Source organism: Lates calcarifer, linkage group LG5 (genome assembly GCF_001640805.2).
Source record: "Lates calcarifer isolate ASB-BC8 linkage group LG5, TLL_Latcal_v3, whole genome shotgun sequence".
Classification (NCBI taxonomy): domain Eukaryota; kingdom Metazoa; phylum Chordata; class Actinopteri; family Centropomidae; genus Lates; species Lates calcarifer.
The window spans coordinates 2,872,055-2,943,033 of NC_066837.1; the positions used below are offsets into that span (position 1 = coordinate 2,872,055).

The following is a 70,979-nucleotide window of genomic DNA, read 5'->3' on the forward strand; positions in this document are numbered from 1 at the left end:
CTTGATGCACTCATAGTTTAGTAACACAAAATGTTTGGCTCAGCAAATAGTGTCAGACGATGAACTTAATGCACCAGTCTCATGTGCATAGACGCTGCTTCAAGGCCAGTTTTAGGACATTTGTCAGTAGCCAAGATATGATGTAAGTATCCCTGTGTTATTAAACAAAGGTGAGTGCCTACACAGGATGAAAGTGTGGTGGAGGGCAGGTATGTCATTGAGGTTATCAGGTGAACCTGCCTTCACATACGTTTGGATAAATTACCCCAGAGTGGCTTCAAATGGCTCAGGGATGAATTCTTTATACCCCCTCATATTAATCAAGCCTGAGCTCAACTGCAATATTTCATAATATGCCAACTTTGTAAGAAAAATATCTCACTGAATAATTAAAAGAGAACTGGAGTGTGTTTTTGCTTAATAGGCAATAAGTGAAAAGTAATTTTAAAATGTCACACTCCACAAACAAAGGTGCTCAAAGACTGCAACAAATGCAAACAAGAAAAAAAAATCCAATGTAGCAATACTGTTTGTCTACACCCTGATGATGCCAAAAGGTGTCAGCCCTATATTATCAAAGTTTTTTATTATCCTGACAGAATTATTTTTAACTCGCGCAATAAAAATGACATAAATTCATTAAAATACGGAGGCAGGAAGGTCAAGGACTGTCGGATTGTGACTTTCAAACTATAATCGTACGTGTTACATGATGTTTTCTGCCCCTTTCCTGTGCTGTCCGCAGGCTGTCCATCTCAGCAGTTGTGATGTCCTACCTCCAGAACCCACAGCCAATGTCGCCGCCATGGTAACCACAGGCCAACCACAGAAAAGAAAGTGAATTGTGGATGATGCTGGAATGAGTGACGAGACAGCTGATTGGCCCTCCTGGCCATCAGTGAGGAAAAACAGACTGAAAGGAAGATAATTTGATAGAAATGGAAGAGGAGAGAGAAAACAGATGGCCAGGAGAGGTGGACAGTAAGGAGGACACTACGTCAAGATCAAGAGAACTAATGGTTTTTGACTGTGTGCTCATGTTTTTCTCTTTTTAACCTTTTCTAAGTCTTTTGGTTGTTGATGAAAAATTTAAATTTTACTGTTTGGCTGATCTATTGTAGGACGTCGTAAATAAACCTGTACAGTTTTAAAAGGAACTGCTGGCTTTTGTTTGTCTTTGGAGGGAAATATTAATGCTATGCTCACAAGTTACAATATTTACTTGTCTAGAATTAAGTATTAGCCTAGTGGTAATTATAACTGGGAATCCCAACAACAGGAAGTGTTTTAAAAACAAACTCGGATGCCTCTCATCAACATAAGTCATTTGTTTAATTTCACTTTAATTCAGTGTACTTTATTTCACCAGGAGCATCTACTCAGTATCAACACAGCCTTCCAGGGAGCTGGTCTACTGGTTAAGAATTCAAGGTAACCATATCCTAATTTAATGTTAATTTGATTTAAATCTCTTTATTCATATTGCATTTAATCAGAATACAGTTAATAACAACATGAGGAAAAGTACAATTAAGAGAAGTACTAAGTAGCTATTCAATCATGGTCTAAATTACAGTAATTATTAGCAAGACTGTAGCAGTCTTAAAGGAAAATGGTGTGAACTGCTGTAACTTGTAAACTTGGGAATCTTAGACACAGCTTTTGATCTACTGTATGATTTTGATGTGGTATTAATTCCACTGCAACAACATTACATTCAAAAGTCCTTCAAGTGTTAAATAGCAGGCATGAACACTTCACAGAATTCAGGTCTGGTGTATTGCACACGGCAGCAGATGATGATCTGGTGAGAGGTTTCACTCGTCTTCTCTTGTTCAGGGGCCGTAACATCTAATTATCACCCACGCACTCACACTAAGGTCTACTCATCTCCTTTCTCTCATCTAGTAAGGGCACTGCTCTGTAACACATGCAGATGCTCACAGCAGTAATTGCTTGTGTGTGTGTGTGTGTGTGTGTGTGTGTGTGTGTGTGTGTGTGTGTGTGTGTGAGTGCTGATGACAGACAAGAAGCTGGGGAGTCAGCTGGACGTGAGACTGATTTAGTGGCATTGTAACTCATGTCTCCCCAGGCCTGGCTCTGCTGCAGCCCTGAGGAACAGGCACTTGAGCTGCTTGGCTTGCTGCCACATTTTCAGCAAACTCCACTGGATTTTCTCCTGATTTTGTCCTGACTCAAACTGCTAACTGACTCATTTTTTGGAACACTTAGACAATTCCCTTTACTCCATTGTTGTGGTTTTTCAGTGCTGCCTGCCCCGGTCATACTGGTGCATTTGTTGTTGATTGCAATCGCAGGAGAGGATATTGAATTTGTCAGAGTCAGCAGTTATCTTCAGCATTGATCGGTAGGCTGCATAATTTGGATATTAAAAACTGTCACAGTTTGCTGAATGTAGATCTTAAGTTCAGTGGGTGATGGGCTGGAGGCGATTTTAATTAAATCTAATCTCTGTATTCTGCACTGCTGGATCTGCCCAATGAGAGCAGAGTGTAGGAGACAAACAGGCCTCCAACACTAGAGGGCACAACAGCATCACAGATGAATTCATCTCTGAATGAATTGGCAGGATGTAACCCCCAAATGGATTTTTATTTTTAGTTTATAGCTGATAATATTAAAACTACTGGAGTGGACTTTCTCCTGTAAAGGCTTCAATAATGGGATGGAAATATTTACACTAAATGGCACCAGGGACCTCGAATTCTTTCAACATATGTTAAATGGGTGTCAGGTGGTCTAAAGTGTATAGAGACTTACCTAAAACTATATAGTACAGACTGAGGCTATCTCCTGACAGCGGTACCCTAACCCCAGTCGTAACCATCGCACATGCATAGAACAAATCAAGTTTCTAGTACAGATCAGGCAGCCACAGACCCCACATGAACATCACAGGTGCACCATGGGAGCCCATCAGACCAGGTTGACCCACTGTGCTGAATTATTCCTGCTGCCAGTCAGAATAATCTGAGAAACCAGTTTGTTTTTGTCTCTTCAGAAGAAAACAATACCTGCTGTCCATGTGTTTACAATGTGATTTCCACAGACATGAAACATGGTCAACAAAAAAAGCTTCATTTTGTTACGTAAAAGTTTCTTTGTACCTGCAGTGATTATTTCATATCACTGCATTATGTTTTCTTCAGCTTAGTTACGCAGTCTCAGTTAATCCCCTGACTCCTGCAGGATGTCTCCTTTGGGAGATAATGTTGCATATCACCTTAGAAACATAATTGCCACACAAGTCTTTTGAGTGAGGATTTATTTTTTAGCCAGAAAGCAGGTCATTTTCAATAATGTTTGACTTTTAAAAATAGATAAACCAAGTTTATTCTAAGGGGGGAAATATAAACTAGACCTGAACAATTCTGAACAGACTATAACTGATCATATTTCAACTGCATTTCTATATTGAATTTTGTTTTAGTATAGGACTAGGCTCACTTCCTGTCTTTGAAACTGGCTGCAAAAGACATGTTAAACTTCCTTGATGGAAGGCAACTTGTGATGGGTTTTGACAAAACTGAAAATTTCTGTTAGGTGCAGATACAGTGTGATAGCTGAACATGAAAGGAGGGGTTACAACCAAGCATGACAGCTCATTTTGCTTATGAGCTCCAGAGCTGTTGACATGTTGACTCAAAGTGAGATACACCCATTGGTTCATCAGCAAGACTCACTTTAACAGTGAGTGGGACACTAGCAATGCTGCTGGGAATGACAGGGTAGAGGTGAGGACAGTTTGAAGTCAGCATCCCCAGCCAGATCGTGTCAGGTTCAGGGACTGGAACCAGTAACATTTAAGACTTAGCACAGTAGCTTAACCTTCATTGTATGTCCTCCTCTGTCTATCCTGAGGGTAACAGCTTTTAAGATGTGAAGTGTTTACTGTATTAGATTCAGTCTACACTGTGGCTGCTGTGGTACAGTATGTCCAACCCTGCAGCCTGTGTCGTTTGTGAGTGTGTGTGCTTGTGCCTACATATGTTTGTGCATGTTTGCTGAGCTCCACTGAGTCTCTGCAGTACCACAGCCAGGCTGCTTTCTTTGTCCTTAAATGAGGTTAAACCGTAGTGAACCTCTGCAACGTCCGAATCCCTTAAGTGTGTGTATGAGAAAGTATATGTATGGATACAGCCTTTAAATTTAAGGAGGAAGGTGTTATTACTGGAAAAAAACAGCAGTTTTGGTGGAAAGGTGCTGAGTCGGGCATCCTCTGTTGTAAGACACACACACACACACACACACTAACAACAGATGGCAAGACCCACACAGAAATGCGAACACATAAATACATTCAAATGTTAGCATGCACAACAGTGTCAGCAGTGTTATGAGATGAGTGTTCTGGCTGCATCGCTGCTTGATGTTATTTTAAAAACAGAAACAAAGTCAGATCCCTGTGACTTTGGTCCTGCAGCTTTAGCCTAGTTGCCTAAAATGATCTCAGTATTTCCCTATTGTCCTCCTAATCTCTCTTAAAGACACACACCTGTAAATGGATGAGCAACACCACAGAGAGAGTATAAGGAAATTCATAACAACTTGCCAACAACCTTACAGACTACCAGTGTAGACAACAGTGATTTGATCAATCTCTCTTCTGGTCATCTGTGTAAAGCTTTGAAAACTCATTTATTTGGATATGGAGCTTCATTCTCAATGATCTCAAAGTGTATTTAGTAAATGTAATTAGCCTCTGTCACAGCAGAAAAGCACGGGTGTTACTGATCATGTAGATGATGGCTCACTTATATTCAGGTGTCCCAGTGGCAGTCAGCATGCATGATACCAGAATCATGAAACTGAAGTGACTAAATGGAATTCAGCCAGGCCTCTTAGGAGAAATACAGTAACCTCTTCACACCATGCTTTGGCTGTAAATACATTTAACCATTTTGAACTAAAGTCTCTTGGAGAGAAAGAGTCAGAAGTGTTGCACATTTACTTTGTGTCCAGAATATAAAACCATTCTAGTTAAAATCAGCAAAGTTTCAAAGTGTTGGCAAAGCTCCTCCAGGCTTTATGATGCTGCATGACAATGAAAAGTTGTTACCTGCTGCCACAAGGTAACACATGAAACAGCCTGTCAACATACATCAAACTGACATGAGAAAAACTGAAACATTTCATAAATTAGTTGTCTGATCTAATCACTAATGACTTATCAGCAACTACCTTAATAATTAATTAAGTCACAAAAATTCCAAACATTTTCCAGTTCCAGCTTATTAACTGTGGAACTTTGCTGCTTTTCTTTGTCTTTTTTGATGTTCAGCTGTAAAACTTTGACTATTTTTGGACAGTGTATAAACTAATCAATTAATAATTTAATCAAGAGAATACCTGGAGGATTGATTAATTGATTGGGTAACTCTTAATTGCAATCCCAGACATCGCTACTAACATGAACACAGTGAATATCAGGACTCTAAATAACGGACTCATAATTCTAGACAATACAATGTTTTTACATGGTGCTCCAGTAAAACAAACTCAGGACAATGTCACCACTGAGAGAGAGAGAGAGAGAGGGAGAGAGAGAGGGAGGGAGGGAGAGAGAGAGAGAGAGAGAGAGGCTTGTGTAGTGGATGATGAGGAGCAGTCAGTGCACACACTGAAACGTCCTTTTGAGAACAACACACTGGACTGAAAGGAAAAAATGCCTTGATTGTTTCCCTCTTCCTCAGTTAACCGCTCAGTCTCGTCGACACCACATATCGTCGGATACTCTTGACTTGACATCTCGCTGACATTCATTAACCGGCGGACATCACTTTTGTCGGGATGTTCTGGATGTGACCATGGAGTTTTCCTTCCCTCCGGTGGTGGATACGTTACCGTTCCTCCTCCGCCCATCCACTCCTCCCAGCGCCGCTGACTGGTTTCCAGCCGCCTCCGCCCGACAGGTGAGCAGGTCGGGGTCACCGGAGACCCGGTGGGCGGGTCTGGAGTCCCCGGAGCCCGCAGGCTCAGTACCCGCTGGACAGCACAGTACCTGACAGACAGGTAAGGACGCACGGGCCCGAGGGAACAGCTGCATTTAAAGCTCTGTGGCTTGGTGGAAATAAAAGTCACTCCAAGCGCAAGTTTTCTCCTTTTTAAAATGTTAATGATGCATGGATCATTTGCTAGAAAATAAAGAGTGGACAGGATTTTTTTGGGGGGGATATAAGTATATATATAATTTGATTCTGAAGTAGAAATGATTATTTCTTCAGTACATTTAACCTTAAGTTTAGGCCTGTTATTGGATCAGCAGATCCACAATGACGCCTCCAGTTTGGGGGCAATGATAATACACAAAAGTAGCTCGATATTCCCATGGTATTTGCTCATTATGATAAAATAGTTGATGGGTGATTGTTGTAATTTAATAGGCTGGTGATTGGTCATCAATCCAGCAGGTCAGCCCTCTGTGCTTCACCCTGAAACAGAAGGTTTTGAAATATTTTTTGACTCTCTTCTTCTCCAAAATGTGCACATCTTTAATCACAAACGACACATTTGACCAAACAGCAATGTCTCAACATTGGTTCCAAATTAGCTTTGACAGGCAATTCAAAAATATGTGACACAAAATGAGAAATTCTTATAATAGTTGAAGTACAACTGCTGATATTATGCAGTAATGGTACAGAAATCAAGACATAATAAATCCTTCAGTGGGTCTGATGGCTTTCCCAGTTTACAGTTTTGACATTTAATCTCCACACAGCCAATTCATGTGTTTTAGAAATGGCAGAACACACACATCCCTTCAGATTTGTTCACATAAGATTAACAGATGTTGGATATGATGCAATCTTAGTAAGAAAAATCTTAACCATTACTCTCAGTGCCTCCAATAAACCAACAATTATCATTAGTATGGAAGTGATTTGATTTGCAGCCAGTTTCATCCAAGCTTGTAGTGCGGGACTAATTAGGAGCCTTTCAGAGACACATAATTCAAATTAATTTAGGTATTTCCAGCTATGAAAAGCTTAGTTTGTCCTCTAATTACTCTATTGTACCATCAGGCCTCCAAGTCTGGTCAGAATCAGACCAGTTGGTGATTCCATATCAAATGACATGACATTTGACAGACAGTCAAGGCTCAGACCAGACTGAAACGCAGAACAGAACACTGAGCCTCACAGGCCCTGGAGCATTTTCATCCCAATGTAATAATAACTCTGTTTGCCTTTGCTAGTCACTGTTGATAAAGGGCCCATGGAAGAGGGACAGCAGTTTATTTACTGTGGTCTGCCGAGACTAAGACCTTTGCACTCCTTATTGGGTCCTTGTTTCATAGATCACAGGTTTATCACTACGCCTTTCACATTACACGTCTTACATATATATATTTATTTAAAAATAGATCTAGCTCATTTTCATCAGATATGATACAAATATTTGGTTTTCCTTGGGTGTATATGCACCAGAGTTAATGGCCTTAAGAATATGTCGACACAATATTGTACAAATTGGACCCACACAGACAGACACAATGCAAAAAAACATGTTAACTAGTACCAGAGAGGATCAGAAATAACTGCAGGCTCAGTGTGTTTAAAGATACAGCTGCATGCATCTTAGAAATGGTTACAGCAGACGCACAATAACAATTACAGCCATGTAACATTATCTCACACAATCACAGTATCATAACACTTTCAGTTAAGACATGAGGTTTGCCTTCCCTCAGCCACAGTGGGCTGATAAGTGGGAAAATGTTAACTTCTTTGTATCTTTCAGGGCTGCTGGATGTCTGGAAAACACAGGAAATTGATTTAATAACTTCCATCTCACTAATAGTTTTGGACAGAAGCAGAGTAGAGAAAATAAATATAGGATATTTGTAGACTTGCTTGCATTGAATCCAAACTAAAATTCAGTATTTCAGATGAAAGAACTGCAAGGTGGGGGCAAACTAAACTGATGCTTCAAGTCTGAGACCATCCTGAAGCTATACAAAGAACAAAACAGTTCTCCCACTGCTGCTGAAGAAAAAAAACATCTGTCAGATCCCTCAACGCTTCTTCTACAGGAGTCAGGATCATGATAGGCACTAAGGTATTCTTCCTGGGCTATTATTGCACATGTTCAACAGTGAGTGTCAAATCTACTATTGGATGAGTGAGTTATGTAAAATCCATATGTACGGCTCTCTCTCGAGAGTACTACTGTACCCCTTAGCCAAAAATATTCCCTCTTCTCTTTGTTCCTTTACTATTTTGGCCTGTGTTGGCTCAAACCTGACATCAGCGTAACATCGACAGATCTAAATGTGATCGAGTCTTTACAGAATCCGGTTTCTTCATGCTTCAGCCTTCACAGAGCTGCAGAGCTGTTCTTCCCTCTTGTAGAAAGGACTGGAGTTGTTCTGACAGATGTGCGCATGTGTGTGTTTGTATTCTTGTTTACCTAATGCAGTCTCACACCTACTCTCTACCTGTTACTTCTGGGTGAACACTCTCCTGACCCTCTCTGCCTCACCTCTCCATTTATTCATCCCTCCATCAGTCCATCTCAGTGTTTTCTGTCTGTGTGTTTGTCAGCTTTACTCGACTGAACAGAGCCTTATTGACATGAGATGAAACAGTGCTGCTGTCAAAGGCTGTAGCTGTCAAACTAAACCAACAATAAGCAGAAGTTGCCAAAGATGAAAAGTCATTAATGTCCAGAGATAAACAAAATACAGGCAAAGTTTCATAGATTGATAGTGGATATAGTGCTGGTCTAATGATGTTAAAACTGACACCATAGCTCAAGGCTTGTTTCGACACTCAGTGACGGCTAAAACACAGCCTTAGTGCTTGCTTTGGATCTGCAAAGATCTTGTGACTGAAGCAGTTTGTCAGAAGAACGTCCGCTCTGTAAAATCACAAATAAACTGTTGTGTCAACATTCACATCATATCAATAATTTAAGCTTATAGACTTATTTTTGAACCATGACCTTCAGCATTTGGATCAAGGTGTTAAAAAAAGGTGTGTGAGATTAACTAGTCTACAGCTGTGTTTTTTCAATGTCACAGATACACAGGCTTTTTCAATGTAAATTAAAAGTCGGATCAGGCTCTTCATTGAGTGTCCAGTCTCCAGTATTAAAGGACTGGAACTGGGGTCCAAAACAATTGATTGGGATATCTCCATGCTGTGTTGAGAACTATCAGCAGCAAGTACAAACTTTTGGTAGCCATTCATTACCCCACCACACAGTAACATGACAAAACAACAGCAACAACTAACACACACACAACTGCCCCTTTACATACCTTAGTGGTACCCTAATTGGGAGAGGACTAAACCACCAGTGGGGGAGTTTACCATGTTCATACACAGACTGAAAAGGTAAAGTCAAATTTAGAAATGTACAGAAATTGGTAAATAATTAGGAAAGTAAACTTGCATATGTTCAGCAGTTTCAGGAATACATCTTTTGTCAAAAACAAACATACTTTTCTCACCTCTCTCCTCAAACATGGTCTAACCAGGAAGTAGTGTGAATGTGTAAAAACCCCTCTCAGGAATAGTCTTTTGCATGTGGACCAAAAAGCAGGAGAGTAGCAAGGTAAAATAATGCTTGAAAATGTGTAGCATCCTAATGGGTTGTGTGAATGCGGTGGTCCTGAGACAGGTTTTTTGAGTTTTAGTGTTAAGAAAATAAACAGCCAGCATGTCCACTTGTGGAGCTGGCCCAACTGCTCACCTTTCATACCTGTATAGGACTGACCTCCACAGCTGCCTGAAATTTCAACAATTTCTCCTATGTTTCATAAACTTCAATACGCACATGGAGGATGGAGGGAATCTCAGTCAGTTTTTTGGAAGATTATAATCCCAGCTACAATTTAAACTGGCTATTTCAATTTCATTTAGTTGTATCTTAAAGCATTTACTGTCCTGTGGTTGAGTTTTCCTCTGTTTACATCTGGCTCTCTGTGATCCAGGTAGGTCTTCCCACTCATGACGTAAATCAAATGCAGTAGTCATGGGTGTACTGGGCTCAGCAGAGTAAACAACATCCTGTGTTCTGGCTTTTATGCAGTAGTTGGGATGAAAGCAGGAGTGAGTCAGTGTGTCGTGGCACCCTTGGGTGAAACCCAAAGTAAAAACTTCCACTGTAAAACACAGGCAGGGTTCAGCGGAGCACTGATGTGGACAGCAACTGTGTGCCTGTGTTCGTATTTTGGTGAAAAGAGGCACTTTAGCATCACATCTACTTTGTCTGCCTTTGTTTGTCGCTGTGTGTCCATCAGATTTATAAGCTCCAGTAACACCTCTGTCTCCTCTGCTGCCTTATAATTTGGGCCACCTCCAGAATAATGGATCCCAGCATGTTGCCAGCTGATTATATTCATGTCCAGAGCTGATGTGGTGACTCACTGAGACAGTTTACAATTTAATTACATTTCCTCATGCCAAATCACTTGATCTCCATTTGTTAATTGGAATTTTTTTAGCAGCACGGTGGTGGGGTGATCTTACGCTTTCTTATGACGTATTTGGCCAAAAAATTAGGACATCGTAGGGTTCGGCCTCTGAATTAGAGCAAAGCAGAAACGTCTTTGCTGGGAGGTTCCTGCTGATGACATACAGTACTGCTCATCAGTTTTAAAGAAACCTCACCTACGTGGTACTGCAAGCAGGTTAAACACATGCTCTATAAATGTCTACTGCTCTTTTCACAGTTCAGTGATCCAACAGAAACACTCTCACGCTTCATTTAGCTTACATTTAAAGTACATTAACTCCTCAATGTTCCTACCTGGGACATTTCTGCAGACATGAGATGCACATTTTAATGCACAAATAACATAATATAACCCACTCACCTGCTGAGACTAACACATAGATGTAATTCTAATCTAACAGTTATTAGAAACACATATCTGTATGATGAAATACAACTTTGCAACACAACACACTACAGCCTCCACGGTGAGCATAAAGCTAAATCACCAACTCTCTAAAAAGAGTCTCAGTGAAAGCGGACGTAGCCTCATTGGTGGTGTGCGATGAAAAATGGTGTGGCTTATTAGCATTCACCTGCTCTTTGATGGATGCAGCAGTCAGAGAGCTGTGACCTGAGAGGTCTGAGTTTTTTTTGGGGATGGGTTGACAGGCAGAAAGAGGTCAGCAGCAGTCAGACAGTCAGAACACCAGGAGACCAGGAACTTTGTTTGGCTGTTAAGGCTGGATCACTTTTATCCCCACTGCTGAGTGCTGGACTGGCTGCTGCCTATTGTATGATTAATTTAGATGACTCGGTTGCTGAATGCTATTAACTGTGATAAAATGAATAAGAACTTTATCCTAAGATTGTATAGGAATGATATCAAGTTCCTGTCCTGCACTATCCTTGTTTTCCAACAGCACGGCATTTACCTAACCATGTATTCAGTGTGACTTTACTTTCTTGTTAGGAATTTCCTCTAGTGGGAGCACTTCAATTTGCTGACTCACACCTTACATGACCATCTGCTCTGATATCATTTCTCAGTCAGCACTGATGGTGCATAGTTAGTGTCTTAAAGAAAAAGTCTTAAACTCTGGCTGCTCTAACATAAATAGACAAAATGCAGCACATACAATTCATCAATATTCAGTGACACTGTTTAAATATTTCTACAAAAATAAAATAAAATAATACAAAAGAACTATTTTGAATAGGCTATAATCACACAAAATTGGACACATAATGGCTATTAACAGGTTTACAGACATTTCATTTTTATATTAGGATCAAATAGAGAATTACCAGCAAATTATGGTATAACATGCTAAATCAAAGGACACACCTCACAGGGCTTGGCCACTTATCAAATAAAGGTGCCTGTATAATCTAGCTAGTGTGTTCCACTGAAGATGATAAACCTGGCTGGCTAAAGTTTGTATGTTAGCTAATTTACCTGTTATCGTGTGAGTCTGTCACTAAGAGAAGGTTGGCATTTTGGGTCGTCAGTAGCTATATTGTTGCAAAGCTAGCAAGTTTCCTCTGGTCTGGAGAGAGTTAACATGTAACTGCTTTGGAAAGCAGCTAGTGTGTTTGTTAGTGTCACTGTAAAAGATTTTAATTAGTCCTGAAAAGCCAGAGGTCTTCCACCTACAGCTTGGAGCCACACTATGAAGGTAATACAAAGTACCTTTAGTCTGTGGCTAATGCATTATTGAAACGGTAGTTACTGAGTGCTTAGCTTAAAAGAAAAAAAAAAACTTTTTGCTTTTTGTGCTGGAAAAGACAATTATCTGCTGCACAGCGGGACTGGTCAGTACAAGCTAGTTGTCAAAGGTTATATTCTGCATGTTCTCACGAACCAAGTGTTTTCTGATATAGAATAAGCATTTATATGTGATAATATATGGGCAAATCGGTGTGTCTGCTAAAAAGCAATTGGCTAAAAAAAAAAAAAAAAAACTCCTGGTCACTAGCTTGAAAAATTTCTCATGTTTCTGGCATTTTTCCAGAAGGAATAGGCATGTATACATATATATAATGAACAGAGATATTGGTGGATTAGGACATTATCAGGATTGTAATGGTAAAATTTACTGATAATTTTTAATAAAAGTTATTAAATAAAATTTAAAAAATACTCTTTTTGATGGAGGCATCTGTTAACCACTCGACTGGACTGGATTAAACTGGGAACCTATTAATTTTCCAACAGTCAGCCTTTGGTAATTTTGGTCCATTGTTGAGCCTGTGTGACCTGACAGTTCCACACTATTGGCACTAGTACGGCCTCATTGTTGGTAGTGTGGCTGTTCGAGCATGTTAAATCTGCTGTGGAGACTCTTGCACTCTAATTAACTTGAATTTGGACTTCATTGTTACAAAATCCATGATTACTGTGCACTATTTTATTGTTGTGAGGGCAAGAAAATAAATGCTAGCACCATTTATTTATGTTTGTTGGAGCAATGTTAGAATCATGACATTAATGGGATGGTGACTGTTGATTAATGCTGGTGGTTAATATGTATTGTGGACTATTACAGCACATTGTAAACACTGTATACTGTTATGCAGTCAAGTAAAACATCTTCTCTAGACCTTACACATGCAAAATAACTTTGCCAGTCAGCTCTACTCCTGCTGAATTCCCACTCCTAACTGTATTGATGAAAAAGGTGTTTTTCACAGTAAATTTAGAGAAATTATGGTCTAAGTAGTTGCTCGGGACTGCTGCAAGGGTAGAAAAAAGGTGTTACTCATTTACTTTCCCTGGCTAAATTTCCTCTGAGCTGCCCAGGGATTCAGATCAGTGACCTTCCAATCAAAATCCTGCTTCTGTGACTTTGAGGTATTGCTCCCTGTTTCTCTTCTGTCCTTCTTAAATGCACCAAACCCTAGGCTCCCTTTTTATTGTTCACCATTTCCCCAGCAGTTATTTATCTGCCTATATTAAAACACAAATTATATTTATCATACTAGTATTAGTACTTTTATGGGCTAAATGGGAGAGGACAAATACCGGAAACATCCCATGAAAAACTGCCTTGAATTAAATTCTAAATGCAGGGTGAGTCATGTTCAGTCGAATGACTTGAATCCGGCTGTTCATCTCTACTGGTTTTATTGGTGTCACTTGGTTCTGACGTCAGCGTTCACATCAGAAGTCTAAGGCTGAATGAACTGCTGCAGTTAAATGTGTGCTGTTCCTTTCCTTTCCACCTGATCATTTTCATTGATGAGGGAAAAAAAAATCTGTGTTTGTGTCTGTGTATGTGTTTCCAATATGGATTTCACATGATAAGATAAGAGTGTCAGTAATTCTTTCTTTCATTTTCAATCCCTTCGATGAATGCTGTTCGGTACCTGAGCGATTGACAGGTTTTCTTATTCTTATTCTACAGGTATGCTACATCCAGTAACCGCTCAGCAGAATTTAATGCACCAGCATCCTGCAGTCACCACATGTGGCTGCAGAAGTTGCTGCTGCAGCTGCTCAGTATAAGTTACATAGTGTTTAAAAACTCCACCACAGTCTCTTGAGGTTTTATTGACACCAGCATCTAACCAGAACTGCATGTTTGGAAGGTGTGTAACTAATAATTATCTTCATCATTGATTAGCTGCTTGAGTTTTAGTTTATGGAATGTCAGGAGATAACCATGTTCCTGGAACCCAAGGAGTCAACTTTCAAATGCTGAAACACCCACAGGGATTTGGTCTTAATGATATCAAATAGGGAAACCACAAATCATAAGATTGGAGATACTGGAACCTACAAATATTCTGCACATTTATCTGATAAATTGCTCTTAAAATGTGACACGTAGTATAAATGTTATGTCAATGTGGATAAGATAACTAAATGCTGATGACTCCATCTGTTTACTGATGTCTTACTGAACATTTTGAAATGTTTTTCAATGCTCTTAAAACATTCAATTATTAAAATTGATGTTGATTAATTTTCTGTTGATATACTTATTGGTTGATCAGCTGATCGTTTCAGTATTTATGTTGATTCTTCAGGCCTCAGCTATGCTGGTTGCCACTCGATCCCCAGTTTCATTGTCTCAAAAAAATCTAAGTAGTTGATTTCCCCAGTTGCAGATGCAGCGTGGAGCTGTGAGGCAGGACTTCGGTCGTCTTCTTGCACTGGTACTCTGTACCGTATCTACAGTGTGCAGGTGTAGTAGTTCCCTGCTGAGCTAGAGGTGCAGAAACCTCCTTGTCTTTTCCTCTGTCAATCCCCGAGGGGTAAAGCGAGAGACACAATGAGTGAAAGCGAGAAAGGATTTTGCTTCATCTGCATTGCTCTGCTCTGTATTTCTCATTCAGCAATTAGTCATCCCTCCACTCATCTGTCATGTCCCCTAATCTCTCCCACACTTTCTCTGTCATCCTGTTGGCTTTTGCTGCCTCTGTACCTTTTATTAAAGTGCACTCTCCATCATACCACTGAGCCTTTTGGGTAAATGCTGGTTTCCTGTTGTCCCCTTACTGTCTCACACTTCCCTCACTGTCTCTCTCCCCCCCCCTCAAATGTTCAGCCCCTCACCCTCTTCTCTCTCTCTCTTTTTTTATCTGTCAATCAGCCTCCCTGTCTCCCCTCATAATCTCCCCACCTCTCTGTGAGTCCTCAGTGTCCTTGTTAGTTCTGTAGTTTGCCCTTGCTCTGTGTTATGTGCAGTGTCCTGAGTTTGTGTGTTCTGCGCCGCTACCACTAATACAACTGGACCTGTGTTATTCTAGCCCTGCGGCGCACACACACGCACACCCTCAATCACCCAACAAAGTCCTTACCATAGCAGTATGTCTCATCATTGTACCTGCAGTGTGTGAGCGTAAATCTGTGTGTGTGCGCCTGTCTCTGTGAATTAGTTTTCACTTTACACCATGTCAGGGAGAAATAATGTGTAATGCACTCTCAGCAGATAACTGGTGAGGAAAAATGCTGTTTCCAATACGTTAGCGGGCTCTCTCTCTCTCTCTCTCTCACACACACACACACACATGAACATACACACACGAACCAAGAGCATTTTATTTTTTTGCAATTACACTGTAAAAATTAAACTGCCGGATTAGTGTCATTACTCTTTGCAGGCGTTTAATTAAGAGCGTTTCTCCTTTATCTTCCCGTCCACCCTTCTTTTCTTTCCTCTGTTTCTCTCCATACCTCTTATTGTTGTTTGTCCTCTGCACTTTTATTGAATGTCTGGTTTATTGATGCATCCCCTCTTTCTATGCGGATTCATATTCTTCACCTTTCTCACTTTTTTGGTTTCTTCTTTTTCAAGGGCAAAAAACATAATTTTACTTTTTTCAGACTGTGCCTTCTGGCTTCTACTTATTTCTAAGATAAAAAGTTGAAAGAGAGCAAAGCACAGAACTGCCCGAAAGAATTAGACTGCAGTTTTCCTGAGAACACCTGAATGTTGGTTGAAAACTGCAGCTGGATCAACTGATAAGTTTTTGACTAAAGGTAGAAGGAGATGAGTTAAACAGCTCTCTTTGGATATGCATTAAATTGTTTGAGTGAGTGATTAAATTTCTGTTTCAGGTAAATGAAAATTATAGTATTGTCAAAGAAAATGGACAACATCGACCTTTGTGCCATCATCTGCCAAACTGAACTCATCCAACACCTGCCCTGCTCGATGGTCGCCATTTTGACAGTGATGATGACATCATTGCTGCTGTGGACCATTTTATCAGACAGTGCTGACTTGTCATTTTCATTAATTAATCAATAATCAATTAATTACCTGAAACAGAAAGTTGTTAACTTCAAATTTTCTGCATAATCATCCAGAGTTGAGCTGCACATGCATGTAACAAGAGTGGTTTAATGTACACAGAGCATAGTAAAACTGAAATGCGATGTAGAAATTCTTAAGGGGTGAACTAAAAGAGGCTGTGGTATGAAGGAGTTACAAGTGACTGCTAAATCACGTATGCCCATCCAATATCACTAGAATATTTGATTATAGTACATGCAGGCCAAATTAATGTGTTTTGTTTACAGAACCTTCTTCTCAAACTGAAAATTCTTTAGGCTTCAGAATCCCTCAACATAAAAACAGAGAATTAAGGAGGATTTATGCTTGTTCAGGAAGTGGTTAAAACAGCTATGCCACAACCCCTTAACGCACAGAAATTTCAGAGCGAGTACAACGTTAAGTTGAAGAAAGGCTCCGCAGTCTTCTCCTTTTCAATGACAAACAACGAGCTAAGCCATCTCCACTGCAAACCCTCTGCTCATCATGAAAGACTCTCCGGTGAATCAAAGAACATAAACACAGCAACTGCACAGCAGCTGTGTACTATTAAGAAATAAAAGAAGGCAAGCATTCCTGCAGTTGCCCCATATATCACAAAGGAAATGAAAGACTCTAAACTCAGTAACTAGGGGGAATATAAAGCAGAGTAGAGTTTATAAAGTGTGGGTATCTTTGGAAGCAGCCCGTCCTCTTTCTGAGCATGTATTATCACAAAGTGCATTTTGTTACAGACGGTATTACTGTTGTTTTTGTAATGATTGAACATGAAGGAACTATATTTCCACCATTTCCTCCTTTTTCACCAAAATCCAATTATTCACAGCTTTCTTACTCCTGTTCCTTCCCTCCATTTTTACTCTCTAAATCTCTCACTCTATTTCTACTATTTCTATTTCTCCTTTTCCAGCCTGTAGTCCCTCCACATCCTTTTCGTCTATTCATTTTACCTTCTATTTTCCATCCACAAATGTACTCTCTGAACCTTCTCCCTCCTGACTGCCCCCCTCTCTGCACTCAGGACTATGGTCTCCCTCTGATGTTACCTTGGTCACAGCACAGTCACAGGAGCAGATTATTCATTGTACTGATTTAATGAAAGAGAACTGTTTGTTTGAGTTTAAGTATAATTGGAGGACTGATAATGAAATATTGAGGAACCAGTGTACATACTCAAACAAAATCTCATTTCCGTTTTTTCAAAATTCATTTTGTGTCTTTGAGGGGACCAAAGAAGAGTATGATGACAGTAAGTTGCATTCTCATTTAAGACGACAATGCTTTTATTTCCATGTTACTACTATCCAATCTGACCTTATGGTTTAAACTAACCAGGTCACATGTCATCTGACTACACCATAAAGGCAAAAGAGTTTCTACCTGTTCAGAATGGCTACACTCAAATCCAGGGTGAAAAGCAATGCAGCTTCTTCCTGGCTGCATACTGCTGCCTCTCTAATCTCCCTAAAGAAGTCTGCTGTCTTTGTTATTATCTTCACACAGTGAATTGTACAATGGGCAAAACAGCACACACTTTCAGATGTGTCTTTCTTGAAGGCATTCATGGTGTTGCACTCGACTGCACATGATGTGTGACAGTAATAATGATAAGTGTCATTTTGCCTACTGTCACACCTCCGCACAGCTGGTCATTGGCTGCATGAAGTGGCTGTGCTTGTTAAATTGTTGGTTTTCAGATGGTTACAAAAATTGTCAGACACAAAAGACAATTGTCCATCGCACGTCCTCGTTAATCTTTTCATCACAATCCCAATCCACAGTTTATTATCGTTGTAAAGCCAAACCTATTCATGGCTTATTCGTCTTCAGATGGGTCTGACCCTCAGACTTTCTACATCAGCTTGTCGGGTTGGCAGTCTAAGTAATTCTTTAATGTGTTAACTCTCTCCTCTTTTTCCCGCATGCTCCTTCTCTCTCTTATATCTCCCCCTCTCCTCCTCCCCTTCCAGCTCCATGCTGTCCCCCCTTTACCAGGACCATGGCGGCTCGGTGGCGTGGCCCCAGACGTCGTCCTGCTCCTCCTCATCTCAGGGCCTCCACCGACCACTTCGCTGCCACCCTCCCCCAATCAGCGGGAGCAGCGTGGGTCCCAACCCCACCTACTATCATGCTGTTTATGACGTCCGTGTGGAGCAGTACAGAGAAGTGCCCTTCACCGGTGGAGGGGGCAGCTATGGGGTTCACTCGGGCCGGAGCTCCATGTCCCTGGTCACCAGCAACACCGACCCCATGGTCCCATTGATCCGCCGGAGGGGAGGACTGGTGGACCACCGGGATGTCATCCTGGCACATCAGGCCCACAAACTGCACAACACACCCCAGGCCAGGAGGAAACAGTGGGAGTGAGTACAGTTTACTTTTTTTTTCTTAACAACTGGTGATCACAGTAGGGTTGTGGAGGACCTGCCGGTTCCTTTACTCATTTTCACCTTTGTAAATTGGTGTTTGAAGGTTCTTTTAAAGATATCCTCAATCTTCCCCCTGATACTGTACGTTTTAGGGAATGGATCATGATTTTTAAATTTTCAAATAGTCGTTAGATTATTAGTTTTCATTGATTTTCAAATAATATTTTTGCTTTGCTTGAAATACCCATCCCTCGTAAGTTTATGCTGTCAATTATAATATTTGAAATTTTCTGACTTCTGAAAAATCTCTTTCATATGGCAAATGGTTTAAAATATTACTCTATGCACTAGCCTTTGGTGGCCATCGCTGCAGCTAATTATGAACTGCTGAACATATTATCACATTTCCACGAAGCATAATCTTTAGTTTCTGATAGCTGCAAACCTTCAAGCTTGGTGATTGAATGCTTCTTACCAAAATACTACTTTGGAGTCATAGTTGATTTCTCCATTTGACTTTTGCTAAACTAATCAAGAACCAGACATCTTCTAATGCATTTGCTCATCTTTGGTGCAACCAGATGAATTCTATGCCCATCCAAGCATCGAAGTCTTTAAGATCTAAGTCAACCAACACTGTCTTTGTGAAAAGTGAAATGTTATTTTACTTCTAGAACTCTAGATGTTTAACGTAACACCTGCCATTTTGCTACTCTACATGGTTGAGCAGTTGATGTAGTATGTAAGGGAGAACCTGGCTAATTTACACACACTGCTGCTGGGTTTGAGGCTGATGAGAGCAGAGAGGCTGAACCAAAACAGTAAATGTCCTGTCAAACTAAAACAAAGAGCTAGAAGAAGCGAAAAAGCTCAGTAAGGCTGCAGGTATTGGCTGATACTTCTTGGTGAGTTACCTACTTTCAGCAACCACTTTTATGCTACATGTAGTTATTGGATTTATTTTGAATTTTGAATCTAAAAATATTTATTGGCATAACTGTAAACTGAAGTTAAAGTGGTGAATGTTTTAACAGGGAACTGGGAACAGCAGTGGAGCTGAAAACAGTGTGTAAATAAAACTCATGGTAATTGCATCACGGTATCAGCTAATCAGCTTATGTCAGAACATCAAGGAGTGCTCTCCCACCACCTTTCTATCTCTCTGTCCATCCCTCTATCTGCCTCTTACCCTCCCTCCTCCTCCTCCTGTTTCCCATGGAGATATTATTCATTATCCCCCAACTTGTATCTCATAGTGCAACAACTCCTTCAGCTTATCTGTTACCTGCCTAACACAGGATTCTCTACAGGTTACCTAGAGACACGGGGAAGAGCCATAAAACATAATTACTATTGTTCAACACTAATTAGGTAATCGTATCTGGGATCTAGCAGTCCTAACAATGTCCCAGTTGATCCAAGCCATAATTATCAAAACCATGATGTAGACTCTTCATGGAAACTTTAGGAAATAAGTGCTGCAAAGGAGGTTCATATACATATAAGGTTGCATGTCAAATAGAAGCATTTTCAGCATTCAGCTCATTTATATGTGAGTTTTCAAAGCAGAACCAAACAGGCACAACTGCAGCATTAGCCAAACGTTTTGCAGCATTAGCCAAACCTTCTCAAAAGACCATGACAATTTCTATCAAATAAAGTCACTTTCACATGTCTTTAATTGATATGGATACGTTTTGAAACTACACAACAAGGATATGATGTGGAGGCTGAGTGTAGTTTCAGAATCTTGTATTTAGTATATATGTATATAGGTATGGTAGAAGAAGAACAACAGACTAAACAATGCAACATTTTATTTTACTCAACAGAAAAAGCGTTTGTTCTTTGCTCCTTTATATCAGACCTCACGATGTCTATATAATCCAAGGATGGAGAGAGTTAACTTTCCAGTTGGGCATGCATCAGATGGTAATTTAGCAAACAAGAATGAATAGGAATCTTCCTTACACGACCAATAAATCATGTCCAAATGGTGTTAGAGCTTTTAGTCTAAAAGTGATTCAAACAACTAAGGAAATCAATAGCTGTAGGTCTTCATCGATTGAACGTCAGTCACACAAACCAGCACAATCTGAAAGGATGCTTCTTTGTTTGTTTGTAAAAGACAGTTTAGGCTCACAAAATCTTTTCTTCAACAACACAGTGTATTTGTAGATCTAGATGGTCTAGATTTTTTTTATTGGGGAGGGGGGTTCAGGCCTATTTGTATGTATTCCAGTCTTAAAACACTTGAAAAGTTTTAGGTTTACTTTGTTAAGAGTGGGACTGTTAATCCCACTAACACATAAATTAGCATCTGATGTTATATGATTTTAATGATAATAATTTCATTTCATGGCAACACCAAAGAAACTTTACAGCTGCCATACACATATACATTTATATATTAGAATAGAAGTAAGCTCTTTGTGTAGTGTCTTTCTGTTGTGAGTCACACACGACTCAGAGTCTCCAGGTTTTTCTTGCAATCAAAAGCTACAGCAGCTGATTGGACTGAGTAACACACCTTCAGAGAACAGGAAGTAATCAGTGAAATGAAAGTGAGTTTGGCTGCAGTAAGAACATGCAGACTCTTGACTTATGATGCCACATGGTTGAGGACAGTTTGTAACACTTGCTCTAAACATTACCTGAGTTGACTCTGTTACCACCCTCTGACCAAGGTTGACTTTTTCTGTCACATGTCCTTGAGCCTGCCGAGTCCTGAGCTTTGTAACGGAGGTAGTGGGTTGTGACTGTGAGGTACTTTGCATTGCCTCGTGTGTGTGTGTGTGCGTGTGTGTGTTTTGACAGACAAACAAGCAGAAAGACGGGCAGGCAGACAGCTGCTGACCCAGTTGCAGATCAGACCAGGTGTGTCAGCGAAGCCTCGGGGGGTGAAGCTGATTTTTATTAGACATGACAGGTTAAAACCCCACTTACCTTGTCATCCAGTAGATCCATGGATGGAAAGATTGCCTATGGGTTAGATAGATTTTATTACCCACTGGTCCTGTGTGTCTGTCTGCCTTTCCCCTTTTCTGTCACTCCGTCTCTTTTAATGCCCTCCCAGTCTCTAAGGTAGTACATCTCGACTACCCGATCACACCCAAAAGGCATATACTGCAACAGGACCAATAGCTGCAGCAGCTCGTCTGTCCTCTGCTATTATTCCCCTCTAATTGTGATTGAGAGCATGTTTGTTGCTTCTGCTGCATCACCTGTCTCTACTGTCCCTTTGTGCAGTGAGTTCATTATTGGCAGAATACAAAGATGCCATATGTTGCCAGAAATGATAAAATCAATCAACTAACACACCTGAATAAGAACATGTTAGTTAATTAAAATTGGATGAGATGTGATGAGATTTCCACGAGGGAAATTAGTATTATACATACATAGACAAATAAAGCAGGGTTAGAAAGTTATGTACACATTTGAAGTTTATGTGATCCGTCAACATGTTAACGTTCTGACCTATAAGTACTCAGTGGTCATGAGTCAAACCATCCATCTTCAACTTCATTTTGATCTCAGCTACACATCTATAAAGTTTTATGACTGTCTCTTGCACGGTTGTGATGCTATTGTAGTGAACAAATGTGTCCAGACGACCTCTGTGGCAGTTCGTGCGACAGTGGGTGTCTCTAGGACCACGTTGTGCCATAAAGACCACATAAACACACAGACTCACAGGGTGACTGGTAAAGAAAATATAACATGATGCTACACAGGTAGATAAGATAATTACAGTCTTATTACAGTGTCTGCAGCTTTTAGAACTGAGCTGGTAGTTCAGTTCAAAGACAGATGAAATACAACACATTGTTTTCAACAGCTGGATAAATCCATCTGTGCAAATAAAAAGAAGCCCCAGTAAAATATTCATAATTCTTGTGGTTTTGCAATACCCTGTGGAGAGTTACAGCTTTTGAGAAGTGTTAGGATGTCAGCCTCTGACTGGAAGCTGGGGACACTGTCAGATAAAGTGTGTTCTTGGAGACTGTCCTGACCAAAACAAAAGAAAAAAAAAGACAGCACTGGTTACTGTTTATTTTTTCGTCACAATCACTTAACTTAAAACAATTAATTTGAACCTCATGGGGGTGTTAGAGGAGAAAGTAAGGGTAGAATCATTTGGATTTCTCCTCTTGGAAACATCTGTACAAACTTTCATGTTAAAGCTGCTGAGATATTTCAGTTTCATACCCACAGACCACCATGACCATCCATAGAGCCATGCTGCTAATGACCTGTGGGCTCAACCATATGATATAATTTTAGTTTTGTGTGTGTGTAAGTGAGAGGTAACATCACATTTGATTTCCTTACCCTATTTTTTCCCAGACCCAGCCTTGAAAGTCAAACCAGACACTGTCCTGGTCAAACTCCTGTTTCTTTAACCTCTTTGTTACCACAGCACTCACTTACTGTAGATTTGTTTTTTAGGCTGTGACATTGCTAAAGGTCACAGTAAGATGAGAAAGCCTGTGGTTTGGAAAACATGGGTCAAAAATAGGCAAAGGCAGGGTGAGAGGGGAGAGTTGACCGCTGTACGTATTGACCTGCTGAGCAAGGAAACATGTCAACGGAAGAGATTTTATTTTTGTCTTTCCAATTCCAATAACTGATCCAAAAGCTAGAGGACCACTCCATTATTCATTTTAAATAAACGAGGCATATCAACCTGCCATGTCCTGGTTGACATTGTGATTTAAATGTAAAAGTCTTTTGGTATCTTTGTTTTATGGATCATGTGTTGTCACTAGAATGAGAAATGAAAGAGACCTCATTAAAACTCTGGCATCAAAAAAAAATTAAACGCCACCTGCCTCCAGCAAAGAGAAATTACTGTAACCAATTTTTTGTTAATTTGAGGAATCACTCATCCAACCCTCTTCATTTTTGGACATCATTAAAAAGTCTCCCTAACAGTGAGAACAGAATTAACAAACAAAACTAACAGCAATAACAATCAGAGCATGAGTTCTTTGTGCGTCAAGGGGAAAAACTTTGATTGTTTTTTTGGTGGTTGATGGTGGTGATCACACACACACACTTGGATCTGTGTTTATAAGTTCACTGCAGTGGCACACTTGGACAAGAGAACCAGATTTTTAGTAGCATCCTGCAGTGATGCACACACTGTGTTTGACATCAATCATACCTAATAAAATCAGCTGTCTCCTGCCCTGTAAAATCAGCACCCCCACTGTCATAGTGACGACTTTGTTATGGAGAGGACAATCCAGATAGTGTTCATTTCTAAGTTTACATTTCTCCAAATTCACATTCTCTCTCATAATATTTCCTTAATGAATGCAGTGCAGTTTGAGTGTATGGATTAATGGACTGTAAGTGACTTTTTATGAAATTGTTGACATTGACGTGTAATAAGAAGAATGGTGCCTCTGTCTCTATCTAACTTCAAGACTTAGAAGTCATTAAAAACCAGTGTTCATCTCTGATATCCAGCCAAGGAAACTTTGAAAATAGCAGGAATTCCTAACAGAGTCTGGTGTGTTACGGTGACTAGATCAGGAAGCCGGGGATCTTGGGAAATATACACCGTTTGGCAATGTTTCAGGTCAGTGAGTGGGACTACGCAGTCAGAGATTCGATCAAGAGGCTGATAGACTTTGTTTTCTGTACATGAAAACCATTTAACTGCTCAGACTTGGAGTCAAACCGAATTAATTACCACTGATGGCGGCCGAGGCTGTTGCTGCTCAATAAAGTTACTTTGTTTTGCTTGAGAAAGATAATACTGAATTCATGAAGCTGAAATAGGTAATGTGATACAAAATCCGCAAAACACCTGTTCATAACAGGCGATGTTCTGCCGTCACTCAAAGCCCCAAAATGAATGAAAATAAAGTAACAAAATCAGCAAAGCAAAACTTTCTTTCTGTTTTTTCTTCTGTCCATCTCTCTCCTCTTTTGTCTCAACATTTCTTTCCTTCTCTTTCTCCTCAGTGGAGATGAAGGTGGCAGCCACTTGCAGTGTCTTCACACCAAAGCTACTACTTCATGCCAAAATCTGTCACTCCCACACCATCAACACATGCCCACAAACCACCATGTGTGTGTATTTGTGTATTTTTATCATGGTGTGATCTGATAGAACACACTTTCTCTTTTTCATTCATTGCAGGTAACAAATGTTACATAAAAAGTTAAGGCAGTTGAAGTTACTTTAGATCTGTTTTTATTGTTACCATATGTGTATGATATGTATGAACTTATCTTATGGTGTTAAATGGTGTTAAATGTTCTTTTTAGATCAGCTCCGGTAAATTGTACTTGTGTTAACTGCTGTCCTCTGCGAGCACAGTGGCCTGGCTGCAATGAGGTCTGATGAACATCCAAAGACACTGAAGTCTGAAGGTCTGGCCTCAATTATTTGGCTCTTGGTAAAAACTTTTTGCAAAAACAAACAGACTCTCTGATTCAACATGTCGCACTTGGCACCAAATTGCCTTGGAGGAACCCTCTCTCCCCTCTGCACAGTGTTGTGAGACACCATGTAGTTAATCCAAAATGTATTTGACAAAACCATCGGGTATAAGTGAAACGTTAATCGTTTTTGGAGACAGGGGTGTGTGAGTTGCAGTTGGTAGACATTTTTTTAATAAAGGAAGGAGAAAGTAAATGCTCCTCCCTCTGAATCTGTCTCTCCGTCTCTCCCTCAGTGACTGTCTTTCTGTTGTGTTGTATTAGTGCCAGCATCAGTCAGTTTGTTTCGCTGGCTCGGCGACGCCGCTCTGCTGCCAGCTGCACTTCTGACTGGAGAGTGCACATCACTCATTTTAATATTTACTCTTCTTCTCCCTCTCTCCTTCTACCTCTCCAACCCATTCATCCATTAATCCTTTTCACTCCTTTCCTCATATTTCTTTCCCTCCATCCTCTTATGTATCTTCCACTCTACCTCCTGTCCATTCATTTATTGAATGGACCACCCTTCCCTCCTTCCTCTTCCTTACTTCTTTTTCATCCTTCCTTTTCTCTCGCCCTCATTTCTCCACACATATCACTCTCCTTCCCTTACGTACCTTTCTGTCTCTGTCACTCTGAACATTAGTATTCTGATTAGCAGCAGAAAGTCACTGCTGTTTTTGATAAACTGATGTGACTGTGTATCTGTGAAACCTCATTTTTTGAACCCAAGGTTCAAAAAATTCCTCTATCCACTACACTGATTTCATAGCATTGAATACAATTATAAAAAGTTATAAAGTGAGTTAAAGTTTGCACACATACAGTACGTCACCGTGTTAAGCAGCTTCTGCTGGTTTTGGGTTGATGTTGCATGTGTTGTTTGTCCAACCATCCTTAGCAATGTCAACAATGTTGCACTACTTTGCTCCTGAGCAGATAGTTATTCACATGATAGCAAGAGGCTGCTTCTCAGGAAAATGTAAACACAGGTTGTTTTAAATGTTTGAGGAAATGAACGGTGCTGTTGTTGGTCTGTTGTGGACACTCTTGAATTATCAGAAGCCTTCACCTGTCTGTCAATCTGCCCTTCTCTTTATGCCACTCCTTACCCAAATCCTAAATGTCTCACCATGCAAACTCGCAGAGGACTGAAGCTTAGTGTGAGGAGGAGGTGTTGGTGGAGTTCTCAGGTGGGAAACTGCTGCCCTCTTGTGTTGATGGCGATGTAGTGACGTCAGTATTTGTGATGTAGGTTTGATTTTATGTGTTGAAGAGAATAAATCTCCCTGTGTGTCTGATACAGGCCTAAGTGCGTCATGCTGACACAGACTGTGACGCAGGTAGACACACACACACAGACATACACACACTTCCATAGAAAGACACACACACACACACACACACACACACTGGCCTTGATTCAAAGATTGTAAAGCCAGTTTCACATGGCCATGTCAAGGATGTTTTGAATGTGGTGACCCAGGTGGGACTTACACTGCCTTCATGCATTGCTGGCAGAGTGGGATGACAGAAAACTTCTTGTTCTTTCTACTTGGGAGCATTCATACATTATTCTACGATGGTTACCCCGTTCTGTATAAATCAGACAACTCAAAGTATTTTATTCAGATTTAGTTCCCGGTGATTGTGGCTTTATCACTGCTTTGTTGACACCTCTTGTAGTTCTTTCACCATGTGGGAGATATTGTAGCTGTCCTGGTATTTCTGACTAACAACAAGGAGGCTGATGTGAATGGTTTTTCTGACTCTGGTGCTTGTATTTACAGCAAAGGTGGAATAGTGTGGCATTTCTGTGCTGTAAGATTGATGTTTTTATACGTTTCTTGTAACCTCTTGGTGGTAATGTTATGAGAGCATTCTGTTTTATCTTTTATAACTTTTGGTACCTGTACATCTTGTAAGGTAATCATTTATTATCCTGATGAACAAACTCGAATAGATACTTGATTTGATACTTACCCACCACACATAACAACATTTAGATTTCTTGTGTTACATTTTGTACTCACAGTACTTCACCAAACAAACATCCAGGTTGGGACATGTAAAGAAGTGGAGGGACAAGAGAGACAGGAGAGGAGTGAGAGAGGAGACAGATGTGTAAGAGCAACAAAAAAGTTGAAGATGAAGATGAAGGTCTTCAAAAAATGACTGCAGGAGGAGGTCAAATATGGACAGGAAGAGACTGAGTGTGCGGTTAAAAAAAGAACGAGGGAGTGATGGGAAGAGGAGATGGAGGACAGAGACAGTAAAGAGAGCTTTTGGTAATGATGGTTGTGTAAGAGCAATCAGTGCCTCAGTATGTGTGTGAGACAGAGGCTGAGTGCTCAACAGTAGTTGACCTGTTTTCTATCCCCTGAAAGTGCTGAAGGTCAGCGATGGTGCACACATACACACACACACACACTAACAGCTACGAATACCCTGATGACTGTGATTATAGATTTTAAACAGGAAAATAACTCTGAATCACTGCAGTAGTTTGTACCACCACTGGGTGCCAGCAGACACAAACACATGCAACTTAGTGTGTGTTAATGTGAGCTCTCTAAAAGGTAGCACTCAGTATTCACCACTATTCACCAGAAACGGATTGTAAAAATAACAAATGAAAAATCAAAAAATGAACAGCACAAAAAAGGAAATGTGCTTATATATATATACATATAAACGCTAAACTATTTATGCTTCTTTTCTCATTATACCATTATTAATGATTGATTATTATTATCATTCTTTATTCATATTTAACCGTTTAGTCTAAAGGAAAGGATAGTCAAAAATAATTTGTTTAATAAGTTGAGTTTTTACTTAAGTAAAAGAAGCTCTTTCTCTAAAACTCCTACTTTCAAAACTTTACATAAGTAAATGTATATATAATAAGTATTGGCATCAAAAGGTAGTTGAAGTACTAAAAGTAAAATGACTTCTTATGCAGAATGGCCCATTTGAAAAATAATGTGTATTATATCATTGGACTATAATTACAGATTGTGTCTGTCAGTTTAATGTTGTGGCTGGTAAAGGTGGAGTTAGTTTTAATTACTTTATATACTGCTGGGCAGCTTCTGAATTTCCCTGGAGATCAGTCCAGTCTTACCTAATTTAGTCTTATCTTGTCCTGTAATAATATATCTGAATTAATGTGAATCTGCAAAGTAACTATAATATTGCCTCTTAACTGTAGTGGAGTAGATGTATAATGTATCAGCTAATAGAAATAATTAAACTACCTCAAAACTGTATAAGCACAGCACTTCAGTAAATGTGCTTCGTTACTTTCAACCATTTTGTGTGCGTTTGTGTGTGTGTGTAAGCGGTATCTGCATTTTTCTGCAGTACCTCCTGTGACCACAGAATGTCAGTAGAGCACTGCCCATATCAATCAGTCATAATACTGAGACACACACACACACACCACAACCAGCATATACTGCCATGATGATAAACACAGGAACAAGATATTAAAAAGCAACAACTTCAAACTTTGTACGTGTTGGACATTGTTTAAAACCGACAACTTGCCATGATTCAAGTTTTCTTTAGATGTTTCTGGCTGACATTTAATTAAAGTTAAATGTTACAAAGTCCACCAGTCAATCAGTCCAAGTTAAACCAGCTACATAAATCACATATACAAATATCACATTTATAGTTGAAATATTTCAGATGTAAATGTGTGTAAGGGCATGAGTGTGTAGCAGAGACTATAAATCTTTGCCGCAGAAAAAGCATGACTGCTCAGCAAATTCCTTTCTTGGGTAAATAGCAGGTTTAGAAATCATTGATTCATCCTTTATTTTAATGAGGAGAAATCCACTGGGAACATGTTTGTTCTCTCTGAGGAGTGAACTGTGCACAAGGCAGCAGTTTAAACAAATATCCACTTGCAAAACCACGCTTAGGGAAATACATGTACTTCATGCATTGATACACACCGTCATACTGTATTGAAACCCTTAGCTGACGCATATGAAAATATCCACCACATATTTGTAATCAGAAACACACAGAACACGTTTGAGTTTGAGCCCTGCTCTTGGATCAAGACAGTGGCCTGCCTTCTACATTTATACTCATCTGATTAAATGTAGAGTATGAGAACTGTACTGAGAAACAAATGCCTGTTTCCACTTTATATACTATTACAGTGAAAGGCTGTAAATCAAACATAGGCTCAGAGGTGGAGGATTTTGGGTTCTAGCCCAGCAGGGGTTGGTGGGAGGAGGCTTTATTTGTCTGCTTCATCTACACCATTTCCATTAGACCCCATTCACATTTTGGCTTGGGAGTGCAGGTTTGCATTTTCAGCGGTTTTGGTGTGTTAGGAAGTTTAGGGGTACTCTCAAAATTAAAGTGCAACACATAAATGTTAGAAAATGATGGTCTTTTTCTTCTGCAGGAAGAAAGCCTCAGTCAGAAACTCGTGATGTTTGAAGTTTTTTTTTCTCTCTTTCAAAGGGAAACTTCACAAGTATTTTGTGGTCGTCTCGGGGAGTCTGAAATGATTATTGCAGAAGCTGGGTGTGTTTGTTTTGTTGTGTCAGCCTGACCAGTGGCCAACACAGTCAGCCTATCAATTAGCTAATAGTCTTAGTCACAGCTATCTTCCTGTAATGACACAGCCATTTCTCTGCCTTGTTGGATGGTGGTGTGTTTAGGGTTGGGCTGCACAGCATGCAGACGATAATGGCAGTGGTGGAGATTTGGAAAGCCTTTGCAAATAAAAGCACAGTGTGCAAGTCTCCATCTAAAACAGCAAGGTTTTAGCCCTTATGGAGGCTTACTGCACATTTATTATTTGTTTTCATCATGGGTTTAATTATCTCACACTGTTGCTTAGATGGTGAGTTTGAAATTCACAATTTTACACTTCTCTATGAAATATCATAATAGCTACAAGTGAAAAATGACAATAATCTTACAGTGAGAGGTCGCACGTGTACAGAGACGATTGATAAATCTCAGTGGCAAATATCCATCCATTCATTCATTATAAAATTTATCCTTATGGGTTACACGTTACACACTTCATCACACAACGGGCAGAAATGCACGAGGTACTACACAACAGAACACAACAATGACAGGCAAAACAACACGAACAAAACAAGCCATGCTGCTCCCTCAACGCGTCACCTTGTTTAGAGCTGCTATGGCTGCAGGTGCAAGGATTTTGCCAAAGCCCTTCTTCACCTCAGGGACCTGCACCTGCGCCGAGAGGGCAGCATAGTTAAGTGACGATTAAGTGGGTGTGTAACATCCTGTGTTATTGTATTTGCGATGCGTGTGGTAGCAGTACAATTGAGCTCTGAGAGGTTGGGTGTGCTGAGACCTATTATCTTGACAGCAGTGTTGGTTATGTATGTATGTATGTAATGTAGATGCTTCTACAACTCATGGGCATCACAAAAAGACTTCTGGGTAATTTTTGCTTTTATTATAGATACATATAAGAAACATGGGACATGCAGCACAGATATCCCCGCTGGGAGTGAAACAGTGGGCATTGCAGTTATATGGTATGTGACTGAATACTGGGGCTTTGGCTGTGTTGTACGTAACTTTTTTTGAGCACTACTTAGCAACTACATAAGTGAGGTTAGGGTACGATGGTGGTCATAATTAAAAAATGGCCACAGGAGGTTGCCTGTCATAGAAAACATGTGCTGATGCTGGTTGTGAAGATTGTACCTCAGTGATGGTGCAAAATGACGATTATTCATGACTGTCCAAAGTTTCAGTTTACTGCTCCCTACAGAGTAAACTGGTGAATGTTTTATGAAGGGAATAATGAATGAGTGAACAGGGGAGTACTCCCTCCTGATTGGTTCAAAGCCGGCTGCATCATTTGTGGTAGATGACATTCTGTTTTTCTTAAGAGCTCCTCTCTCTCTCTCTCTCTCTCTCTCTCTTTCTCTCTCTCTCTCTCTCTCTCTCTCTCTAGCTGTCACTCAGGGTCACCCCCTCTTTGTGATTGGCCGGCTGCCAGCCACTCCCGTTTAGTGAGGGCACCGCCTTACCCTTCATGCCTCAGCTTTTTCTCAATGAAACCTTTACACTGGGGACTTTTATGGCACACAATTGCATACGCTTTATACTTGTGTGATATATTGACTTAGTAAATGAGTTTAAGCTTCCAATAGCTTTTAAACACATTAAAGCTGCACTCAGCAAGATTTTTATGTAAAAATCCACCTGTCTTCTCTCTTGAACTAAATTATAGCTGCAGCACAGAAGAGCATCTCTTTCCCACTTTTAGGTGCTGTTGATTTACCCTGTTGCTAAAGTTACATTCAGATGGAAAAATCCATACTTACATCATAACCAAAATCCAAACTTCATCACCTTCAGTTACCAACAAGAACAAATTTACTGGTCTCAGTGCATATTTCCTGAAACAAGATCTGCAGAACTTTGTGAAAAGCAACTCTTAATCTGTTATTCAGGTTTTTATTTCACTTATAGTTTGGGTGTCACTGAAATAAGTATCATCCCCACCTGAAAAAGGAAAGTAATGGACCATGGTTCAAATGTCTAGAACAGTGGCTTCCCTGAAAAACAAAGGTGGAAGTATTGTGATATTGTTATAGAGCTGCAAAACCTCTATGCTACAACGGATCTTTTAACTATGACCATGATCTTTTCACTAACCTTAATCTTGATGCCTAATTTTAGCCACAGACGTAGCACATTATAAAATGTTAATATAAACTGTCATTACAGTCAAAGCAAAGACAATTGATCTATTTAGTCTTTTTTTGTCATATTAAAGATGAAAAATAATTGATGTGGCTACTGAATGTTTCATTTTAGGCCTATTTATGACTTACTGAAAAGTTTGGTATGAGGCATCCATTATTTGCAAAAAGTCAGCTCAGTAGGTGTGAATGTGAGTGTGAATTGTTGTTTCTCTATATGTCAGCCCTGTGATAGACTGGTAATCTGTCCAGGGTGTACCCCGCCTCTCGCCTAGAATCAGCTGGGATTGGCTCCAGCCCCCTGCAATCCTCAAAGGATAAGCAGTATACTTGATAACTGGATGGATGGATGGATATGTTTTGGGTATATTAAGGGTTTTTTGATCAGTCAACCCTACTTGTTTCAGTGTTTCATATCCTGATATGCCCCTCTTCACAAGTGGGACGGTATTATGACTGTATATTTACTGTAAGATCAAATTCTCTTTGTGTTACTTTAAGTCTGACTAACAGGGAACAAGGAGGGCAGGACTAAAAACTTCTTGTCTCAAGGAGATTCAGTTACTTTTTTATTTATCAAGCTTGTCCTACAGGGGTCAAGACAGAACAGGACTAACAAATAAACCTACTCAGATTCAGGTCTCTCTCTCTCTCTCTCTCACACACACACACACACACAGAGGATGAAGGAAGTCACTTTGGTTAAAATGAGCAACTGTGTGAGAAGGGGACAAAAGTATGAGGAGGACACAGAGAAAGAGAAGCAGAAAATGAGGACGGAGAGACAGTGGGGTGGTGGTAGAGGAGACTGTCCTCTCCTATATTATTATGACCCATAATTACTTCATATTGTTAGGTGATCTCTAGTGGCTGTAGTGATTATGATGAGAGGAAAGGAGGAAGTCAGGTGTTGTAGTTTGACGAGTGACATAGTCTGCTCCAGGACTTTCACACAGGAGACCACTGTTTGTTTCTGTTTTTTCATGGTTAACCTTTAACCATGACCATTCCACAATCTTGAAGTATTTATTACTGTCACCATGACGACAAAGGTCATCTAACCTTAAAGAAGTACTTACATAAAGTACCATGATCTTTTCTTAAGCCGAATCAAATTGTCGAACCCAGCCACGACTGTTCCATAAGCTCAGCTGTGTGTTTGTATGCCTGCTGCTGTAGGGCCACTATTTCAGGAGATGCTCCTGTGGGTCTTATCTGAGGGTGGGGACAAACATATGGTTGTTATGGTTGGAGGACTTGTGGAAGAGTGAGCATGAAACAAAAACAAAAGGCAGACTTTGAAAGAAGAGAAAAAATGAGAAGGAAACAGATAGGTGAGACACAAAAGAGGGGTGAGGAGGAAGGGATGGAGTGAAAAATGGAAGGAATAAAAAAATGGGAATGTGAAACCACAGGAGGGAAAGGGTGAATCAGAAAAGCAAATGATACAGAATAAGATTAAAAAGAGTGAGGGAGCAAGAGAGGGGAGAAAGGAGAGATGAGGAGGGAGGGAAGGAGAAAGTGATGAAGAGAAGGAAATGAGGAGGAAGGGCAAAAGGGAAGGGAAGAAAGAGGAGCATGAAGATAAGAAGGTGGAGGGAATGAAAGCGTGAAGGAGAAGGGAGGGGTGCGTGACAAAGAGAGGTGTAGGAAAAAGAAATGAGGAAGAAGGGATCAAAAAGAGAAGGGGAGATGTGAGGGTACAGTACAAGAATGGAGGAGAAGAATAAGAGAGGGAAAAGGGTAGATGAGTGCAACAGAAGGAAGAAGGGAGAAAGGAGAGATGAGGAGAACAGATTTATCTAGTTACTTTATCACTGCCTGGTTTACCTCTGTGTCCTGGTCTACTTACTGTGTACACACACACACACACACACACACACACACAGAGAGAGAGAGAGAGAAACCCTTTCCTGACCTTTAATCGGCCTGGATCTGTCTTATTTTTTTACTTTTAGCTGTCATTTCTGTTGATTATGGCACTCACCAAGTTAAAGGAGAAGTCTGCATATTCTACATATCAATTTACATTTTTCTGGGAGCACTATTGTATATGTAAACAGAGTTGATTAAATTATTGATTTTTGTTGCATTGTGGGTAAGGTAGGTGTCAGATTTTGACAAGGAGGAAGAATAAAAAAAGACCGTATCTCTGGTGCTTCTGTATCAAACTTTATTATTTTTACTGTCCATTGTGAGTCTGACAGTGTTGTAGGAGTGTAGTGCTTAATTGGCGGAGTACTCTTTTCATAGTCAAGTTTTACAGTTGAGAAAACAAAGGCAACACGTCTCTACTTTCTTCCACTGTACAAAAATGAAGGCAACAATATCCCAGATTAGGGAGCTGCCATCTTGTCCTGCTGACATCATTTGGAGCCAGAGTCGGGTGTGTGGGGCGTAATATCGAGGTCTCACCCATACACCAGCCAGACCCAACCCCTTTTTATAGCATCAGATAACTAGTTTTAAAAAAAGACTTTAGAGAAAAAAGGAACAGTTGGACATACATCTGTGTAGTAAGAATTACCCAGAATGATAGACCTGTGGGTTTATGCCCTGTACTGCAGTCAGCCACCAGGGGGCGATCAAGATGTTTTGGCTTCACTGTTAAGGAGCTGTGAAGTTGCCCATCTTTACATACAGTCGTTGGTCTGATCAGGTGACTGTATGTGTTTATTTACCTGTTGTTGTGGTAGTGATCTTATCTGTCGGCTTAGAAATTGTGACTGACACTATGAAACCCCCTAACCCTCAAACAGCCTTTAAAAGAACTGAACACCAGACAAAATGTCTGATGTCTCAAAGATAGCACAAGACAACCACACGTTTACAGAATGTGTAGATGTACATATGTAGATAAAGTACAAGGGACAAATGGGATCCATAGATGCAGGTTGGCCACTGACACACATGCTCTCACTCACACACTTGCACAATAACAAGTTGACAACACACCTCTGATTCGAAGAACGTAACAGCAGATAAAAACACACATTAACACAGCACAGTGAGCACATAACACATGCACACGTACACACTGAGGAGGTGTGTGTTCAGGGTTCAGAGAGGGATCAGAGAAAACAGGCTGTTCCTTTCCCTCCCTCCCTTTTTCTTCATATCTCTGCTCCTCGCCCTCTCACTCTTCCTTTCTGTCCCTGTTCTCCTCTTTTTCACCTTCCTCCACCTCCTTATCAGTGCCTTTCAATCGCCCGCTCCCTCCTCTCCCCATCTCCTTTTTGTCATTTCACTATCTCTCCTCTCTTCACTTCCTATCTAACCTTATTTGCTGCCTCCTCTACATCTCTCCTCCTCAACCCTGCCTTTTCTTTATCTTACTCTCAGATGCTTTTCATCTCATTTTTAGCTCCTCATCTTTTGTTTCTGTCCTCTTTTGGTCACTCACCCTCCTTACTTTCTTATAGCCCTTTTTTCTCCTCTCCTTTTCCTTTTCTGATTCCCTCATGTCGTCACCTTTCTTGCCCTTTTTGCACTTGTCTCTACTTTGTCTCTTCTTTCTAATTCCACATCTTTACTTTACGTCATTCTCTCCTCCCCTCTCCTCTTGTCTTTCTTCTTCCCTCTAACTCCCTTGTCAGAGGACCTCAGAGAAAGCATCAAACTGTAAATGTGTGCTCTTTGGCAGGGGTAAGTGTTTTATTTGTTTTTCAGTTTCATTCTCTTCCAGGCTCTGCTGACAGTGTCTGTAGCAACCATTCATTTATTTTTCTCCTGCTTTTTTCTGTTACCTGTGCCACAGTGCAGTTGGCAGAAGGCAGGGAAAACCACCTGGAGAGATGAGGGTTCAGTCCAACACGCAGTACTATAAATAGACAACAACTCACATTAGTCTCTCGTCCACCTGGTCTGGCTTTCTTTGAACAGACCCAGGCTGGGAATTGAACCTCAGCCCTTGTTCTTCATGCTCCTTGGTAGATTTATAGCATGATACATGTATCTCTACTTCTTGAGGATACAGAGCTTACTACTCAGTTCTGCTCGCGAACCCACTACACACTGAAACATGGGTGACCGGTTTGTAGGGGAGTGTTGCAGGCTACCATTAGCGGAGCGCCGCACATCAAGCATTAACTGGCGCTTATAGCCTAAAGCAGGATAGGTCTTTATTCACTGTTAAAATCAAAGAGCAGAAGCAGCATGTATACATTCAGTACACCTTATCATGCGGCATAGAAGTGCAAGTTATATATCTGTGACGTGATTTGGTTTTAGAAAAGGGAGGAAACGTCTTTATAATGAGTATCACTGTTGCACAACTAGAAATCCACAAAACCAGCCTGAAAATCTGAAATGATCACATGAGTCTATGGGGCACAGCTGTACAGCTGCCGGACCATAATCGCAGCTAGCTGAGGAGCACAACTTAACAAAGGATCGGTTGTCATCGCACCTTCAGTCAGGTGTTAAATCCACAGAAAAGGCCTCAAGCGACCGCCAGATTTACCTGCTTTTTCTTTTGGTTGTTGCGTCCTTGGTTTCAGAAAACTCCAGATGAAGGGCCGGAGCTCAACAGACCCTATTCTGACAGCAGCTTCATAAATGTGCACAGACGACATTTCTGTTCTGGGCAAATTGGGACTCAAGCAGAGCAGTGGATACACTTTTATGTCAAGAAAAGAAAAATTGCACAAAATACTACTGGGATCATCATCATGCTTTGTCCTACTTTTTCGCAGGTGGAGCGCTGCATCTGTGGCCATGAATATGCTGTTAATTGTTTAATTGGTTTAACATAGTCGTGGTACAGGGTTAGTCAGTGGCACAGTATCAGAGGAGCATGGGAATAGCTAATTATTGTATGAATAACATTGTAAGTGAGAAAAAGCTGACCGTCACATAAACGGTAACGTAATGGACTTTTATGCCATTTTTTCTCGCTGTATTTGAGGCTTTGGTTTCTTGTGTGACGTTTCTTTTTACATTTACAAGGTAGCCTGTGTTTCTGAGATTGTCTGTGTTTATAAAGATAAATATCATCTCATCTCTCTTTATTAAACTACTGTGTATTAAAGTAGAATCTCTCCTGTCTCTCAGTGTCCATCTCTCAGACTGGACTGTATCAGCGTGTCCGATTAGTCTGTGTTAAGATGCTTAATTCAAGCTGGACACTGAGCTGACCCACTTAGGTTATCTAACTTCATCCATCTACCTTTTCATCTCGCTTCTTCCTCCTCTCTCTTACCCTGCTACATCACCTTCTCTGTTACAGAATATCCATGTCATGGTGGATCATTGGCATTCATTCTCTTCCTTTTCTTTTTTTCTTTACAGCCAAGCACCTCTTCTAGTCTCCTCTCCTCCCCTCTCTAGTGAAATACTTAAAAAAAAATAACCCATTAAACGCAAAAGACAGAGCTGATTTTGAACAAGAAAAAAAGATGCCTAAGGGGAAAAAAATAGCAGATCTTAGCATCATCCTGACTGTGCTCTTTAATCAGTCAGCGTATTGGGAGTCATAATTCACTCACTCACAGTGAGGAGCAGCAGTTCCCACACTACAGCCTCTTTAAAATGACTAATCATGATGTTTCCTCCAGTTACACATCATCTAAAGTAACCGTAGTAACTGTATTGATAGTACGAGGAATTGTAGGAAGGCTGATTGCAGGTCTGTTAAAATGGCATGATGAAGGAATATCTCAGGAAAAGAGTTTAATTATGTTAAAAGGTAAGTTTGTTTTCTGTTGTTTTTGACTGGTTACTGAAAAATGTCCTCTCTCCTAGACCTAAATAACCGTGTGTCGATATACATTTGTAAGTTAGAAACTTAGCTTTTCAGACTCATTTTGAAATGTTTCTGCTCGCAGGCAGCTCTGTTTTATAGCCTGGGTGTTGTTTCCCTAATTAACCGAATCGCCAGCATACCTGTACTGGCTCCAGATCTGTTGAACATTAACCAAAAGTTACTATTTTAAAGCAGCTTCTCTGGAAGAAAATCAGTGAAAGGGTTAACTGAACCAAGCATATTTACCAGTCTTATTTGGGTTAATTCTCCTGTAAATTTAACATTTATCCAACTGGATGGCTAATACAGCCCCTCGGTGGGTATTAGACATCCTGGGACATATGGGCTTGACATGCTTGACTTGCCTTTCCGTTGGCCGTCCCTCAGACTCTGGCAGGTTGCCAGATATTGTGCTGCACTGAAATGAGCATTCTGGGTTTTCTCCCAAAAGGTTCTGGATCTTGGATTGACCTGTGAGGCATTTTATATTATATTTACTGGTGATTTTAGGCAAGAATGCTTTATATTGCTCTGAATTTTTGCCAGTGGATAAAGTAATGGTTTTCTGTCAGCGTAGTCTCTCTCTTTCTCCTCTCTCTCCTCCCTCACTCTCTCTCTCCCTCTTCAAGCTGCCACTCCCTAACATATGAGAGAGAATTATTTTATCTAATGGATGATCTAATTATGTCTGATTTTTGTTGTTACATTATATAAGTAATTGCAGTTTTTTTTGGTGAAAACTCTCTTAATGTTGAGAATTCAGTGTATTAAGTATAACTGACCTGATGGCTTTAAAACAGTAAGAACATATAATAACAAACACTTAGGATTTAGGACTTATGACTGAAATGGTCAGTTGACAGATTAGATGGACCTTCTATTAGGTCACCAATTTGTTGTACACATATGCATCTGTTTCAGTCATTTCTAATGGTTTCTTCTATGATGTGTGCACTTTGTTAATCGGATCAAGGTTATAGCCTGGTGTTTGGACATATATTTGAAAACAGTATTCAGTTATATTCTATAAATGGTATTTCTCAGTTGTGTAGATTTGAGTGTAAAGGAGGCACAGAACTTTCCCTAACAATGTTTTTGGCTGATTTTGATGACATTTAATGACATTAATATTCAGATTAAGTTAACTAACAAGTTCTGTGCAAAGGTTTGCGTGTTTTCTGCAGTTTTTAAAATCTTTATTTTGAAGGTGAGTAGAGGGGCAAAATAAGTGGTGTGGCCACCCTGAGGCTGTACTTTACTGTACTTTACACCCTGAGGCTGTACTTTCATATTGTTGGCTACTATGCTAGCTGAAGCGCTGGCAGTAGTGTGCATAAGATCATTGTTTCCATATGATATTGAAAAAGATATAAAATCAAGCGCACAATCACAGCTGGATAAATGTTTGTACTTAAACATTTTATATACTCTTCCACCACTGTGGGATCTGTCAGAAATATTCCTACAGTGTTAAACCCAATGTGAGGCCATTAGTATTTCCAAACATGAAGGTTGTAAAGCTGTTTCAAGCCTTCTCCACACTCCCAGGACCAGAATTCTGGTGATGAAAATGCTGAATCCATTTATTTATTTATTTTAAATCTAAATCTAAATTAAATTTAAATATACTGAGTCTAAAATTACTACAACCACCTGATAAACCACACAGAAAATAAACACCCACTAAGTTGTACTAACAAAAACTCCCAGACATAAGTGCCTATGACCTTAGCGTTGTTCCTATGGCCCTGCGTCAAATAGCAGCAAAAAATAATGTTTCCTTTTCCCTCTTGATCTCCCTTCAATTACTGATGTTCACAGTTACAATCAGTATCAGAGGTGTTAACAGTTATTGAGTCACTGCACAGTCAGCCTAAATGCATAAATATACAACTAGTACTGAGTCAAGTAAGAATTGACTATAATAATAGCTGTGGGTCCTTCATTATTGTTAGTCATGTGCGTGTGTGTGTCTCTCTGTGGGTGGATGTGTGTGTATATTCAAGGTGCTCTTGGTTATTTTTCACTTTCCGTGGTGTCGTGATGCAGTTCATTATAAAATCTGAAAATTCTCCTTCTTTCACAGTCAGTTTCTGTGTCTCTGATCTCAGCCTTTCTTTTTTTCTGCTGTTCGCTCTCGCTCTCCCTCCCTCCCTCTCTTTCTTTCGTTCTCTCCGTCCTATAGTGCTGATTCTTTGACTAGAATGCTTACTCCACACACCAGAGCCGGGCCCATTAGCTGAGACCAGCACCCTCCTCTTCCTCCTTCTCCTCTTCCTCCCTCCTGCGTTCCTCCTCTCCACTTCCATTAACCAGCCAATCAATTAATACAGGTTGAGTCGGCGTGAGAACGAGCCAAAAAAAGAGCAATCCTCTAATTAGCTTGGACGCTACATCAGCTCGCTATATCTTTCTGCCGGTCTGCATTACCCCCCCCCACCCCACACACACACACACACACACACAACACACACACACCATTCTTTCGCCCGCACACACACTTACACTCCACATAATGATCATAAGCCTTGAGAGCTGAGTTTCCTGAATATAGTTTGTACGTGCGCGCACACATTTACATATTGATTTCAAAGAAGTATCATGTGACCAAATGTTACATGAATGCTCCTCGTTCTCGTCCAACACATGAAGTCCAGTAAAACACAGTGCATCAGCATTATGAGTGAGTCTTTATAAGAGTCTTGTACGTGTGTGTGGGCTTGTTTTACAGTTTTCCTGAGATCCAAAAACTGCAAGCCTGCTATGCAACTTTAAAGGACTGTTTTAGGGTTCAGGTTAGAATTAGGCATTTAGTTGTGATGGTTAAGATTAGGGTAATGGGCTAAGAAATGCATTATGTCATTGATGGGACACCACAAACATAGGTGTACAAAGGTGTGTGTGTGTGTTATACTGGCAGTCCAAATATGTCGTGTTCTTGTAGGACAGAATTTTGCTCTTACATGTACCTTAACTTTCTTTTCTTTTCTTTAGATGGCATGTTAGTGAACAGTTGACCACTTACACTCCCAGCAGTTATGGAGCAACATGACATTTCAGTTGGAGTCATATTCATGGCCGCTTGATGAATGTAAATCCAATATTCACTCTCTTTTGTCTGTTTTTGATCTCTACCAACTCCTGAGGGGAATATCTGGCTGTTAAGCTGCTAAATGCTCCACTACGTTCACCAGCAGGTCACTGCCTGTGTGTGTCAGCTATTTAGTGCTGAGCAGGTTGTGTTCAGTCAGTCTTTTTTTGCTGAAAACATCTTGCTGCTGCAGCTGAAAGGAACACTGTGAGTGTTAGGGAACCAAAACGATTGTTTGAAAAGTTGCGAGTTGAACAGTTCAACAATGGCCTGAGACTCGCTACAAAGCTCCTTAAAGCTAAGCAACAACTTTCACACTGTCACATTGTTTTCACATTGTCATTTCATATATTATTACTTTATAAACATCACTCACAGCTGCTTTAACCAACCTAAACCACTTGTCTGAAATCTATGGGGCGATGGCTCTCTGATGCTGTTGTGTGGATGCCTGAGAAATGACTAGATCTTTACAGTGAGTGTATTTTACGGGATAATTTTTTTGCATTTCATCAGCCTTTGAGGGTGGGTTTAGTACATATTTACTGCCACACTTGGTATTGTCTGGGTAGCCAAAATACACTTCAACTAAGGATTCACAATCTCAGATTTCTGCTCATTTTCAACTCATTTAGGCCGATTGCTGATATCAATGTATACGCTTTTTAAATCTTCATTGAAGAGAAGAACACCAAGTCTCTCTTGTACTAGATTTAAACTTATTCTTATTGCCTACTTGATGTAAATGCTGATTTTTGTAAATGTATCCTGTAAGTAATAATAGTAGCACTAACTGGTGTAATAAAATATTTTAACTATTAGCTAGCTAGGTCCAGGTTTGTTTGTTTTTTTTAAAGATTTTCACATCTTTCTGTATCCAGGGCAAGATTCTGCTGATCATGCAGGCTGCTCTTCATCACCACCCTTTCTTATGTCCCCACAGTCATACGTTAACACCTGGAAGTTTCCAGGCACAGCCACAATATTCTATTCAGATAAGAGCTGTTCTGTGGGTGTGTTGGTGCCTTACTCAGCTTAAGTTGATCATTAGGTGGTATTTCACTCTATCAAACATACAGATGTTCATTTTATATTGCCCCATAAGAGAAATATTACAAGCAAGTTCTTTTTGACTGTTACATGTAACATTATTCCAGCTTCCCTTACAGTAAAGGTCATAACTTTACATTGATATTTCTCTTCATTAACTACTGCAATACTCAATAACCATGCTCTGTTGATTGTTTATTCCAGTAGAAAAAGTGAAGCTTTTTGGTATCAGCACTCTAGAGGGAATAGGCTGCCTCTTCGTCAAACTCTCTGAGGGTGTGCTCTGTGCAATGAGTGGTTCACAACAGTTTCACTGGATTTATGTATTTGGTTTCAGAAATGAACTCTGTCCAGTTGCAGGGGTTTGTTGAGAAAACATCTCCACACCTTTTTCAGCAACAATGAAACATATCCCTCCCTATGGTATGAAAAGGTTGCTGATCCCACTGAGAATCAACACCCCAGTCTGCAACTCTACACAGCTTTTGGATACGATCAAGGCTGTAAATCCATTCTAACAGCTTTATCTTTTAATGTGTGTGTTTCACTCATTTTACTGTAAGTATTTAAAATTTCAGCAATATTTACAGTAAGTTGTAGCTCATTCCCCAATGAAGGGAACGAGCTGCTGGCAGCCTGGCATTTAGCTTCACTTCACTTTTCTGTCTGTCTGAATCCTCATCAGTTAGAAGACAATCCTTAAATTTGCATTTAAAAAAACCACAGCATCTTCAAGTTAAAGTCAGTAAAATGAGAATCATGTTTATTGCCACTTTAAGTTTCCTATCATTTATAAAACACAATTATTTTTGAAGTACTTTGCACAGAGGAGTTGCCACCATTTCTACTCAAAAGTAAATCTAATTTTGGAATAAAACTCTTAGAACTGACATTGCCAATCCTAAGTGAATCACAATGTCTATTCTCATTTTTTTGAGTTGAACGTGAATTGGCCCCAACCCTGCTGTGTTGTCTCTCTCTCTCTCCTCTCATTCTCTACCTCTCAGACAGCTCTGTAGCTTTGGCCTGCTGAGTGAGATCAGAGAACGGAAAGGGAGGGGGGAGGAGGAGGAGAGGAGGGGGTAAGGAGGGGGGCGTCGTTTCAAGGGGGAGGTGCCAGGGCTTCCTGCGGGGGTTGCCTGTGTGAACGCTCCCTGAATGACAATGCTGCGCATCAGGGCCTCAGCACGACTCTCTCAGCAGCACACACACTCCCACCCACACACACACACACACACACACACTCTCTCAGGGAGAAAGCTGCATGGGCATGCAGCAGCAGCAGCAGCAGCGATAACAGAGGCATGCCAGTGTGCAAAACATGTGAAAAAAGCAGGGCGAGAGCAAAATGTCTCCAGCCATCACCTTCCTCTCTGTCCATCCTCATTATCAGTAAGTGATGGGGGGAGGCAGCTTGTCATCTCTGGCATCCGACCACCGCATGGTTTCCTGTGATCGCACAAATCACAGGCAGGCTTGTCCTCCACCACCAGCACCACCCCCACCCCACCATTTCTCCACCACCACCCACCTCTTCCCGACACTCACTTTCACTCTCTCTTCCATGTTGTCAGCGGGAACGGGCTTTTATCATGCCTGTTAGTAGCCACTAGTCTACGGGAATCAAATGATGAGCAAATCTAGTGATGCACACACGTTATGACGTTGAAAAGGCATCTTGTAAATAATAGCATAGCTCTGAGCCCACTACAGCGGGTGGGTTATACACACTGTGTGACCACAGGGTAACAATTGAGCCAGTCAGAGCTTTATAAGATATAAATTACTCATACTGCATCTACAGTAAATGTATCAAGATACATTTGAGACCAGATATAGGTTTGAGAATGTAGATGGGTTTTATTTGAAACGTTTTATATATGGTCAGGATCTGTTTTGTCAGTGTTTTTCCAGTGTCCATAACAATTCTTGTAAACTGCTAAACAAAGCCACGTGCAAAAACTGAGGAATTAACCTTTTTTTCCTCCATTTTTTGCATTTTGCAGTAAAAATGCTTCTGTAGATGTAAAAACATTATTTTTAAGTGGGTCGAGAACTGAGTTTTGGTGTGTGGTAAACCCTTTTCTCTTTTTTTTGATTCTACATTTTGCTCTCGTTTGACTAGTACCTGAGTAAATTAAACTGCAGTGCAGGGGATTTCTACTTTTCTCACTTGCTCAAACCTTCTTATTAGCTAATATAAAAAATGCATAAAAATGTTATGAAAAGTAAAGTAGAAGGAAAGTAATCTTCACATTATCTGTACTGTATGTTGAGAAACACAACCTATGTTTCTGCTCATTTCACAGTGTTTTGGACATACTTGGGATAATAGTTTGATGAGAAGGAAACACTGAGAGATAATAGGGCTACTTGTAAAAAAAAAAAAAAAAAAAAAAAAAAAGAGGCCATAGTTTGCTGGTACATTTCACATTGTGCACCACCAGGTTATCCCTTGCCACAAAGTTTTTTGAGACTTTGTTGACTTCTTCATAGTTGCACAGTTTGCCTTCAGATCCATCCCAGAAATCCACCATATGGCCCACTTTGAGTATTCCACCGACTCATTTTTAGAACAGAATCAGACCTCCAAATGACGGGTGGTTACCTGCCAATGTAGCTGGTAGTGGAGACAAACAATGAGCAGAATTTGCAAACACTTCTCAGTATTTAACAGATGGCTGGAGGTACAGTAACCCACCCTGATGCACAATGGTGGTGCTCTCTTCCAAAGGCATGCAGGTGGTGTAAAGTGCTTTATACTCTTGTTTCAGCACTTGGACAGAGCCAAAAGGCTTTGGAAAGGTGTCACTGTTTGTTTCAGGACCAAGGACAACGTCAAAGTGTTAGAGTGGCCAAAGTTGGTGTTTTTCAATATCGTTTAAGTCAGTCAGTGTTCTTATTTTTATTTATAGGTGTGTATATATGGAACATATCTAAAAGAACCAGCTTTCATGGGATTCTCTGGCCAGTGTGTTTCTATGGGTTTTCACTACCCCCACTCCCATTCCCATCTCCACCTTAATTTTAATGTTCTGGAGAGGTGACAGCTTGGTTGGTTTAGCCCAAGCAAACAGCTTGCTGAACTGCATCAAAGACAACTCAGATGCCAGAGCCAGACTGACAGACGGCTTGGAGGAGAGGGGAGGAATGAATAGAGATAAAACCTCTTTCAGATTGTCCTCAAAATAACAGTACGTCCTCACAAAAAACAACTAAACTCTAAACTCTCCCAGCTCTCCTCTTGGCCATGCAGATGAAATGCTGGTCCAACTTAGTTTATTGGCAACATCTTTTTTTTTCATAAATTTATCAGTTGAGAAACATTGGCTGATAAAATCCCTTCCAAGTCCACAATTAGCTCAAAATCAGATGGTCAAATTAAACACAAGGACGTTTTTCTTATGTTGTCCCAAGGAATCCCATTTGAGTACATTTTGTTAGATTTGACTTGTTACAGGATTACATAACTGTCTGTACTGTCGGACTCTGGAAATATGCATCAGAAATAACCATCCTTGTACACTCGACAACAAATACTGACAGACCTTATCTCTCGTTTCACCGGGAGGATCCCCTGAAACCCTCCGTAGACCAAACGTGGCCCCTGAATCCTGCTTTGGGATTCATCAGAAACCTGAAAAACGCCGTAACCACCACCACCTCCTCTTCCTCCTCCCTTCCCCCTGCTAGTGGCAGAGCCGTCTGTTCTGCCGGGTGGGTTTGGGTAAACAGTGAACGGGGCGAATTGGATTGTGCCGTTGGTGCTTTTGACACTTGGCTACCATGAGAGGAAGCCGTGAGCAACTTCTTCTCAAAGGGCCTCAGTTTGCTACGCCCATCAGCTACAGATGGGGAGTATGCGTCTAACATCTTTGGCGACCTGTGTTTTCAAACATACTGATTAACAGAGGAGGCAGTCCTGATCTGTGAGACTCAGGTCTCCAAACTCACCTTAAACAAATCTGAAAGTCTTTTGGCCCCTTCAACCATTATGCCTTTTCTGCTTGATGCATACTCTTTACTACGATTCTAAGGTTGGATTTAGATTCCCTGTGGCTAAAGGTAAGGCTAGTTGCCGTACCTTGCCATGCCCAACTGACGCCCATGCATCTCCGTCGTGCGCTATGGGGAGTGGGTTGGAGTGGGGGAGGCTCCGGGGAGGCGCCGTGCGTCGTGCGCTGCAAGGCTTGGCCACGGATCTGCGCGCGGCGCTCGGTTCCCGTCAGACTGATCAGATGCTCAGTGCGCGGCTCAACCCCGACGACTGACTGAACGCAACAGAGCCGGAGAAGCGCTCCGCTCGTCGGGTTTCTTCGTTTCCAAGGCTGATCTCTACGGGAATACAGCCTCCGGACCGACTGCGCGTTGGCTCACGTCCCCTTGGGGGGTCGAGGGAGGAAAGAAAAAAATAACAGAGAGAGAGAGAGAGGGGGATAGGGAGAGAGAGCTAGAGAGAGAGAGAGAGAAGAGACGCTGGACTCGTTGGGGCTCTGCGGGGTTGACCGCCTCTCTCTGGTTCGGGGAGCCTCGGGGGCGATGCTGCTGGGCGGGGATGGTGCACGGTTTCTGCCCGGTGGCGGAGGAGAAGATGCGAGCCGCTGCTACAACACACCCGCACCGCCGCCGTCGTATTTTCCGACCAAGAATTGATGATGGTGATGATACTGCCTCCCCCAGTGGTCTTTTTCTGCTCCTCCGGATCCTACTCGTCCGGGATTCTTGTTCTCCCAACCTTGGATTATAGATGATTGTTGTGGACATTAATTTTCTTTTCATTTCATCAACTCATTTTGTTCCGGAGGGAAGTGGGGGAAGATATAAATTGATAGATTGAGGACCGGTGTATTTTCGTCTCCAAGTGCGCGCAATCACGCCCAAAATCAGTGACCGACGCCTTGGTGAGGAGGAGGGGGAGGAGGAGGAGGAGGGGGGATGCCGCACCGTCCATCACCAAATATCAACAAATGTCACCAGGCTCGGATTTTGGGGAAGCCCCCCTCGGTTGGCGTTTGCGTGTAACCCGAGTGGCGTGGTGGCAGTGAGAGGTGGCAGCAGGGATATCTGCCGTGCCACATCAAACATTGCGGATATACGGCACAAGAATAAATGAATTATTAAAGATTTCACTCTTATCTATTTCTGTTTTTATCTCGCAGAAAAAACGGGACCTGGGGAAAGGAAAAAAAAGACAACTGCAGATCCTGTCAAGATGCACTAGGCTGTTGAGAGGGAAAAAAAAGACGCAGTCTCCAGCTAGGGTAGCCTACTTAGTGGAGATGATTGCAATATTTATTTAAACACAAAGCTATGCATCCTTATCGCATGTATTTAAGGTGATCGATTTGTTTGCCTATTGAAATGCAAGAACCGGCTCACTCTTGGAGAGGTTTTTCCCGACCAAAAAAATAAAAGCAGGATGCCTTCCTTTTCGACGGAGAGAAAAACGCCAATGCTCTGACAAAATACAACATTTTTTTGACAGTTTTCTCACCTGCCAATAAAACCAATCGTGTTTTTTCTGTCAGAGAATTGATTTGCCAGAAATTACACAAACACATCGCTCTTTTTCCCATTCATATTCCAAACACACGACCAGAGACACCGTGCGCTTTCCCTCTCCTCTCCTCTCCCTCCCCTCTCCTCTCCTCCTCCTCCTTACCTCCCTCCCTCCCTCGCCACACTCAAATGGAGGTATCTTCTCGGTGCTGAAGATCTGGGAAGGAGACACAGATAGATAGGAGACAGAGACAGAGAGATAAGCCAGAGAGAGAGCCAAACCCAACTCCATTCTGCATGTGTATTTGGAGCCGAGGCTGATGGGGTGGTGGCATGTGGAGGTGTCACTCTGAGGTTCCCCCCCGGCTCCTTCCTAACCTCTGGCGTTTGGTGTCTGCAGAATGGCGCGTTTTGGAGACGAGCTACCCAACAGGTATGGAGGAGGAGGAGGAGGTGGTGGTGGCGGTGGTGGCGGGGGTGCCGGCGGACAAGGGGGGCCTGGCCGCGGCGGCAGCAGGCAAGGGGGGCCCCCCGGAGCGCAGCGGATGTACAAGCAGTCGATGGCCCAGAGAGCCCGGACCATGGCCCTGTACAACCCCATACCCGTCCGGCAGAGCTGCCTAACGGTCAACCGCTCCCTCTTCCTCTTCAGCGAAGACAACGTGGTGAGGAAGTACGCCAAAAAGATCACCGAATGGCCATATCCTTTCATAAGCTATGCCGAGCAGCCAGCCAAGGTACTGGGGTTGTAGTGTGGTGTGTTTGCTGGTGTGGTTAGCGACGTGTGGCCTAGTCTGGTGTGGAGTGGTTTGGTGTTGAATTAGCCAACACCTGCAGGATGAAAGTTGTGGTTGATATGGTGATGTACAGTGTATGTGTGAGTGCGTGTGAGTTAATGTAAGATATTGTGTGATGCTTTTTGTTCTTTTTGGTAGTGTTGTGAGATTTTACATGATGTGTGTGTGTGTGTGTGTGTGTGTGACATGTTGTATGGCTTTTCTGTTGATTGATACATGAAAGAAAACATGATCTCACTTCACTTTTCGCTCCTGTGCTCAAACCTGCTGGCCTCAGGCTGCCACTGCCACTGATGGAATGAGAGATGATGTTGACGTTGATGGTGGTTGTCATGACACCAGCAATCACAATCATGTTGATGCAGCTGGTGATTAAGATGCATCTTGAATACAGCATTTAGCTCGAACCTGTTAGTGACCTGTGTGTGTGTGTGTGTGTGTGTGTGTGTGTGTGTGTGTGTGTGTGTGGGTGTGTGGGTGTGTGTGTTGGGGCTATAGTTGTAGTCAGAGCTGAGTGCTGATGTCAGCATTATGAAGGCTTAAGCACCATGCAACCAGAAGGGAGAGGAAATGACTCTCTTGCTCTCTCTCTTTCTCTCTCTCTCTAATTACTACTGACCATATATGGGCAGTCAGTGGCTGGTCTACAGGATGGCAGTGGAAAAAGCTGTAATTGTCAGGACAGGTTGGTCCACTGCTGTTACAACCTGGAACATCTGGCCTGGCATTAAGTCATGGTTTTAAAAACTGTTAAATCCAACGCACTGTGTGGTTTCGAGGCTTATTTTGTTGTTTGGACTTTTTAGTAGTTTTTTGGGCATTTTTGCCTTTAATACATAGACATTAGAGAGCGGACAGGGAATGAGGGAATGACACACACCAAACATCTCCAGCCTGGGGACGTTTCAGTGACATACTCATTGTCTTAGATGCTGAGGCCACCAGGGCACCCCATCTGGGGCTTTTGGAGCCTCCAGAGGTCGCTCACTTTGTTGGTAGCCCAGCTTATGTTCTGCTGTTTTGCCTTCCTCTCTCTTAACGCACAAATGTGACATCTTTACATCTGTTTGCTTGGAGCTGTTGCCAGCCTTTTAGGGAAATGAAGGGACCATCCAAAGTATACTCTAGATAATGTACTGGTGAGATGAGTGAAGGTTATCATTCGATCTGAAACAATTAGTCCATTAATCAATTAGCATATTGACAAAAAATACACTTAATCTATGTATCCAAAAAAAGGAAAATATGTTGCGTTACATATAGTTTACTATAGCACTTTTACCGTAGTAATTATGTGTTTATGGTGATTTTTCTTTCTTGTATTACTAACCAGTTTGTGTTGATGCAGAGACAGTTTACATGACAACATGGCACACAGTTACACATTCAGTGACAGTGGCTGGTTTGCGTAGTTCAGAGAGTGAGAGGGTGAGCTGCCCCCATGCAGGAATTTTAGGGTGATCTTATACATTCAATTCATCCATTTTAATTGCAAATTAGCTTTTATATACAAATGCCTCAAAATTACAGACTGAAATGTAGATAAGACCAGAAAACGGAACTGCTGCACCCCTGAAAGTTAAAAAAAGTTAAATAAAAGAATAATATTCAGGATGTGTTATTTGATAAAAACATTTATGCTTTATGCTGTATGCTATAAAACTCTAATTGAACTGCTTGCATGAGTTGAGTTTGAGGGGAAAAGCATCCCTCATCAGCTGATCTCACACACCTACTGCCTGAGGTCGACGGATATTGTTTATTAGTAGGCGTTAAATCATGTAATGCCTTTAAATGATGTGAGAACACATATATGTGCCTGCGTGAGGTGTATGTGTATCTGAGTTTGATTGCCATGATTTTCTGTCATAAAAATGTGATTTGTGATATTCTGCCACAGAAATGGCACAGAATGTGTTTTACTTAATATGCTGCATAACCAAAGTAGACCTAATCGTTTTCTTCTCTTTTCCTTTCCTGTTTGTAAGTATCAGATCATGTAGTTTGATGCCAGAGTTGAAAAAGGCAGTTATTTTCCATACAGGCTGATAATATGTAAATAAAGACTTACATTTCCTCTTTCCTGTGTGTCAGTCGGGAAAACTATGAAGCTAACAGCTAAGTGATCAAAGACAGAGACTTTATTTTATTCCAAATGTGATATAAGATAACAAAAATGTCACCTGATATTCTCTCACCAATCAAAACCCTTTGGGAGACTAGGAAAAACAAATAAACAAACAAAAAAGACTTTATTGGAAGAGAGGAACTGCTGTGTTTTGGCAGAGAGCCTTCATAAAGGTTCTTCTTTCTGCCAAAATGTTTTGGCTTTTCTGCAGAAATAAAAACATTTTAGGAAATCCATCAGCTTATAAAAATAGCTGAGTTTGTTCTCTCTTTACAGCCCTTTTTTCACCCAGTTTGCTCACGTTGATTGCAAGGTGAAGATGCTTTTGTTTTTACCTCACATTCTAAAAATGTTCATACCTGGTGAGTGTTAGTTTCGTTGTATATTTGTGAATCAGAACAGTGCATGTGTCCTCTTTGGATTTGGAAGACCATCCTTGACATTTTGCTAACCCAACATATGATAAACTGAACAAAGATGAACAGCGGAGAGTAGTTTGTAGTATCCCAAATACATTTTGGAAACACGTTGATTATGTTCGTCCTACATTATAGTTTCTAATCCAGAAAGTGTAACGTTGGTATACCTCATTAGGGAGAAGGAAGTGGTAGATGCTTGACTGTACAAAGACGTGGGGTAGAGTCCTGCTGTTTAGGTTTGAGCAAATAAATCCTTCTCAGTTCAGGTTTGGAATAGAATTTGGTTTTGGTTAAATGTTGAAAATGTCACTCTGCATCTCCTGTCTCAAGTCAGCTATGTAACCAACCAAATCTCAATCAAACTTAACCACAGATCACTTTCAGGTAACTGAGGCTCTATTTGTTGTCACCTGAGTTAAAATGGTTTCCCCTAATCAAACAATGTTCAGCTACAGAATCATCAGCGTGAGACAGAAATTGCACAGTTTTTACTCAGTTTGAGAATTTCAAATTTAAAGAACATCCACTTCCTGATTTGAAAGTGAACTGAGCATATCCCAGCATGCTGCCATCTGTACAGAGCCAGGCTGTGTTGGCTGGCAGGCGCTGTGGCTTCTTCCACCAGAGACCCAGAGGACTTCATTATACCTCCCTCCCCTCCCTCTGCTTCCACTCCCCCATTCCCTCTCTCCCTCTTTCAGTACTCCTTTAATCTCCTCTTCTCCACTGCATTTCTCCCCCTGCAATCCTGCTTTAAATCTTCTGTCCTCCATCTTCTCTCTCTCTATCTCTCTCTCTTTTCTTTCCCATTTTGTCTTTACACATCTGTCACTTTCCATTTGAGTCAATTTAGATACTGTACTGGCAGTATTGTTTGCACAAAATTTAAAAAAAAGTATCTAGAAGTACAGATAGGTGACAAATTAAAACCAAACCAACATAAAGTTTCATAAGTGGAGCACAGATGTTAATGAAATTTCCACACAAATGGTGAAAGATAATGTTAGTTTTTATATTTATTTGTCAGAAATTAGTGTGTTCACTCACACACTTTCTCTTGCTGTCTCTGTCTAATTCAATCATGTATGACAATTTTCTTTTTCCTTCTCAGTTTATTTCAATCTGCGTTGACAAGAAATTAAAGAAATCTATATATTTTGTCAAAGCAGCATCAGACAAAGTGATGGGATCTTTATATTTGCTTCTCTCTGTCGCTTTCTCTCTCTCTCTGACCATCTGTCTCAGGCGTTCGTTGTCTGTGTGGGTTTCACACTTTCCTGGCTGGGTTCTGGCCATGCTGCCGGGTATCATGTGACAGAAAAGACGAGTGGAGAGAGGTAGACAGTATGAGGCAACTATAGAAAGGGAGAGGAGAAGAGATTAAAGACAGACCCATGACACCACCCCTCCCCACCTGGGCCAGTCAGAAAGGAGAATGTCACCTTGTCTCAGTAACCCCTCCATTAGGTCAGTCAGTGGTCGTGGAATACAGAATTATGCCAAAATCCAACCTTGAGATAATTAGTGTGACAATTAAATGAACAAATATTTGAGGGAAAATAGAAACATGAGCATCGATCACAACAAATGAAAGAAAAAAAGAAATGACGATAGTGGCAAGGAATGATGCTGTTAACTATCAAATCATTTGTTTATCACATTTTTATGAATTGTTTAGTTTATAAAATATCATAACATAGTGAAAATTGCTGAAAAAAATTTCACAGAGCCTAAACCTGCATCGTCATTTTGCTTGTTTTGTCTAACCAGCAATCCAAAACCCAACAATATTCAACTTCAAATATCAAATATCAAATATCTGTCAAATTGTATATGACATAAAATTTGTCATTTTGATCCATATTCAGCCTTTAAAACCAGACAGATAGATACAGTAATATTCTACCTGTCAGGGTGGGATAGTTCAAGTTGTCTCCAGCTGCCAGGTTTCTAGAGATGAGTGTCAGTGTTTCTAAACAGCACAGAATAAGGACAATAGCTGCATTAGAGTCAAGAAAATGGTGCTTAATTCTAGAAAATTAATCCAGTATGTTGATTTGTAGTGGAGCCAATAGATGGAGCCATTTTGGCAAGTTTTGTTGCTTATTTGAAGAAAATGTTAAGTTAAGAATTGTTATGGTTGAGATTTTGTGCATGTGTGAGAGATTTTGCGTATAGCAGTAGTAGTGAAAATTTACAGGAAGTGTTGTACATGATCTCCAGCTGATCAGATAAGGTACTGGAATCACACACACACACACACACACACACACACACACACACACACACACACACACAGAGATATAGAGATTTTGATTGGCAGTCAGAGAAACGTGTATGCGGCTGTTGAAATCATTTAACACTTATGCATGCATAAACAAACACATATGTACACGATGCATGGACAGACACACACTCACACACGCACTCACTAACGGATCAGCTGGTGGCTTGGCTTCATCCGTCTGGTGTGGAGCAGGCGGATCCCTTCAGATCAGTCACGGCTGACAAAGGCTCTGATAGCTCTGTGTGTGTTTTTGTGTGTGTGTGTGTGTGTGTGTTTGTGGGTAGGTGGGTGGGGAAAAGTTGATACTGTAACACCTGTTCAGCAGGATCACTTACCTCAGGGGGCTCTGCTGCATCCCAACACACACTCTCTCGCACACACATGCACATGCATAGTCAGTGCAGCCCAGTGGTTGGCAGAAAAAAAGCACCATTTGGGACGTTCACGCTCCAGTGTGCAATCTCTCTCTCTCTCTTTCTCACTCTCTCTCTCTCATTTGCCGTAATACAGCCTGCTAACATAATGGCACTTTTGATCATGCTGATGCCATGATATTACAATAGAGTACTGAAGTAAGACACCATCAAAACACACTTTGATGACAGAACATCAAAACTATTTCTTATATTTTCCAAAATTTTGCATTTTTAGAGAAAAAAAACCAATAAAAAATGAGAAACTTTCTCTGCCTCACCACTGATGATTAGTTTCCACTTCCATGATACCATGTTTATTTTTAACATGTTCAGTTATACCATTACTAACATACATATACAGTACATATGTATACACACTAGAGACTATTAGAGATGTACCTATCAGGTTATAAGTTGTAACATACAAGTAATAAGAAATTGTATTTCAGACTTGCAAAATATTTTTAGTAATTTAGAAACTGTAGCTTTTTCATCAGAATGTACAGACAAGGTCTTCAGTAGTAAAATAGATCTCAGCTACAAGTCTATAGTATTTATTAACTGAAATACTGATATTTGTTCCAGTGAGATTCTAACACTTGCATGCATTGAGATCCCAGCATTTCCAGTGTATTCTCACCAACATCTACATTGGTGAATTGTTGTTCTACCTCAAAAACTAACTTAGGCAAAACACTGCAGTTTCCCAGGAGAAGACATTCTGTACTTTTGATATACAATTTCTATACCTGCGAACATGCAGGTATGTATAAACATGCACACATACAGTCTGCACGCACACACTCTTACACTCATCCATACAAAGATACAGTATGTATATGCTGTTGTCTCTCCTCTTTACTCAGTACAACAGACAGACAGACAGACAGACAGACAGACAGACAGACAGACAGACAGACAGACAGACAGACAGACAGACAGACAGACAGACAAGCACCATAGTAATGGTTGTTTTGACAGAACTCTACTCCAGATATGTGATCCTCACAGTCAATTCCCTCAGTGTGTGAGTGTGTGCGCATTTGTCTGGATCTCACTGTGGTGAAATGTGATGCCCCTGCTGTCCTGTCCTCAGCTCTGTGTGTAGACTGCCACTGCTGTGTGTGTGTGTGTGTGTTTATGTATGAGGTCTGTTGCATATTATATGCACCTGTGTGTCTAATGAGGTCAAAACAGGGCAAGTCAGTGGATAAATGAATAGAAAGACAATTAATGTGTTGTTAGTTGTTAAAAGATTTTGTCAAAAGTTCAAAAGGAAAAGAGGAAGGGGAGGAGATAATGAGAAAGACGGATGGATTCATGTAAACAACAAATCAAACCACGGCTGATTCGGTGGAAATTTGCTTCAAATTCTAAAATTAGTCAGGGATAACTAATGAGCAATTAAAATGAGGCTTCATCCATACAATGTCAGTGTGGGAATTTCAGCAGAGAATGCTCACCATTCTATTGGCCTCCTTGAACTGCAAAAACACACTGTTCAGTTCAGTAACTGGTAGATTGGAGAATTCACCGTTCTAAGATGTAGGCGCATTGCGTACGGCAGAAAAAAAAAAACTCTGCTGAGAGTTCTCTACCACTCTGGAGAGAAAGCATACCATATTTGTTCAATTATAAAACAATATTTCTCTCTGGAAATTAGTTTTTAGTGTTGCATTATAGATTGTTTGTAGCCTTAATGGTTGCTAGGCTAACCAGTGTTTTCAAGTTTGTCCAGTTTACTTGCAGGAGTTTAACGTGTTTTACTACCAGAGTTAAATTCATGATAACTGAAAACAAGCTGATTGTGTCTCCTGATGTGACCTGCCTACAGATGGCAGCAGATACTTTCGCAATTAGCCAAACATTACATTTTCAAATAGAGAATAAAAAAAATCGCAATTCAAATCCTTTATCTGGTGTGTATTGCGATCAACCAATGTGAAAGACGACTTCCAGACATGATGCTTACTTCATCAGTGAGCACATTTATTTCACTCTTCTTCTTGAAAATGTCTGACGTGACGTCTGCAACGTGAATGAATTTAGTTTTTGGTCAAATAACATATAATTGTTTTGCCCGGGATCCAAATAGAACCAGTTACCAGAATCCCATAGATTAGAAGAGACATAGAAGACAGTCAGGATGAGGAAGAAACAGATGATGAGGTTCGGAAAGAAACGGATGAAGGAGAGGATGCAGAGAAACTGGATAGAGGTCGGGAAAGAGGACAGGAAAACAGAGGTGGAGAAAGAGAGAGGGAAGCAAACCCAGGACAGAGGTGTGGAAAGATCGCAAAGAGTAGGTGGGGAAAGGTGGAGATATGGAGAGATGGAAAGAGACAGAAAAGTGGAGAATTAGAGAGCGATAGAGGTGGAGAGCCATAGTGTTTTCCCCCCATGTTGAGTCACTGATCTACATTCAATCTGCACTATGTGAATTATTGATTGGCCTTTAGCCAGCCTGTGTGTGTGTGTGTGTGTGTGTGTGTGTTGTGTGGAGATGCTTTTGCTGAAAAGCACAGTGGTGGCGTTTTCTTTTTTTCTTTTTTATGCTATTGATGGAGAGAGAGGGAGAGGTAGAATAGGGAGAATGGGACAGATTGACACACACACACACATACATACATGTGTACACCACATACACACAGTCATTCATGCACACACACACACACACACAAGCTTGCAGGTGCCCATAAACATACACACACAAACATGCATATACTGTATCCATTCAGCCACAAGCGCATTTACATTTTTCAGCTCACAGCACACACACACACACACATGCATACACACACACACACACACATGCATACACAAAGATCCAGAGAGAGCCACAGAAGAAACCAACCTTTGAGGCAGGGCTGATATCTAAATACCAATAGGGAGGAGTTTAACATGCATATGGGAGACCGAGCCAACACCCCCATTTTACCAGCCTGGATGGTTTCTTCTCAGGCCAGATAAACAAGGTATCTTCTCATTCAGGACTCACCCATTTTATAAAATAGGGGGAGTTCTCTGTTTGGTATTCTCTAAATGTTGGATGTGGTTTCAGCATTTCCTCAGAGCACCTGCACATTGTCTGAACTCGCACATCAGAAAATAGATGTATTAGTAGGCATTGTTTCTGTGTGTGGGTGGATTTCTATATTTGTAGACTGTCTCATCTCCTGTTCTCTAGTCTGCATCTCAGGTGTCCAAAAGCTGTCTTAGTCATCTCCTGAAAATATATTATTCATTTCATATTAATGCCGGGTAGTTTGAAATGGTGTTCAGTTAATAGTTTTGGTAAACCAGCACTTTGTTCCGCCTCCCTCAAAAGCACCTTGGAGGACCATGGCACACGCAAAAGCTCACAGCCAAACTTCAATTTTTATTTATATCCTAGATGTAGTGGAGAGACACAAGGGGGAAAGAAAGAAGAGAGTGTTAGGAAATTAAATGAAAGGAACATGATGTCCTAAAATGTTTATCTATGTGCTCCACGCAGAAATCAGTTTCCACAGCAGGAAAGGGTCAGGCGGAGCACGTACAAATAGAAACAGGACGTGAAACAGGACAAAAACTGCCCAGTTTTGAGATAAGAGTGTAGAGCTTGAAGGGGAGATGGTAGTTCGAGACAAGTGGGTTTGATTCCCAACAGATGAGAAAAGGGTCATTTTACTGTTCAAATTTGAGTGTGAGGATAAACCCCTTCACATACACCATCATGATTTGTGTGTACAAATGTGAACATTTCGGCTTGAAGTGACTGATTAGTTAGTTGACAGCAATTATTTTGGTTATCGATTTGTCAAACAAAAAAGCTAGTTCTGGCTTCTCAGATCAGCTGCTTGTCTTTGTGTCATGTGATCATAATCTGAATATCTTTGGGGTTTTGACCGCTGGTCGCACAAGACAAGCAATTTGTCTGTCACCTTGGCTTTAGTAAATATTCACAGGAATTTTTCACTATTTTAGACTTTTCTACACAAAACAGGTAACCAGTTAAACAAGTAATACAATGAAATTAATTAACTGTTAGTTGTAGCCTTGATAACATAAGATCAGAGAAGATTATATAAATACATTTTGACCAACAGTGTAGGATTTGAACCAGAAGCCATACAGTTACAGCGCTGATGGGATGTAAGGAATTGGGGCGGGTGATGAATTTCTGGAACAGGGAGGAAAAACGAGGGCCATCCTCCCCTCCATCCATGCCATTCTGCCTCTAATGGTTATTTTGCCAAAGTAATGAATGGTAGTGTCGGGAAATGATCACCTTAATGATCGTAATTATCGTAATTGAGCTGCAATAGAACATTATTCGAGGTTTCACATAGATAAGGAGAGGAGTGGTGTGTGTTTGTGATGTGAGGGGTGTGTAGGGTTGGGTGAGGACAGGAGGAGAAGATGTAGAGAGTGAAAATATTACAAAAAAGAGCTTTCTCTCGCTTCATCTCTTCTCCTCCTCTCCAGCTCTTCCTGACCAAGGCACCGCCTCCCCACCCCCACCCCCATCCTTCTCTTCCTCCTCCATCTTTTCCTCTTTTTACACCCCTCTCAGCTCTCTTCTCTTCTGCTCTCCTCACTTCCCTCCTCCTCTTCCTCCTCCTCTACCCCTCCCACCCTCTGTTTTACTCTCTGGCTGCTGTCGACTGCAGTGTGGAGAGCAGATCGGAGCAATGAGAGACAGAGAGAGAGGCAGGAAAAGAGATATGCAGAGAGAAAGTGAGGAATATGCAGTGGAGAGAGGAGGAGGGGGGGCGGGGGGTGAGAAGAGAGAGGAATGAAGGAGTAGTGACAGGCTCAGTGTGTGTTTGATCTGAGCTGGTTTCCTCCCCCCTGCAGCCCAGGGCGCCTCTCCCCAGAAACAGGGCCAAGTGCAGACATCTGTATATATGTGTGTGTGTGTGTGTGTGTGTGAGAGAGAGAGAGTCTACGCTACAATCCGTGTGGGCAAGTGTGTGTAGGTGTGATTGCGGCTCTCGTGTGTTCTTGGCATTTGTGTGTGTGTGTGTGTGTGTCTGTGAGTGTAATGAATGCGTTCTTGTTTGTGTGTGAGCTGGCGAGTGAGTGTATATCATAAGCTAATCTGAAACTTGGTTTTGTTTTGCAGTATGGTCCCCAGCTGCTATAGGCTATTCTTTCCATTACCCATCATTCCTTGCTGTGGCTAAGTAGTGGAATAGGAGTGTGATTGTGTGCCTCTTATCTAAAGTAATCTATCTATCTATCTATCTATCTATCTATCTATCTATCTATCTATCAATCAGGACACATTTTTCTCTGCATAACAACCACATTTTTCGATTTTCCAAGGGCAGCGAGTGTGCCAATATGTTAGAAAAATTATTATTTTAAAGATAAGCTTTAAGTTAAGTCGCCGTAACCAAGATTAAAGACAAAAAGGAGACAACAGACAGTAAAGTCTTAATAAGAAGACATAAAAAATAATTAGCTACATTGTTAATGCAAGCGATTATGCCAATTTAGAAGGGGATGATATCAACTTAATTTCATTTGCAGTCAATAGTTGACATTCCAACAGTAATTTAAGACCTGGCTATATGGATTTTAACTACTGAAAGCTTTGAAGTTGTAGTACATATTATACAGTATATACGATGAATTACAAGACAGGAAAGACTCTTTCATAATCCTCAATAGGCGCTATGTTATCAGTGAATTGAGCAAATTATGCAAAGAGTGGACTTTCAAATTTTAATTAATTGAAGAATCCAGCTTTGGTAGATTTGAACACCTGGCAGAGATTCAGTGCCTTGCTCAAGGACACTTAAGAAGAATTGATGCTCTGTGGTGGAGATGAGACTGAACCAGCATGCTGTATCTGTAGGACAGGTCCTGTGCTGATCTCTAGAGATCATTCAGTGGAATTAAAACCTCCTTCAACACTCAGAACTGCAGCATCATAGACATGTTCTTACAATCACTTTGATTATTTCACAGGTTAATACAGTATTGTCTGTTCCCTGTTACCTGTTCCCTCAAACCTGAGGCAAAATGTAATTAAGGTGTGGTAAAAATTTAGCCGTTATCTGATGACAGTGGATGTTTGTAATACTACCATGAAAATAGATTCTTTCTCCAAAATAAGGTATAAAAATTGTGCATTTAGGATATTTAAAAAGTGGAGTTAATGGCCATAAGAATATGTTGCAGCATTACAAGAAAGGAGTAAAAAAAATCCTTTAATGGTGATGGGAATCAGAAATCACCCAGATCATCACCAAGATCACATCAACGTATCCTTGGGCCAAAGGCATGCAAATTAACAGATAAGTAATTAGGGTTTAAATATAACCTGCTTGCAGTTTGGGAGGCAACTGTATGCACTCCAAAAGTCTTATTCCTCAAGTAGTGAAATTGAGAAAAAGACTTCATCCTCTTCTCATTAACCTTTAATCTTGAAACTGTGCAAAAAGAAAGAGAGAGAGGAGTGTACCTCTTTCAGTGTGAGCAGGCGTTTGGTCAGCGTTGTGCACACTAAACAGAGTGCCAGGCTAGAGTCTGGTTGAGCTGACTGGGATGCTGCAGCATCAGCGGCCTGCCAATCAGCCTGCCAACCAGTCTGCCACGTTAGTGTGTCACTTGGCCAAGCCAGGGGATTGGCCCTGTCACTCTGAGAGGGTGGGCCCTGGGGTCAGCAGGGCTGTCAATCAACGGGGCCCGAGGCAAAGATGCTGAAGAGGATGAGTGGATAACTGAGAGGAGAGGAGTCGTGCTGTGACGGAGGAGAGGGGGACAGATGGATAAGTGACATGACACTTTAATTAGGTAAAGTCTAGTCTGGCCTTTCAGGGTTGATTTTATGGTGTGTGATGGCGTTAGACCAATATACTGGATTGCCAATATAGTGGACTGATTTTGGCTTTTAGTTAAATACTGGGTGGTGTTGTTGTATCTTACTGACCACAGCTGTAAAATCTTTTTTCTGTTCAGACTTTAAAGGATAGAGCTGGTGCACTGGTTCTTACTTTCTTCAGTTTGTCCATCATTTCAATCAGTAATAATAACAGTAGTTATTTCATTTCAGGGCACAGCAACTTTGCTGAAAAGAGTTTTTCCTTATCCCTCTTTAAGGTCCAAGGATAGATGTTATTATATGTTGATGGATAGCCCTCCATTCCTGAGTAATTGAACTGATATCAGCCATCACAGTCTTAGTTTGTTCTGTAATTTATCCCTATCAGTCCAATCAGAAGTGGGAGGAAGCCTGAAAGAGAAAGGGAGGGGAAAACGGAGGAGGAGGCGTGTTCAGCATCAGCAGCTGTTTGTTAGCTAACGCCCTCTTGACCCCAAACGGGTGATCTCTGAGGTCAGGAGGGGAAGGAGATGTCAAACAAATGTCTCTCTGATATTGCCAACCACAACACAAAGCAGAATCTCTGTTAGGATTCGACACTGCTCTTGTCTTCGTCCACTCATATACAATAGGTCCAGTTTAGTAGTAAAGCAAAATGACAGAAGAAGAAAATAAAAAAATCTTAATATTTCATGAACACACCAACGAAACCTACAAAACCTTATTACTGTGTTCCACATATGGACAGTCTTAGCAGTTTCTGCACACACAGACTCTTATCTCAGTCTATCAGCAGGCCTGCTACATTAGCCGGGGTCGCAGCGTCAATACCGGCCTCAGATCTGGGGGTCAAAGGTCGTCTGTTTGAACCAGAGAGGACGAGATGTCATTAAAGCCTGCCAGGGCTCCTCCAATCACAGCGCTGCAGAGTGCTCGGGGTGCTACAGTAGAGAGGACAGATAGAGAAGAAGATAGATATGACCGGTAGAGGAGTCTGAAAAGAAAAAAATGGACTGTTCATTTCACTCAGCTAGAACACTATATTCCAGTATATTCTTAACTGTGATGCACCCTTTATAGCAGCACCAAGTTACACAAAGCATTTCAAGAAATATTTTCCTCATTAATTCCCTTAATGTTTTCCCAAAATGTGGAAATATTCTTCCATATTTGCTGCGTCAGACAGAATGGTACAGATCGTATTTACTTTGCAGTATCTGTTGTATTGAGGCGTATTAATGTAATTAAACAAACACATTTCTTCTCCTCAGTCCAGTTTGGCTCCTTTTGTCTCTTTCACCAGATTTATAGAAAGCAACAACAGTAACAGTTTGGATTGCAATCAAGATTTGGATTAGCTGGACCAGGAGTATTGTTACCATGACAACTGTACCATATTCCTGGTGGACAGTACCTTATGGAAAGCTATTTTAGATCTTCCCTGCATAAAACCCTGAATAAAAAGAAAAAATGCTAACAGCTCTGCACAGTTGCAATAAAGTCGACATTAAAGCAATTTAAAGAATTCACTGATTAAAACACCGATTATATCTAGTTTTATGTCACAAAAAATCTCCCTACTCACATTCGTTTCATTGTTAATTCTACCAACTAAACATTTTACATTTTTCAGTTGTTCTAAGAGAGTCAACGCAGAACATGAGCAATAGGAGCTGCAGACAGGAAACGTGACTCATTACAGTGACAGGGAGACCTCGCCTTCTGTTAGTGTGACTATTTAAAAGTTGGCATGAAAAATTGGAAGAAAACCACCACTGATTTTGACCATGGTGGTCCAGAGTGCGGTGTGTATGTGTGAGAGAGAAGTCTGTCTGTATGTTAAAAAAAAAAAATACCAAGAGAGTATGTGGAAGAAGGTGGAAAAAAAGAGACAGAGAGGAGAGGACATAATTATAATTACAGTCTTTAATCCTCTGGACACACACACACACACCAGTATACACACACTGGGTGAGCTTTTAATTAACTATTTGGCGACAGGGGACTCTGGCATTGGGCTAATTATTTGAACCACACATCCCTGCACTCGTCTCCTGCTCTGAAACGCTTCCAGGAAGGCAGACAGGTATTCCTCACTTTGAGCTCACCTGGTAATTGAAAGGTTTTGCGTGGAGATCAGTACACTCTGAAATCCCTTGAAGCTGAAGTCAAAATCATCGGGGACAGCGAGCGAGCTAAAGTTAGGCTTCTTTTCTGCTGCAGACTTATCCACAGTGTAATACGGATTTAGTGTTAAAGGAGGACAAGGAGGCAGAATAACCGGCTGTCGTCTCCTTATTAAAGTTTTTAAGGCTCCCCGACTTTATCTGCGGGCACAATTCAGCTCAGTTTTAACATGGTCAAATCCTAAGAGGGATTTTGTTTGCAGAAAGGGTTTACAATAGAAACACAATATAAAAACACAGTAGAACACAATGAACACCAGATAACATGAACAGGCACAATTAGAAGCAGAGTTTGCCGTATTATCATATTACATGACTAAATGAAATTCACAAGAATAAAGGATAAAGTCGTAAAGTTCGTAGACATATTTGACAGCACTTAACCTGCCTACAGTGTGTTTTAAAGAGTCACTATCCAAGGCTGGTACTAGCCTTTTTAAATCTTGTGCATTAATGTTTCCAATCTTCCACTGAACATCTGTTTGGAAATGTCTTTTTCAATTTTCTTTGCTGAAAATGTAAAAAAATCATCTCTATTTTTAAGTTTTGTTCTCATATTTACACATTACTTTCGTGTTGATACGAATGATAGGACAGTGATTGTTTTGTTTTGTGGTCTGAAATAGCAAGTGATTCCCATTTAGTGCTACATTAAGTGATTTTCAAACAGCCGGTCAGACAGAAGACTAGTTGTATAAAATATCATGCGAACACTGAATAATGAGGGAATATTCCAAAATAAAACACACATAAATCAAGTGTAAATTCTCTGTAATTCTATTTAAACCTGTCAGATGTAGCAGACATAATCCACCTAAGAAAAATGATTTTACACCTTTATATATTTTACACCTTGTATAACTTTTCTGAGACTGTGCAATCACGCATCATTTGAAATGATGTGCAAAGATTGTAATAATGGTCTCACGTAAGGCTACATAGCAGTTACTATACTACTTACTATATAATTCCAGCCTATGAAGAGTTCAGTGACATTTTATTTTGCACATTATATTTATTCTTGTAGCTGCTCAGTAATATTTTACATATCTTGACACACCATGTGTTTCTTTTAGTCTAGGTGTGGTGGGCACCTGGTCTCAAAGATGGGGCTTATTAACACTTACAGACCACCATTACTCTGGGATTGAAGTGTTTTAATATTCTGTGACTGTATGAATGCTGTTAAAGTGGCATTTCCACTCTGACGAGAATGAAATACAGATTGAATTTCTAGGCCATAAAAAAACATAACTTTTGCTTGAGGATACTGAATTTGAGATGCAGAACAATAATGATCATCATATATCATATATCTGTCTTCATCAGTGTATGTAGGTAAGTGTGTGGGTGTAGTTTTTACATGTCTTATTGTGAGTGTGCATAAATGTGTGTGTGTGTGCGTGTGTGTGTGTTTGCCTGTGGAAGCAGCAGTCAGGTGGATGCAGTCTGTTTCTAAATCAGATCTCTGTGTGATTCACTGGGTTGATGAGTCACCACAGCAGCACGAGCACAACCAGCCTCGTCTTCCAATACACCCCCCTCAACACACACACACACACACACACACACACACACGTTGTTAGTACCTTGTAGTTATGGTTCCTTGTGACTGTACATATATGTGAGTCGTGTGTTTTCACATGCACCCTTGCTTGTGTATATAGGTACTGTGTGTGTGTGTGTGGGCTTGTGTGTGTGTACTTGTGTGAGTGTAAGTGTACTAAATAATGGGATAGTGCTCCGTTCTGCAGATGTGATTTGGTGACTAATGTAGAAGCTGCTGATTTCATGTGTTTGCTTCTCCTTGCTGCTGAACTCCTCATTTCCTGGATATTCATCATTTATCAGCCAATCACCTTGCACACACACACACACACACACACACACACTTGTGCACTCATTATCTATATACCAGCTCAAAGATGTAAGCCATACAATATACAGGATATAAGCTATTGACATAACATGACAAGATGCTCTTATTTAAGGAACTGTAGAAAATGAGGAAGAGCAGAAAGCTGTCTGGAGAAAGGATGGCAGGGAAGAAGGAAAAAAAAAGGAATAGATGTGTGATTCAAACAAGCAGCATACAGGAAAGTGACTGTGAAGGTGTGAAATCAAACTAGTAACAGTAGTGGTAGTACTACTAGTAACATGCAGCCACGTTGTATAACTGCCGTCTGAGTGAAACTGGATCTCATCGATCGGAGTATCAGACGCACGTAGATCCTCCAACAAGCTGCAGTTTACACATGTTGGCGGATTGAATTTGGATCAGGAAAAAAAAAGGCTTAAAGGTGGAATTGTTCTAGAGAAATACACTTTATCAGCCAAAGCTGCAAAGCGAAGAGCGTTCCATCCCCACTATTGACTGTGTTTACATGGACTCCTATAATCCAGCTATTGAGCGGATTCTAAAAAAAGGCTTACATGGTTTAGTCGTACTGTTGCATTCATATTCCCAACATAAATGCTACAGAGCACAGCCTGATAAATGTTGTAAGAGGCCCTTTATATTATACATCAGCATGTTGTATTATAGTATATGAGCACAGTATGGCACGTTTTATCCATTTAAACACACATATTTTTGTATAATTACTAAGCAACAATGAGCGTTGGCTGCTCAGCAGAAAACTCAGATGACCACATTCACATTATCCTTCACCCAAACTCCATGTTTTTCTTACTGTATACTCTTTCATTATCAGACAACTCATCTCTACAATGCTGAGACCTGCTGCTGAAAGGTGTGTGTGTGTGTGTGTGTCCCTGATTTAAGGTTTTGGTGCACACAGTTGTATGTTTATTGTGAACATGTACATTAACTCCTCTGCGCTCAGAGTGTGCATCATGTTCTACGGCACTCACGTGTGTAGTGTGAGCATGTGTGCGTGTGCATATTTGTGTGTGTACATGAGTGTGTAAGTGTGTTGAGCAAGTGACAGGGGAGGAGGGGATGTTTAGAGATTTGTGGCTAAGGTGAACGTTGTGTGTGTGTGTGTGTGTGTGTGTGAGAAGACGGACTAGTCGGTCATCAGTTCTCTTGACAGTTTTACGGCTGCTGAGCTGGCAGGACTCTGTGGGATGTTAGTTAGCCCACCTCTTCACACATCAGACCTGTATGTATGTGTATGTAGGTGTGTGTGAATGAGCACTCTGTGTGCTTGTGTGTGTGTGTGTGTGTTTGATGCTCATTCCTCAGACTGCAGCTCCATTGACATTCCATCGGATCTCATTGACTTTGCCTGGCTGACCTGTAGCCCTGAACATACTCCCATGTACTGTGTCTGTGTGTGTGTGTGTAATTTGTGTGAATTTTACCTTTGAGGACTCATATCTGAAGTGAGGAGCAGCTGCTTATTTTGGTGCCATTTTACCCCAAAGGAAAGTGTTACCATACAACTATACCAATTATACAAGAATTAGTAGGTTGTAGATCAGGCCCAAAGACCAACTTCAGCTAACTACAGCTAAATGCCACACATTAACACTTGCACGCTATGTCAGCATCATGTCTCCCTCTGCTTTTTATCCCGCTGTAGTCCCTCTGTGAAACTGTGCTGAGCATCAGCTTTTCTAAGAAAATCAATTACAGTCAGTCTCTGATACTGTATGTACTTGCAGCAGTTACAGCAACAAAGGCTGAGCAAAACTATAATGTACCACCATGTTAAATACAAATGTTTGCTAGCTTAGCATGGAGCCAGCAGATAAAGACTGTGTAAAGGGTTGCAGTAATGACTGGACATCAGCTATAAAACCCTATATCATATACATGCACCTACAGAGCTTAAGCTGTCATAGTGAAACAAACAACACACAGACACAGAGGAGGTGTATTCACCAGTGAGAGCTTAGGGCATATTGAACGTACTGGTTAATGGCAGAGACGTGGAATAGCAGGAGTGAATTTTTGTGGACAATTTGTCAGTTTTATCTGAGACTTTGGGTCACTGCAGAAATCTGCTGTAACTTCTTTAATAAGTTTGTGAGTGGTGCATCACCAGGACCCTTTGATGGTAGATAATGTGCTGCTCATTCAGTTTTTCCTGCTCAAATATCCACTGCTGCCATTTAGACAGTCCACTTGGTATTTTAATGTTGGAACCGACAATTTAGCTGGTGGCTCACTGAGCATGCTCGAGGCTCTCTCTCTCTCTGTCTCTGTCTCTCTCTCTCTCTCACACACACACACACACTGCAGCTGCTTCAGCAGAACTAAAATGGAGATGGTACATGTAGCCGTGTGTGTGTGTGTGTGTGTGTGTGTGTGAGAGAGAGAGCCGCTCCTTGTCTGCTGACAGTAACCTACTTTTATGGAGCCCACTCACTCAGAATGATAAAAATACTGCAATTCCACCTCCTCTTCCCCTCTGTCTATCTTTACTTCCATCTCCTCTTCCATCCATCTCCGCCTCCCTTTATCCTCTCCACTCCTCTCCCCCGTCACTCCCCCATTTCTTCCTCTTAACATCTCTATATCTCCCTCTTTCTCAGTCTCTTCCTGCATCTCTCCATCTTTTCCTTCTCTTCCCTCATTCTCTCCCCTTGTACTTCATTTTCCTCTCCCCTCTTTCTATCCTTAATTACCTTTCTCTCTGTATGCTCCATCTTTACCTCTCTCTCTTCTTCCACCACTGCGCTCTCTTTATTCTTTTTTATCTGTGTGACTTTATTTACTTACAAGTATTACCTTTTCTCACCCTCCATCCCTCACTTTCTTTCCTTTACCTCCTCCTTTCCTGCGTTATCAACTCTCTCCATCTTCTGTCTGTTTTTTCTGGTCCATCTGATCTGTTTACCCCACTTTTCTCTATCTCCTCTTCGTTCTTTCACCTCCCCATGTTCCTACCTTTATTCTCTTTTTTTAATTTCCTCTTTTCTCCAGGTGTCTTCACCCCCTTCTTTCTTACTTACTTTCTTACATTTCCACTATTTCTGTCTTTCTTTTCTCCCTACTGCTTTCACTTTTTTCTGTCTTTCTCTACTTCTTTTTCTATCCCTTCCCTACATTTTTCTTCTTTCACTTTCTTCTGTTCACTTCTTCTCCCACTCTTGTCCTCATTCATCCCCCCTCTACTTTTACTTTGTCCCTACCTCTTCTCTCCTTTTTGCTTTTTCTTTTGTTTTTTTACTCACTCGTTTTTATTCTCTTCACTCTTCCTCTCACTTCTCCCCATCCTGGTGAAGTGATGCTGGTGTTGTAGCCGTCGGCCTGGCTGACTTTAAGATTGCATGATGGAGGGAGTGAGAGGGATGAAAAGGGAGCAAGGGACGGAGAGAAAGTATGGATGGAAAAGAACAGAAGAAGAGTATCTTCCGGCACAAGTGGTCCAGATTAAGAGGGGAGAGAAAGAGGCCTTAACTCAGGATAGCATGAGAAAGAGAGGGAGGGAAGATTAAGGGAGAAAGATGGAGGAGAGATGCGATGCCTTTGGCTGGATAAGAGAAACAGGGTTACTGTGGGAGCTTAGGATGAAGGATGGATTTGGGGGCTTTTAAAAACAGAGCGATTTTGTTGGATTCAAGATCTGATACTCAGATTTCAAATAATGACAATAATAATCATAAAGAAGGTAAACTCACTGCTAATTTCACTGTACATCATTTTAAGCAGTGGGAACATTATACAGAAGCTAATAAATGATCACCTTTACAATAATACTGGTTGATGATTTGTTATTTCTGGTGCCTGTGGCTTTTTTACTCTTCTCTGTTAAAGCCAAGAGTCAAGCTGTTCCTTACTGTTCAGCAATCTGCTGCTGTTTTACAACCAAATTCTCCAGTTGTTAATTTTGGTGTTGTCTTGTTTAGTTGAAATGAAAACCTCAGTGGTGCATTGTTAAAACCACTGCAACTCTGCAACCAATTGTAACCAGTAAATTCTTGTTGTTCTTGGCTATTTTATTCCTCTTTGTTGGACTGTTAAAGCTGCCACATGATTTCACTGGAAAAGCTCAAATTCCCCAAACCCATTTTTTGGACAACAAGTACCAAAAGTGCGATTCACAGTGTGACCAACTGGAGAGAAATAAACAAGTCTGCTGGAAAAAGTCAGAATAAGAAACTAACATTTTTGTCCTGTGCAGCTGGTAAATTTACCAGCCACTAGGTTTAATAATTCAGAAGACGACTAGATTGTTAAAATAGAGCAGGACTCCAGATGATGACTGACCTACAAAAGAAGCTGCTTGAGCACAGTTACCTGCCAGAGTTAAAATCAGCATAGCAGTGGTGACTGCTGGTAGTTTCATATGTAAATCTGACAGGAGATGAGCTTTTTATTTGATCACTAACTGGGACCTTTTGTGTTGTTATGAATTTACATTTTAACTTATTTTTTGGCATCAGCATCTGCACATTATTTTTTCTTATATTTCCTAATTAATTTTCATTAATTTCTTTGTCAGATGTTTTCATTTATACATTTGTTTTCTTATTTTTTCTTCACTCTACATTTCTTTGCTGTACAAATGACCCAGTTCCCATGGCAATAATTAAAATAAAATTTACTCTGATCTAATGTGATATAATCTAATGTAATTTCTGGCCTTGTAAACAGTGTATCCAAGTAACTAAACAGGCGAGAAGTGATTCAGGATAACTTCAGTGTTTACTCCGCTGGAGTAAGATGAAGTGAAGTCGTGGCATTTTGTTATTTTGAAGTGGGCGGTTTTAACCAGAAGCCCAGCTAAAGCCATGATCAGAGCTGGTTCAGCAGTTATACATACTATAAGACGTGAGTGTGTGTGTGTGTGTGTGTGGGGGGGGGGGGGGGGTAGGTACACGCAGCTGTCCCACCCTAGAGATGAGACAGTTTCCTCGAGTTGCATCATGGAAGATGCTGCAAGTGTTACTGTGTGTTTGTATATGTTTGTGTGTGTGTTCTGTGTGTATAAATTTGTTTGCGTACCTATGCATGCATGTTTGTGTGTGACCTTTTATTTATGTGTCAGTACTCGTGTTTGTGTGTGGTTTCCATTCGGTTTGAAAATGGTGGATACAATGGCTCTGCTCAGCACAGTAAGAAAAGAGAGTGATGGACGGGTGTGTGTGTGTGTCCGATACAGGGAGAGAGAATCTATGCACCTCTCATTACCAGTCTGCAAAGTGGCACAGCAGATACTCTGCAAAAAACAAGCTTCTTCCACAAATCAAAAAGAGCTGGGGTCAGGGGAAAGAGAGTGAAGGGGGGAGAGAGAGAGAGAGAGACGCACCCTTTTATCTTTCACATGTCTATATATAGCGGTTCATGGAGGAGACGAGTGGAGCAAGATGGGGACGGAGAGAGGGGAAGTGGAGGTAGAGGTGGAGAGGATGGAGAGATGGCAAGATGGCTGAATAAGAATGAAGAAGAAGGAAAGATGTAGAGTGATTTTCAGCCGTTTCAGGGTGTGAACGAGCGAGAGAAAGAGAGAGAGAGAGAGAGAGAGTGTTCAACCCGCTGAGCCTGTCCACAGCCAAACTGAGGTCAGAGGAAGGAGGAAGCAGATGGACGGATAAACAGGAGAGGGAGATAGAAGGAAGGTGAGGGAGAGGAGAGGACCGACGTTTAAGCGTGTTGGGAAAACTGGGGTGTTGCCACGGCTGTAAAAAGCTGCAGGATACAAACTGACAATATAAAAGTGAAATGAAATGAAGAATAGTTCAGGCAGAGTTGTGCGCACAGCTGTGTGGCAGTCACCATCCAGTCATAGTCATGCAGGTACGATGGAGAGGTTATAATCTGATCACTGTTCCTCTGCTGATTACACTCCTCCTCCTGTGGTATTTCATGCTGGTGCTTTACATTCTGACATATTTATTAAGGAGGATTATTTCTCTCAGCAGAATCCTTGTTGAGCTCCCTAAACAGCAGAGCCAAATCTAACTGCCTGACCATTCACTAGAACTGGTCATTCCTTTGAATCTTTGACTGAAATTTAACAGATTGTTTTTCATTAATTAGGATTTATGAGGAAAAATAAAAATAAAAGAAGCCAACATGCTGAGGAAAAACATTTGGTGAAGAAAGAAGTTACATGTTTTTCCACTGACTTTAATACAGACCCAAAGAGACCTGATTGGACTGTAATTAGACTACACAATATAATCTGGACCTGGTCTGACTTGACTGAATGAACCTGTGAAATCTCTATCTAATGGCTTTTGTCTTCTTCATTCTTTGCATCCTTTTCTTCCAACTCAGTTCAGTTTCACTCAAGCTGGAATATTCTGAGGAACAACTCCACACTGGATCTTGTACGGATTGGAAAGTAAAGTCCAAGGGTCTGTTGTACCCATAAATCACTGTGGTTGGCTGTGGTCATGTGTGGTGTGTTGTACTTGTGACCACACCCAGTTATGATATAGCACTGCACTAAAACACAGTGTGTAGTGTTGTTCTATACCCCACACGTAGATGGGTTTAGTTAGTCGTTAATTCAAACCACTGTGTCTTTTCTTCATCTCTCATTGAGCCTGCAACTGTTTATGTCTGTTTGCCTTTTTACACTGACCACTAATTTACACTTTGCTCTCAGTTTCAACACATGCGAGTGGGTGAATTTACAGAATACCTGCAGACTTTTTAAAACCCTAAATGGAGTTCACATTAAGCAGATGTTCTCAGCCCTGCATGTTTGTGTGAGAGAGAGAGAGAGAGAGAGAGAGGCAGAGGGAGAGAGGGAGGGAAAAAGAGAGAGAGCGAGCGCTTGCGTCACTCCCATAAAGGAACTGACTCTTGCTGAGTCGAGTGCTACACAGTTTCATTTATATGATA

General features: G+C 40.9%; 2 protein-coding genes and 1 long non-coding RNA gene across 3 annotated transcripts in view; 2 read left to right on the forward strand and 1 right to left on the reverse strand.

Annotated features, from left to right (window-relative positions):
* Positions 1-1,157, forward strand: part of wdr83os (WD repeat domain 83 opposite strand) — a 3,258-nt gene extending 2,101 nt beyond the window's left edge. The window contains exon 4 of the mRNA XM_018672515.2: positions 746-1,157. Within this exon, the coding sequence (XP_018528031.1) occupies positions 746-812 (67 nt within the window). The 3' untranslated portion in view covers positions 813-1,157. The remainder of the gene's footprint in view (positions 1-745) is intronic.
* A 17,063-nt stretch (positions 1,158-18,220) lies between these two features.
* LOC127142446 (uncharacterized) lies at positions 18,221-49,501 on the forward strand. The gene is made up of 2 exons (XM_051070398.1): positions 18,221-18,610; positions 47,566-49,501. The coding sequence occupies exons 1-2, from the start codon at positions 18,222-18,224 to the stop codon at positions 47,915-47,917; spliced, it is 741 nt and encodes a 246-aa protein (XP_050926355.1). The 5' UTR covers position 18,221; the 3' UTR covers positions 47,918-49,501.
* A 1,999-nt stretch (positions 49,502-51,500) lies between these two features.
* On the reverse strand, positions 51,501-53,451 carry LOC108880809 (uncharacterized). The gene is made up of 4 exons (XR_001960536.2): positions 52,942-53,451; positions 52,416-52,481; positions 51,952-52,020; positions 51,501-51,864 (listed from the first exon to the last, which is right to left on the reverse strand). It is a non-coding gene; the product is annotated as an uncharacterized LOC108880809 (long non-coding RNA).
* Positions 53,452-70,979: the final 17,528 nt, after the last annotated feature.

Excerpts from the sequence above, each read along its gene's own strand:
- LOC127142446 (XM_051070398.1), top strand. The coding sequence starts at position 18,222 with ATGCTGTCCCCCCTTTACCAGGACCATGGCGGCTCGGTGGCGTGGCCC. Across the intron at positions 18,611-47,565 it reads GCCAGGAGGAAACAGTGGGA|AATGGCGCGTTTTGGAGACG; the intron begins GTGAGTACAGTT and ends TGGTGTCTGCAG.